Below are 72,089 nucleotides of genomic sequence, written 5' to 3'. Positions count from 1 at the left end.
TCAAGCTCAGAACGATGAGGTTTAAATTTAAGAAATTATTTGACGGATAGAAAGGAAATATGATTGCAAGAAATGTATCGATGAATAACCTCAAAAAGGTCTGACCTTATCAGAAGAGAAATGTCGTGGTTGGATAAGCGTATACTTGACTTGTTTGCTTAGAATTCTGTTTTACACCAAGATCGCCAGTGGACATTTGGTTATGTTTCGAAGGTGAAGGAAGTGATGTTCAAATAACAAAGGGCCAAAGAGAGTAGGAAATGAGAAACAACAATATGAGGAATGGAACTCCCCCTGGTGGATCATTAAGAGAGTATCCAAAACAGTGATCATTAAATAAGAGGCAACACCCCCTAGCGGATTGTTAAGATAGTACCCGAAGAGTAAAAATTGGTATGAAATCTGGAATATGGGATGGCTTACCCTGGCGAATTGGTAAGAGAGCATCCAAAGAGAAATGAGGATTGAAGGATAGCTCCCCCTCCTGGCAAATCGTTAAGATAGCTAATTGAAGGGATAGGTAACATAAGAGTCAAGAAAGAAGAAAATATTTCATTAGCAACTCAAAATTGATGGTTCACTGATGATCAGGATAAAGGTTCAGTTATGTTAGATAGATTATTTGAATAAATACTCTTTGAATTTTAAGATATGATTGTTCTCTATGCATGTGATGGTCCTTACACTGTGTCGACGATGGGGCTCAAAGGGAAGACCTCTCTCTAAGTATCCAGACACAAACCCTATTTAATACTTTGGATTTAATGTAAACTGGAAAGTGGGTGGTAGGGTGGACCCGAGCAGTACGGGTGCTTTCCAACATTAAGACTGAAAATTGTTAACCTAGATAAAGATACATGTAATAAGTCAGACTTTAGAGAATTTCAGAAAAACTCTTAATTTATGGTCTTTTATACTCGAGGGGGGTAAGCTGTCGGCATGAGGACGAGGAAGCCACCGATATATCTTTAACTCCTGAGAAGTATGAAAGAGATATTCCGAGGAGTCGTATACCGATAAAATTTAAGATGATTTGGGAAACCGTTGGCTAGACCTTAAGATGTTCCAAATTCATGGAGGAATTGCCTATGTCTTCCGACGAGAAAAATTTTCCAGGTACGGTTTCAGGTTGAGCCACCAGACTAGTCTCTTGCCCGGACATTCGTGGGGCAAGGCCCCGAGTGAGATGCTATGCCCTACGTAGTTGCTATTTCGCTACTAGCATTCCAATGGACTATAGAGGGAGGGATCCCACAGTATTATATGGTTGTTATTTTCTAAGGGTCTAGAGGCCATCTCTAAAAAAAATGCAGCCATTAGTTTGGTGTCCTCAATGAGGATAGAATTTATATCTTTCTCCAAGGCTATTTCTTATCTTTATTTACTACTACAAAGACAAGAACAATGGGATCTTTACCAATCTTTCATGGAGGATCAAGTGAAAGTGTTTGCGACTTTTTCGATGAACTAGAACTCTTCTATTTTTAGTCAATAAGGGAACTGGTTGAATACAATCTGAGGACTATACACTTATTTTTGAAGGATAATGCTAAAGTATGGTTTAGAGCCTTGCCAGTTGATACTCGGAATAGATGGCCTCTTTTTTTGAAAGCCTTTATGTGACAAAGTATGGCATAGGAGAAACTTCAGAAGCTATTTGGCCTCATCTCCAAAAACTTAAACAAAAGACTTTAGAGGAATATTACACGTATGAAGCTCAGTTTCAAGACCTATGGGGAAAGTGGAAAGTCTCACTACAAGGAGTTGAGCCTATTTTTTTGAAAAAAGATAGACTCATAGGACTGCATCCATGAAGTGCATCCACGAAGACGGTAATCTTATGCCAATGTAAAAGAGGAAATTCAAATCAAATCAAAAAGAAAGAGAAAGAATTGGATCTTTTGAAGACTTTCTAAGAAGAAAAAGGGGAAAAGATGACAAAGGCAAATATGTGGGGTTATGCAAGAAGAACCCCAAACAAGTAAGAAGAAGAATAGGATTAAAAGGAACATAACCCTTGCTCATTTTCCATTAGGACATGGTCAAAGATCCTAGAACCTTTTAGAAGACTTGAATATAGGAGAAGAACCAAACATTACATGGTCTTAGTTTTTGGAGTTAGCACCAAAGATGAGGAGGCAATGGAGTAGGGTTGAGCATTAGATTACCCAAGAAGAAGATAATTATTCATTCAAATCTTATTAAAATCAAGACACAAGCGGATGTGGAACCCACCTTGGATGCTTGGATAAAAGGCCATATGATTTCAAAGGTCTAATGGTGGAGCATAGGTGAGTATTACGACTAAGGATACCATGCATAAATGTGGTTTGAAGAGACACTCATCCTCTCTATTCAAAGTCAATTTGGCCAATAATTCTAGGGTAAGTTGTGTTGGAATTATACAAGATTTGAAAATTACAATATGTGGTATAGAATCTAAAGTGGATATGCATGTGATGCGAGGTTATGCTAACAAAGGGAGATGAATACCCCATCATACTTAGAAGGCCATGGTTGATAGCTATGAGGGCTATCCAAAAATGGGGAACAAGGTTCCTTGTACTCAAGCTAGAGATGGAAGAAAACAAAGGAATCCTAGTCATCTATGACATGAAGCATGGAAAACACATTAAGATTAATTGATACTTTAGTGAATAAATAAGGTACTACTAAATACATCCAATTTCCTAAGTGGGTGGAATTATCTCAAAACACGAGAAATTGGGCAGATTCACACCTCTAGTAGCAAGTGGTTTTTTGCTTCATTTATGCCAACCCATGCATGTTTTACCTTGAGATTTTAACTATAGGATCCTTGTAAGGTGAGGAACAAGCCTACAAAAGGACTTACACCAATTTTAAGCTCACACAAAGAATGGAAAAAAAGACCAGTCTGTAGTTTAGCACAATTTTTTGACAGCTAGCGGGCGACTGTGATCGCTTCATTCCCTTGGTGATAATCAATGCCTTGATGTGATGGAGGTCACCCAGGAATCGATTGAGAAATGGCTAAGGAAATGAAGAGAATAGAGCTTGGAAAGTCAAGGCAACAAGAGGGGCAAGAGGATAATATTAAGATTAGTGGTAATAAGATGATTAGTGAAGGAATTGAACTAATGTGATTTAATAATAGTGATGTGGGGATAGGGAAGGTTGTGATACCATGTTAAAATCATGGGTGCCATGTGTATGCCTATGGTTATTAGTACTAATCCTAAATTATTTTGTTGATTGAGCTAATCTAAGGTGGGTGGCCCCTAAGCATAAACATGAAGATTAATTTGTCAACTATTTAAGCAAGAGAATTAAGCACAATTTGGTTAAAAGATTGAGATTTGTACTCATATCTAGAGGCTTAATATCTTGCTTCATATTTAATTGCTTGAAATTTCCTCCTTTTATATAGGTAGGTACACCCTCGGGCTTTTACATCAATGTGGGATAATCCCCTTTGCTCTTGTGTCTTCATGCTAGACTTTGCACTTGTTTGGCTAATCATTCTCACTCCCTATATCTTCCTTGTGCTCAATGGCACCACATTCACTTCCATTGGCGTATAGATATAGGCTTGCGATTTGTCATCCCAAATGCTTTGAGAATCTCCCAAGCATATTTTTGCTGCAAAATGAAGATTCTACTAGGCTCTTGCAAAACCTCAATCTCCAAATAGAAATGCATGACCCAATTCTATCATCTCAAACTCATGGCTCAGCACATCCATTGTGGATCATCTCTTCATTTTGCCACTTGAAATGTTTAAGTCATCTTCATACAATACAACAAAAACAATATTGCCATGCCTTTTTAGAACATACAAGTTAGCATCAGGAGCACTTCCTACATAAACCCAATCTTTTTAAAAAGTTGGTCTATCATGTGATACCATGCCCTTGGGGCCAGTTTAAACCCATAGAAGCCCTTCTTCAGTCTGCAAACTTTGTTCTTTGATCTAGGCATTTCAAAACCTGGTGGCCATTATACCAGGATATATATACCTCCTCCTTGAGATGGCCATTCAGAAATGCTAATTTGACATCCATATGAAAGACTAGCCACTTTTGTGAGTAGCCAAGGTAAGTACTGCCCTGATAGTTCTCATGCGAGTTGTGGGAGCAAAGGGTTCATCAAAGTCGAAACCCTCTACCTATGCGAATCCCTGTGTAGTCAACCTAGCTTTGTATTTTGCAAGTGAGCCATTAGGCTTATAATTAGCTTTCCCATTTGGTACCAGTTACCTTTTTGTTTGGTGGTCAGTCAACTAGCTCCCAGGTGTTCTTCTTTATGATGTTATCATACTCAGATTGCATCGTGGCTTTCCATTGGATTTTCTAAGGCTTCATCCAAGGTGGCTAGCTCCTTCACTATTCCCATTATCTCAGCCATCAAGTCCATATTGACAATGAGATCATATGCTCTTCTCTTCTCCTCTATTACCCTTTATCTACATGGTCCATCTGTTGAAGATTCTAGCTTCTCAAGTACTAGATTACATTTATCAAAGAGCTGGTGTGCCCACTTTGGAAGTGGCTTTCCTTGTAGTGGTGTAGCAATAGGCTGTTGTGATATGTAAGAGTCTTCATCCTCTGAATTTTCCTCCTACTTGAGAGGAAATCTTATTGGTGGGTTGGACTCATGGTGGACTGTTTCTTTGGCTGATGATAGAGTGGATGGATCTCCTTCCTCCCCACTAAGTGTGGTTGTTTTGCAAATAGCACATCTTGGATAACCAAAATCTTATTTTCCTCTGACTATATCCAAGAAAGATACACTTCTTGCTTTTAGCGTCTAGCTTGGTTCTGGATGCATCTAGAATATGCACATAACATTCACAAACAAATGTTGTGAAATGAGAAACCGAAGGTTTCTTACTAGAGTAGGCCTCTTGAGGTGTAACATCCTTGAGTGCCTTTGTGTAGCTCCTATTGGAGGACACAAACTACTGTGTTGACTACTTCAGTCCAAAATGTATTGGGAAAAACTCCTTTGCCTTCCACATGCATTGAGCCATCTCCATGAAAGTTCAATTTGAGGAATTCTAGAACACCATTTTGCTGAGGTTTGTGAGCAGTGGGTGCTTGATACCATTCTCCTTGTAGTAGCTATCAAATTACGTGAAAGGAATTCTCCTCCTCAATCTGTACAAAACTTCTTCACATTATTTCCTGACTCACTTTCCACAAGCTTATGCCACTGTTTGAACTTGCCAAAAGCTTCAACCTTATCCCAAAGGAAATAAACCCACATCTTCCTACTATAGACATTTCACCACAAAGATCAACATGTACCAACTCTAGAGGAGTCTTTTTCGATTGTTTCTATCCTTTGGAAATGCCTTACATTGTTGCTTGTCCATCATGCAAGCTTCACATGGTTCCTGCAATTCTAAAAAAGTAGGCAAATTAGCTACCATGGCCTTTTTTTGCATCGCCTTTAGCATTATAAATCTAATGTCACCAAATCGCTCATGACAAAGTGTGCTTGTGCTCTTATCTGCAGATACTGTAAGGGCACTCAGGTCATAGAGATTTTTGCACCTTACTCCTTTACCGACTACCTTTCCAGCAGCATCTAGAATTTTTGCTTTAATTTTCTTGAAGTGTACTTCAAGCCCACAATCTATCATCTTCACAAACAACTAATACTAGATTTTTCTTTATTTAGGATACATAGATCTTATCTACCAGCTTCTTCTCTTCACCTATAGATTTCACAAAAGATATCATTCCAGACCCTTTGGCTAGACATTTAGCATTATTTCCAATAACGACACTGATGGGTTCCTATAGAGGCTTCTAGGTAGTATACCAGGCCTTCTTACTAGTCATGTATCACGATCCTTCACTATCAAAAATCCATAAATCATCAACTCGAGACTGAGTAGAAGACCATACCTCTTCAATGGTGACCCAAAGTTTAAGCTCGGTCTTGAAATTGTTGATTGATCCCTTTCATGAAGACTTCAGGGTGCCATTCTTCTCATCAGCCTGTGTCTTTCTACAGTCTTTGATAGCGTGACCTTTCTTGTTCACAGTAATAGCATTACCCATGAAACTTCTTCTTCTTGTCACATTAGAAGACGTTGCACCTTTGCCTTTAACATTGGCCAAAAATGCAGCATCACCACCATTGTGGGTCTTCAGCCGCATCTGCTCCTCAAGTAACATAGCACTAAAATTTTCAAATGATAAAGGTGGTACTCTAACCTATGTGTTTAGTGATGTAGCAAGCCATCATACTTATGTGGGAGAATTCGGATCCATGCACCTCAATGCATCTCCAGGCCAACTCCTCATCACTAGTGTGTGTAATCCCTATATCAGCCTTTTGATCATGTAGACTTTGGATCCATGAGATAAATGCTTCAACAACTTCTCCTTTTAGCAAACTTTTCAATAGTAAGCTGATTCTCTAGGTTTTAAATCATGGTTTAATTTTGAGTCTCATACTGATTTCTCAGTATGATCCAAGCCTTTTTTGTGTTGGTAGTATGTTGAATTCGAGTGAGAAGAGAATAACTTAAGCTGGTGACAATGGCACACTAGTTATGTATCCATTTCCACAACAGTTTCTAGGAGCTCATAAGAATAGAATGGCATTTATTAGAGATTGTAGTTTGTCCCATCAAGCTTGCCTTTCGATGAAGGTAGGTGGACGAATGCACAAGATTGGTGCTAGCACCAACAACAAGAGAGATAGAAGCCATCACTCCTAGGATTCTATGCCAAGAATAGACTAAACTTTATGCACTTTTCTTGCTAAAAGAGCACCTAAGCTCGAAGACCATATAAGAATATGGCACATAGGAGAGAGAGAGAGAGCAAGAAAAAGCACAATAGACAATGAAATAGATACACAATGGACATAATTTAAAAATTTTTGATTATACCAATGAGGTAGAAGTGATGGTGCTATATCCACCCATGAACTCTCAAGTACATCTTAGATGGTGATCTAGACAAACTTTGGATTGAGAATGTACAAAGTGTATAAGGGAGTACATAGTCACGAGCATTGGATGCCTTAGCTCATGGCAACCATGTCGATATATAGTATTGTAGGTGATATGGTAGAAAGTATACAAAGAGGGCGGTTACAGTCCATAGATACGGTCACCGCCGCCGCCTGCATATCAAGAATGTGGCCCACTGACCACCAACCAACGACCACCACTAATGATGTACCTAGTATCTGAGCACTGCCCCGGCCCCCGCTAATGCTCGTACCCCTTACCATCTCCTAACTATCATCAATGGTCACAATAATGACCCCATCGGCATACAACCCAGGGATCCCACTAAAGAAATGCATAAGGGAAAATTTTGGACTATGAAATGGGCCCTGTACAAATCCTAATTTTGACTAATCTTTTGATTAAAAATGCTAATTTTGATCCCTATGTTTTATAGACTTTTTAGGTCCTACCATCTACATTTTATCCACTATCTCACTAGCTTTTCATACTTTTATTTAATATAAAAAATATATTTTATGCATATGTTTATGCATACAAATCATTTATGATGAAAATCATTTTTTTAATATTAAAGAATTTTTTTAATGCATCCATTTATGCTTAAAAATAATTTATGATGAAAATCACTCTTTTAATATAAAAAAATCTTTTATGCATATATTTATGCATAGAAATCATTTATGATGAAAATAACACTTTTGTAATCAAAATAAAAATTTCAATATGCTCCCTTCTATGCATAGAATTTAATTCTAAATAAAGTAACATTTTTTAATAAAATATTTTTAGTATACATTTTTCTATACTTAGGATGAAAAATAATACTTTAAGAATACATATACGATGGGAATTACTCTTTTTGAATTAAAAAAAGTAAAACTTATTTTTCACAATTTTAGAAAATTTTTGCCATAACCTCCTTTGTATGGCTGACCATTTTTCAAATTTTAACTCTCTAAAATTAATTAGAAGTTCACCAAGAGTATTTAAATCATTCTAATGTAAACATTTTCTACTTATCAAAGAGAAACATTATGAAAAATCATTCTAATGTAAACATTTTCTACTTATCAAAGAGAAACATTATGAAAAACTTGATTTTATCCATTAATCATTTATCTAGGATAAAGAATGGTTGGATTTACTAAAGAAGAGAGGGGAATGCCTTTTTTTAATGAGGCATAACATCATATTCAATTTAGAGAAGACAAAAATCATAAAAAAAACCATAAAATGAATAGAAAAGAGAAGAATCTCCAACTTACGAAGGAATTTGAGAGCTTTCCTTTGGCTTGATGGTTTGAGGGTTCTACTCTTGTTTGAAACAAGAGTGGTCACCAGTTTTTAGAAGAGGGAAGGTTAAAAAACTAATGAATTATGAGTAAATTCACAGTTTTTTGGCTCTTGGGAGAAGTAGGGTAACAGTGCAAAAACACTATTAAGCTTCAACAAAGGGGAAGGCTTCTATTTATAGGAAAAAGTGAGCTTCTAACCAAGCCATCTGATTCTAGACTTTTCTAGATCAGTTTGGTCAATTTTTGACCATTTTTGGGTCAGTTTAGTCCACTTTTTGGATCTAGTTGAAACAGGAGAGAGGAGAGATAAAAATATCTCATTATTTGGGAGTTCAAAACTCTCTCACACATGTGAAATAGGCACCTCCTTCATGAGGGGAATTCCCCCATACTGAGGTGTCAAAAATGCATCATTTCATCTAAATATCTCTCTTTTTTAACTATTAACCTTGTCCTTAGTCAACTCTTCATCTTATGTGAGTATTTACTCATTTTTAAGGGATTTTCCTTTTATTTCTCCATTTATCTCCTCCCTACATTTGGATGAATCTTACTGGTCCATGGGAACCTTAATTTAAAATTTCAAAAAAATCTTGACCCCTAAGATAATGCCTCTTGAACAGATTATACTTAATTTCTAATGCACCTTCTGAAAATCTTTTTGAACTTCTGTTTCAGGGGAACTTATTTTAATAAGATGAGATATTTTTTCATCCAAAAATATTTAAAAACTGAATTACCACTCTCTAGAAGATTTTCTCTCTCTAGGCCAAAACTTGTAGAAACAAGATCTTTTATATTTCTGAAGAGGGATTCAATTACAGGGAAAGATGCTGGACATCTTGAGAGGCTGGGGAGGAATCTTACATTATCTCCCACTTGAAAAATGCAAGATGCCCTCATCTCGCAAATTGGGGGTAATCTTGCAGATCGACTTCATTCTCCCAAGTGGCATCTTCAAAAGGATAGAACTTCCATTTTATCAATAACTCTCTGAGAATTCTGTTCCTAAGAATCTTTTCTCGAACATCAGGAATTTCTTCATGTTGGAGTTCCATCTGCCCTTGGGTCGAAGAGGTTAGGATTTCATCATCAAGTACATGATTTGGGCTTGGCACATATTTCTTTAGAAGGCTTACATGAAATACATTATCAACTTTGAGATGAGGAGGTAGAAGAAGCTCGAAGGCTAAGTCACCTACTTTCTTTGTAATTATATATTTCCCATAATATCTGGGAGATAACTTCTTGTACTTCCCAAGAGATAGAGAACTTCTTTTGGGCCGTACTCTAATGAAGACCATATCTGCTTCTTCAAACTTTCTATCTGTCCTCTTCTTATTTGCATACTGCTTCTGTCGATCATGGGCAGCTTTAATATCTTTACAAATTGACTACATCTGCTGCTCCATGTTGTCAAGCATCTGTCTAGACATCTCGACCCTAATCAATGGGTCGGACCAAGTTAATGGAGTTAAGCAATCTTGTCCATACAGAGCTTTAAAAGGGCTCATCCCGGTACTTCTATGATAAGAAGCATTGTAGGCGAACTCGACTAGGTGCAGATAGCTTAGCCATTTCTTGGGTTCCCTGCCACACAGCATGACTAAAGTATATCTTTGATTACTTGGTTTACCCTTTCAGTTTGACCATCGGTGGTGATAAGCTGTGCTGAGATCCAAGAAAGTTCCCACTGCTTCAAAAAATGCAGTCTAGAACCTTGAAGTAAACTTGGGGTCTCGATCACTTACTATTCTCCTGGGGTAGGCCATGCAATCTGAAGATTTCTTTGAGGAACACTCTGGCCTCATTCACTGCAGTGTAGGTTTCTTTTATTAGGATCAGATGGGCAAGTTTGGTTAGTCTGTCAACTACCACGAAAATGGAGTTGTAACCTGATTGCACTGAAGGTAATCCAGTAATGAAGTCCATACTGATACATTCCCACTTCATCTGGGGGATGTCCAATGGATGTAACTTCCCAGGCATTTTTACTCTTTCAGCTTTGACTTTCGGGCATGTCAGACATTGACGTACATGATTTAGTACATCCTTTTTTAGACCAGGCCAAAAGAAGCTTTTCTTTACAAACATGTAGGTTTTGATGAAACCTGGATGTCCTACTATAAGGCTGTCATGGGCTTCATTCAAAATTTGACCCTTGGTTTCCTCATCATTGGGAATGCATAGCCTACGATTATAATACATAATGCCATCATCCAGGCTGTACCCTTGAACTCTGTTCAACTCCTGTGGAGTTTTGCTTTCCTGCAAAAGTAGGGCAGCAATAGGGCCAAAGAATCTATCCTACATGATCTTCTCTCTTGCTTCAATAATCAAAGCATTTGATACTACAATAATTGCAAGCAAGGAGGCTTTTCTGATGAGGGCATCTGCTACCACATTTTCTTTGCTTGGGCGGTACTTGATTTCAAAATCAAACTCCTGTAAGGTCTGCATCCACCTTCTTTGGCGCATGTTGATGTCCTTCTGAGTGAAGATCCTTTTTAAGATCTGATGATCTGTCATCAAAGTGAATATTTTTCCCAGTAGGTAATGTGTCCATAACTTTAAGGCATAGACTACTGAAAGTAATTCCACGTTGTGGGACAGCATAATTCCTCTCATGCATTCTGAGCTTTCGGGATTCATAGGCCACCACTGCATGACCTTCCTGCATGAATGCACCTCCCAGGGCAAAACCACTTGCATTAGTTACTACCTCAAAGGGTAGAGAGAAATCTGGCAGCTTTAGAACGAGGCTGGTTACCAAGGCGGTCTTCAGCTTATCAAAAGCACTCTGGCACCTGGTAGACCATTGAAATGGGGTATTCTTTTTGAGAAGGTTAGTCAAGGGGAAGCTATGAGAGCATACTTTGGTATAAAAATTCTATACCAACTACTCAATCCCAAGAATCCTATGACTTCTTTCACTATCTTTGGTTCAAGCCAATCTATGACTGCTTGGACTTTTGCGGAATCTGGAGAAATTCCATCTTTGGATACTAGAAAGCCCAAGTATTCAACGTGGTCAGCAGAGAAAGTGCATTTGCTCTTTTTGGCAAAGAGTTGGTTCTTTCTTATAATCTCAAGAACTTTTCGGACATGAGTCTCATGGTCAACTGCATTCTTTGAGTAAATCAGAATGTCATCAAAGAAAACTAGAACAAAATCATCCAAGTATTCTCTGAGGATGTCCTACATTAGACGATTGAATATAGCTGGGACATTAGTTAATCCGAATGGCATGACAGTAAATTCATAATTCCCATAGCAAGTATTGATGGTTGTTTTCGGTATATCTTGATCATTGATCCTGATCTCGTAATACCCGGATTTGAGATCTATCTTTGTGAAGATCTGGGCTCCATTTAACCTGTCCAGAAGCTCATAAATTCTTGGGATATGATACTTATTCTTCACTGTCAGCTGATTTAGACCTCTCTAGTCCACACAGAGTCTAAGCGTTCCATCTTTCTTTTTTTGAAAGAGAACTGGCGCACCCCAAGGTGAAACACTGGGTCTTACAAACCCTTGTTCTAAGAGCTGTCTAAGCTATTCCTTGAGTTTGATGGCTTCAAGAACTGGCATTTTGTACGTGCGCAGGGCTACTGGCTGAGCTCCAAAGGTCAATTCAATCACATGATCTACTTCCCGGACTGAAGGCATTTCGGTTAGCTCTGCTGGGAATAGATCATCAAATTCATTTTACAATTTTGGTTCTTTAGCCTTAAGCTTTGAATCTATTGGGTTCATTTTGACAACATAAATTTGCTGCTTCTTTCTAAGTCCTTTTAACAACCTAGAAGCTTTTACTAACTGAAGTTTTGGGGATCCGGAAACTTCAGTTCCTTGAACTTTGTTCCCGTGAAGGTCATGGAAGGAAATGGTTCCATTGTGACAGTGTATGTCAGCTTGATTTTTGTGGAGCTAATCCATTCCAAGGATCCCGTAAAAAACTCCTAGAGGTAAGACTTTGAACTGACAGTTGGTTACATTACCATCTAGATTTAACTGGATAAGATCTGTCTCATGGTGAGTGAAAAGAGTCTTCCCACTGGCCAACTCAACTTGCATAGGTTTCCCTGATTTTTGTTCTAAGACTAGCTTACGCAAGCATCCAGGGGAAATGAATGAATGAGAACTTCGTAAATCAATCAAAAGCTTAAAAGGCTTACCCTGATATTCTCCTGGAGTATGGATGACTAAGAACTGACGGTTAGGTCCTTGGTTTTCAATTGCAGCAAAGATCTGCCCTCTTTCCTCTTTTGCTACATCTGAAATTGTGACTGTTTTGGCTGCTGTAGTCTGTGGTGGAACTCTTTCTCTTTGGTTGTCCCAGTTCTAGGAAGGAGTTCTGAGGTTACTCTGGACAGAGTCAGATGGCTGAGCTAGAGTTCTTCTGGGGTTTCCCTAGCCTGGGCGAGACTGGTATGAAGGGGTTGGTCTCTGAACTCGGGGTCCTTGACCATTAGGAAGTGAATGGGGTCTTCTTGGGCCCTTTAATTTGCCCAAGCCTAATCAAGGTGATTAAGGAATAGCCAAAATGGGGGGTTGCCATGTGGACTGAAATGTTGGGTTTGTAAGAGAGGTGTAAGAGTGGTCAAAGGGTGCACTTTTCTCCCCAAAAAGGGGGGGAGGTAATTTTACAATTTTCGGACCTCCATAACTTCTACATACAAGCTCCGATTTGAGCGGAGATTATAGATCTGTGATCTATGCATCAAGAGCTTTCCATAGATATGTTACATGATATGGTTTTGTCCGCTAGATTTTAAATTTCATTTTTCTCCCAAAATTCAAATTCGAATAAAGTAGCCGTTTTGAAGCTTCTAATTAGAAAACGTTTCTTCTTAAGAGAAAAGGTTTGACTCCTTAAACTGCCAAATAAAAGGGCCCAAGAAGCCTTCCATTGAGGTCCTAATGCTTCCCTGTCCCCTTCACATGGCAGGAGTCGGCCAGTCTTTCAGTTGGTGACCAGAACCTTGGCATCCAAAACATCGGTTTTCACTTTTGAGCTCATCCCTCTGATTTCTTGAAAACGGTGGGGCTCTTGAAAAAGTATTCTGGGGAAAGGGTCTTCCTTCACTTTGAAATCTTCCTGCATCCTGATTGTGAATCTGATTCGAGCCTTGCTGCCTCTTCAGGGGTGGAAAGTTTGAAGTACTTCCCTGGGCTTGGAATCTTTTAAAGTTAGAGGGTGTAGGCTTTGGTGGAACCTTTACTACAAAGGCTTTGGCAAAATACTTTGCCATTCTTACTGCTTCAGCCATGGACACTCGTTTGGCATTTTTGACTAGTGTGTCCAAGGGTTCGTTCATTTCCCGAATGAACCTGGTTGTTCTTCATCTAGAGGTGGTGAATATTTGAGTAGAAGAGCAAAGGCTTGGTGATATTCCTCGATGGTTTTGCTCCCCGGCTTTAGCTCTAAGAATTCATTCATTTTGATTTCCAAAAATCTAGGGGGACAAAATCTCTTTCTTAGATAGGTTTTTAGGTCGTTCCAGGATTGAGTATTTATGTCCAGACTGTTGGTGTCACAGTGGTTCCTCCATGCTACCCTGGCTGTTTCCACTATTTTCAGTCGGGCAAGAGCCATTTTGCTCCGCTCATTGTAGCCTGTGACGTCAAAATATTCTTCCATGGCTTCCACCCATTTCTCCACAGCCTCTCCTAGGTTCTCTCCTTCTCCTTTGAAGGGTTGTGGATGAGTCCTATGAAGAGCCTTGCGAACATCAGGATCAAGCTTTTCAGAGAGAGGGTCTGGCTGACGGCCACGGTTTCCTCGTCTCATGATTCTGCCAAAAAATTATATATTATTAAATTTTTATTTTGATATCATCCACGAGATCCTAAGACTTAAGAGGTTCGGAAAACAATTTCTTAAACAAGACAATGATCTTATTGGAGATCTATGACATATGTCCGATAACAGATTTTTCTTTATCAAATCGTCCGTAAACAATCACTTATACAACAGGGAATTTTTCTCCAGAAAACATTTCTATATTTATATAAAAGTTGCAATATGTACATAGAGTAGCTCGGCTCCAGAATCACTGCCTCAGTCGTAATCGTATAAAGAAGCAAAACTACGAAGAAGACATACCATGGTACACACGATTCATTACACAAAGAGGTGCTGTAATTCTATTCCTAAGGATAAATCGGCTAAGAAGTCTAAAAAGTCGGCATGAAGTTCTTCCTGGGTGAATGATCAAAGAGTTGAACATGTTGGACAAGCCCTAGTCTTATCAGAATCATGGCCAAGGAAATATTTTGCCTGAGCCTCTGACGCTGGCTGGTACTGACATTAATGCACCGCCCTCCATTGAACCACATATACCGACGTCGCTCAAGAGGATCAGGAAAGTAGAGACTCTCAAAATGGCGAGCGAGTCTCACTGTGCTCATTCGGGTCATAGCAGAGTTGATGAGGTGATCAAATGCAAAAGCTATCATATCCTGACTCTGAGAGAGTCTAGGAATTCCAGATAGGTTCGGGGTGTCCATCTATAAATTTCCAATTCAATTTATAAGTTTTCAATTTTTGAAGTTCATTCACATAGTATTAACAAGTGAAAAACATTTCTTTCCCAGATTTCTATTAAAAATTTAGGCAATTTCTGCTTTGATACCAACTGTGAGATCCCTCAACCCCCTCCATGCGGGGGGGTAGGGTTCTCACTTGGGGCCTCGCCCATGAATGTCCGGGCATGAGACTAGGCTGGTGGTCCCTCCAAAAACCGAAACCGGGAAAATTTCCCATGCCCAGAAAGCGGGGACGATTCCACCTTTTTGAATTTTCTTAACGAATTTTTCTAACGAGATCAAATCTAAACTATCCTTGACATGAATAAACCAGATAGAAGGAAACTATGACCGATATAATTTGATCATCTGAGCCATTCAACGTTTTTTTCCTAATCAAGATCAGGCACAGCCGTTGATCCACTCAATTGAGAAATTTATTAGGAAATTAACTAACTACTCGAATCCTTGCGTATTCCTAAGATTTTTCAGTTTGATTATTAAAACTCCACCGATTCCAGCCTAACCCCATCCGGCCCATGGGTTAGCCACCACCCTACCACTCGAATCAGTAGAACCAAACAAGTACTCACCCACCCATAATTGAAATGCCTTTCTTAACTTTAGCTTTAGAAAACAGATACGCACACACTCCTCTTTAAAACTTTAATATAAAAATAATCCATTGACAAAACAGATATGGTCACAGATTTCATAATTAAAAATTTCCATTCAATCCCTTGTTTCACCAAAACAGTACCACTCTAGACTCTCCGTTGGGACCAGCTAGTCACAGCACAATGAGATCCAGTAAACAGATTACAATAATCATTTCGTCAACATATATATATATATCTTCCACGACATACGCATGGGTGTCCTAAGCACCGTGAGCTGGTGCATCGTGTGGTCAGAACCCTCCAGGATCCTCCTTAGGTGTCCTGGTACTTCACTCAGGGACTGCATCGTCGGCCCTCGCCCATCGTACCGGAAGCACACCATTTTTCACCATACCCAGGCTGGTCAAGACCTAGGCAGGTTTTTGCTGCATGAGCTATCCCTAGAACACTTCTCGCCAGCTGTTGCAACCGAACTTCCCTTAGATAAACATATATGCCAAATGCTCCCTCCCCAGCATTCTGGCGTAAGACAGTCCTTTAAGAAAACAGGGTTTTTATGCAAGTTTTCAGTTTTGATTTTATTTGAATACCATGAATAAATCTTAAATCCGTATCCCAATACTTCCTGGTCTCAATTCCAAACAGAATTCCTTGAATTCTGTTAACTTGATCCTCAGATCAAAATCAAGTCTTAACTTAGTTTCAGATTTGGTGGGGGATTTGAGTGCATTTTTCTTGAATTGGGCACATCGTCATTGATTGAAACCGACGAGGAATTAGGTCTTGGTCAATAGTCTGAATCAGAGTTTGCATCTGTAAAGGTTCTTCCTAAACTATCTTTCTCAAAAGGTACTATTTCAATTTCTCTTTTTCTAAATTTTGTTCAACGAATATTCGCTTACAGATTTCTAAAACATGAATTTCCTATGAGGAATAAAATAATCATTTATCTCGATCCCCGACTTCGATAGTTTAATTGAATTTTCTCATTACCATCTTAGTGAATATGAAACGGTAGCATTTCTTCTCACAGATTATCTACTTATTCATTTTTTCAATTTTTACGGAAATTAAACAGAGGATTAAGAGAACCCTTATTTAAATATAAAAATTCTATATGCATCTATTTATGCATAAAATCTAATTCTGATGAAGGGTCACACTTTTATCATCATAAAAATCATTTATAATGAACATCACACTTTTCATATAAAAAAAATATCTTTTATGCATATGTTTATGCATACCAATCATTTATGATGAAAATCACTCTTTTAATATAATAGAATTTCTTTTATGCATCCATTTAGGCATAAAAATCATTTATGATGACAATCACACTTTTAATATAAAAAATATCTTTTATGCATATGTTTATGCATACAAATCATTTATGATGAAAATCACTCTTTTAATATAAAAGAATTTCTTTTATGCATCCATTTATGCATAAAAATCATTTATGATGAAAATCACACTTTTAATATAAAAAAATATCTTTTATGCATATGTTTATGCATACAAATCATTTATGATGAAAATCACTCTTTTAATATAAAAGAATTTCTTTTATGCACTCATTTATGCATAAAAATCATTTATGATGAAAATCACACTTTTAATATAAAAAAATATCTTTTATGCATATGTTTATGCATACAAATAATTTATGATGAAAATCACTCTTTTAATATAAAAGAATTTCTTTTATGCATCCATTTATGCATAAAAATCATTTATGATAAAAATCACTCTTTTAATATATATAAAAACTCTTTTATGCATAGAAATCATTTATGATGAAAATAACACTTTTATAATCAAAATAAAAATTTCAATATTCTCCCTTCTATGCATAGAATTTAATTCTAAAGAAAGTAACATTTGCTTAATAAAATATTTTTAGTATACATTTTTCTATACTTAGGATGAAAAATAACACTTTAAGAATACATATACGATGGGAATTACTCTTTTTGAATAAAAATAAATAAAAGTTATTTTTCACAATTTTAGAAAATTTTGCCATAATCTCCTTTGTATGGCTAACCATTTTTCAATTTTTAACTCTCTAAAATTAATTAGAAGTTCACCAAGAGTATTTAAATCATTCTAATGTAAACATTTTCAAAGAGAAACATTATGAAAAACTTGATTTTATCCATTAATCAATCATCTAGGATAAAGAATGGTTGGATTTAGTAAAGAAGAGAGGGGAATGCCTTTTTTTAATGAGGCATAACATCATAATCAATTTAGAGAAGACAAAAATCATTAAAAAACCATAAAATGAATAGAAAAGAGAAGAATCTCCAACTTACGAAGGAATTTGAGAGCTTTCCTTTGGCTTGATGGTTTGAGGGTTCTACTCTTATTTGAAACAAGAGTGGCCACTAGTCTTTAGAAGAGGGAAGGTCAAAAAACTAATGAATTATGAGTAAATTCATAGTTTTCTGGCTCTTGGGAGAAGTAGGGTAACAGTGCAAAAATACTATTAAGCTTCAACAAAGGGGAAGGCTTCTATTTATAGGAGAAAGTGAGCTTCTAACCAAGCCAACTGATTCTAGAAATTTCCAGATCAGTTTGGTCAATTTTTGACCATTTTTGGGTTAGTTTAGTCCACTTTTTGGATCTAGTTTAAAGAGGAGAGAGGAGATATAAAAATATCTCATTATTTGGGAGTTTAAAACTCTTCCACACATGTGAAATAGGTGCCTCCTTCATGAAGGGAATTCCCCCATACTGAGGTATCAAAAATGCATCATTTCATCTAAATATCTCTCTTTTTTAACTATTAACCTTGTCCTTAGTCAACTCTTCATCTTATGTGAGTATTTACTCATTTTTGGGGGATTTTTCTTTTTTTTAATCCATTTATCTCCTCCCTACATTTGGATGAATCTTATTGGTCCATAGGAAACTTAATTTAAAATTTCGAAAAAATCTTGACCCCTAAGATAATGCCTCTTGAACAGATTATACTTAATTTCTAATGCACCTTCTGAAAATCTTTTTGAACTTCTGTTTCAGGGGAACTTATTTTAATAAGATGAGATATTTTTCCATCCAAAAATATTTAAAAACTGAATTATCACTCTCTAGAAGATTTTCTCTCTCTAGGCCAAAACTGGTAGAAACAAGATCTTTTATATTTCTGAAGAGGGATTTGATTACAGGGGAAGATGCTGGACATCTTGAGAGGCTGGGGAGGAATCTTACATACATGGGCTGGTTAATTGGAACCCAATGTCGATAGTCTTCTCTCTTTCTTCCCCTTTCTCTTCTCTATCTGAAGTTTTCGTTGAGCTTTGCAATGTTGACATGTGATCAGCTATACTCTTTCTAGTGACATTTAAAGGTATATGCATTGCATTGGAAGAATAAGACATGTTAGGAGGATGGGGATGGTAATAAGGTCCTCCACTACCAAGACATCTCAAGTAAAAACCTATACATGATCTATTGGAGAAATCCAAATGAGAAGCTTGACAATGTCTTGTTGAATATGCTACAATCGAGAGTCATGGGAAAAGATATAATTCTTAGCGTGTAAGCAAAGTTCAAGTTTATGGACTTACAAAAAGGCTGACTTGCCAGCTTTTAGCTTTTGTGGCTTTCAAATTTGATGATTACATTATCATGCACTTTTGCAAGCTAAGTTCATCCATAAGTATGCACTTTTGCAAGCGAAGTTTATCCATAAGTATGCACTTTTGCAACCCCATAAGCTCGTAATTTTTCAAGCTAAGAAACCTACAAAGTTCGGATCTTTGCAATTGGGTTATAGCTTGGAAGTTTAATAACTAGGAAGTGCATAAGCTTACAAGCTAGAACATTCACAAGCCGGGGAGCCTGCTGCTAGTGTTGAAACTCAAACTGTTGACCATTTTGCTGGTGTTTCATGTGTGCTCCTATTTCATGTGTGCTAGTGTTTCATGTGTGCTTCTTCTAATTGGTTAACCCTTACCTCTATTCTTCTAGTCACCTTCTCCATCCTCCTCCATGCATCTCTCCCTTCTCTCCATGCCTACCATTGCCACACTTCCACTCACATTTTTATGTACAACCTCAACACCTCACCTCTCTTCCATTCTTGTGCTCTCGAGTCTAGTTCACCTCCTCCATCTCCTATGGTCACCCCATCCCTCATCTATTTCATTAATGATGATGCCCTTTGGTCAATCTCCTCAAGGTTTGGCATAGATGAGCACTTTTTTTTCGGAAAGAATATCCTTCAATTAATCAAAGAGAAAACAACCACAAAGGGCTAAGTACAACCGCGAAGAGCTAAATACAAACTCGCCTCATATAAGGGCGGGAAACAAGTGATCATAAGGGGGGGAGATGAGGAGAAGTCTATCTCATAAAGGGGGAGGGAGGGGGGGAATCAACCACTAGGAATCGTGCATCCTCTACCATGGAATCATTGCCACCTCATGTATTGACAATTTGTCTTCAATGTATTAATCTTTTGCAAAATCATGTGTCTTTATGCCTCCATTGTGTATTCGAAACATGTCTCTCTTTTTTGGTATTTGATAATGACCTAATTTTGTGAATTAGGTAGTAGTGTGTCGATGTTCATATGTAGGCTCAACTAGGATTACAAAGGTTCAGGAGGAGCCTGAGGAGCATGTTAGTGTTACCAATATGTGTAGTTCATCAGTTGGTGAGAAATTCGGACAACACATATGTTTGTCCAGAGGAGTTTGCTCCCGAAAGATGATTCACAAGATCTAAAGTACTTGACCAAAACCTTGTTGCCTTGGTTAAGTAGATGGGCGCAATCGTCGTTCTTCCCAAAGATGTGGCTCTTTTTCAACCCCATACAGAACCGTCGAGATCACATCAATCAACTTGTAATTCACCTACTATAAAACCGACAGATCTTAGTTGCCGATGAATCCCCTTTTGTCCAGAAGTTTTGAGAATCCCCTTTCGTCCAAATTCTTTGTAAAAATGGTATTATGTAAAAATCATCAATATTGTGACTCTCATGGGGTGAGGATGTGCAAAATTTTTGATAATGCAAAGGATATCTATATTTACATGTGCAAAATATTTTCTTATTATTGATGTCTTTATATTGACCATGATGCTTTTAAAAGCACCTGTTTTGGTGCACCAACGCACAGCAGGGTGGCTTCTCTTTGAAGGGCCACAGCCTATGTAGTGGCAGCATATGGTGATTTACACACTCACACACATGCATAGTACACACAGTTAGACACACACAATTTGACACTTAGTTATACCTACAGAGCTACACACACACATAGTTAGACACATAGTAAGAGGGGGACACACAGTTAGACACATAGTTACATCTATAGATTTATAAACACAAAGTTAGACACACAGTTACACACACAAAGTTATTCACACAAATAGTTACACACACATAGAATTACACATCCATTTACACACACACACAACCACAAAAAGCTTGTCAAACATAAAGGTGCTTTAAAGCTGCATTAATTTTAATGACAATTCATGGAACTTCAAAGCTGCATAGTGTTTTCATCTACATAAGGTAGTGAACAATATATAGCCTCATGCACGCTCGATGACAAGAAGTAGATATTACTTGTCTCATATTTTAGGGGAATTTCAAACTTGGCAGCATATGGTGATTTAGACACATAGCTATAGAGTCACACACACACATAGTTACACACAGTTAAACACACAGTTACACTTGCAGAGCTACACATACACACATAGTTAGACACAAAGTTAGAGGGACACACACACACACACACACACTCATAGTTACACGCAGTTAGACACACACACAGTCACACACACACACACTCATAGTTACATGCAGTTAGACACACACACAGTCACACACAGTTATACTTGTAGATTTACAAACACAAAGTTAGACACACAGTTACACACACAAAGTTATACACACAAATAGTTACACACACATATAATTACACATCCATTCACACACACACACACACACACACACACACACACACAAAAGCTTGTCAAACATAAAGGTGCTTTAAAGTTGGATTAATTTTAATGGCAGTTCATGGAACTTCAAAGCCGCATAGTGTTTTCATCTACATAAGGTAGTGAGCAGTATATAGCCTCATGCACGCTCAATGATTAGAAGTAGATATTACTTGTCTCATCTTTTAGGGGTAGTTCAAACTTGGCGCACTTAACAAGATGGGATTGGATGATAGCTTCAGGCTCTTGATCCAACAAAGTATAGTGTTGTGCATCTGTAGCCTTGTAATAATGTTCAATAACATAGTGGAAGCCCTGAGAATACTCATTTCCCCATGCATCTCTCATTTTTCGTGTAGCTTCTTGCATCTCACGGCAACACCTCAGCAGCATGTAAAAGTCCATACCCTCTTCATTATCATTTTCTACAGCGGTACAACAAAATTGTCCCATACTTATAAGTAAGTTCCAATAAATTCATCTGGTCCGTCAAACATCTGTAGAGCATCATCTTCAAAATAGGATCATGTTCTTTAGGAATGACTGTTATGTGACTCCATTTCTTTACGTAGGCCTTGTTCACACACATGCTAGTTGCATTACGCATGCAAGCATCATAATAACAAGATAACTTCCTAGTTTTGAGCTGGGTTGATTCAACCTTGTTGTATCCAAAGATGCTTTGGAGTGAGTGAGAGCTGGTAATTGTTGCACAATTCCATGGATTTGACCTATCCACATCACCAATCTGTACATTCCAAAAAAGTCTTGTCACAAGACTATCCTTATTATAGCTAGTACTTGCTGTCGCAGTGTTCATGGTGTCTTTCAAGAATGCCACCACATCAGCCGCACACTTCAAAGCCACACCATTTGTCTTGAGTTGCTCATGATGATAAGTGCCCTTTTGACTACTGTACCTGCTTTGTCATGCTCACCTTTACCATGGCCAGACTCAAAAAAGTTCCATGTCATCTCTATATTGGTAATGGCATAGTACCTACTCATAGAATAAAATGGACATTTAGCCTTGAATTGAGTAGCACATCCGTCAGACCATACCTAATGCTTCTTGAATTCCAAGCCTTTTTTCTATAACCACTGTGAATGCATCAAGAAGAAATGTTGCACAAAGAGTATATCATGAGCTTTATCATCTGAGACATAAAAGTACACCTCTTTAATCACTGTGTCATCTTCAGCCTTGCGAGATGATAGGTTATGTGTATAAATAGTGTGACTTGATTGGTGTGCCAATGCATGGATCGTATCTCATTTTTCTCCTTAAATGAGTAATTCTCTACAAAATCCACAACTGACACAATTACATCTTGCGAAAAGTTCTTTATGCAGTGTCGAAATTGCTCAGCTTGCCACCTGTACACAAAATTGTGTGCAATGAGCTGTTTAGTGTGAACTTTCAACATCTTTCATACATCAGCAGCAAGCATATCCTTTTGAGAGAGAACCTTTCTTACTTTTGCTTTACCCTCATCGTTAGCACCCACAATAACGTTCTCAAAGATTTTTACATTGCATAGTTTCATTGAACTTTCTTGCTTAGTTGGACAAATATCTAGCTTCCTTTTTGATCCACACAGTTTGCACTCACCCATTAGGCATCCTAGATTGTGAAATGCAGAATCAGAGGGTTTGGGACACACAAAAGATTCCCAAATCTGTGTGACCCCACTAAACACATGCTCATTTTGGCAGCACACTTCGCACCCTGTCAACTTTAAAGCAAATTCTGCAATTACATCCACATGATGGTCTATGGTGTCCATACAAGGATGTCCGAATGTGATTGGCTACATCCTTGAGATATATCATCTGCATATGCTTGATGCAACAATAAGTGTTTTTGTCTTTTAGCTTGCGCACAAAGAATGGCTTGAACTTTTCAAAACTATGCTCACCAATAACCAACTTTCAAGCAAATTTTGCAATTGCATCCACATGATGGTCCATGGTGTCCATACAAAGGATGTTCGAATGCGATTGGTTGCATCCTTAAGATATATCATCTGCATATGCTTGATGCAACAATAAGTGTTTTTGTTTTTAGCTTGCGCACAAAGAATGGCTTGAACTTTTCAAAACTATGCTCACCAATAACCAACTGTGGGTTTGCAGCTTTGAATCTCAAAAACAAATCTATTAGCATACATAAGAAGTAGCAAATTTATTACTTTTATGAAATGCATCATAATAAAAAAAGTGTGAAATATGTATGCACATTCAGAATGAATCAACCACACATGCAAAGCTTCAAAGCACCATTGAAAATGAATCAAGCACATGTGTAGTGCTTCAAAGCACCATTCAGAATGAATGAAGCATATGTGTAGTACTTTAAAACATATATGCAGTGCTTCAAAGCACCATTCAGAATGAATCAACTAGACGTGCAATGCTGCAAAGCACCCTGTAGATTGAGTCAAGAACAACATTTAGCTCCTATGTTATGCTTGAATCAAGAATTTCTACAGTGCTCCAACGCACCATCCAGATTGAGTTAAGCTCATCATTGAGCTTTTAAAATATTCAACTTCTTTCATGAGCACATGTGTAGTGAGTAAAAGCACCATGAAAAAAGAATCAAGCATATGTGCAGTGCTTTAAAGCACCTGTAGATCGAGTCAAGCACAACATTAATCTCGTGTAGTACTTCAAAGCACCATGCATTTGTGTAGTGATTCTGTTAAGGCTTTCTTATGTAATTCTTAGACCTTAGTCAAAGGGCGTAGGGGTTAGTTACGTGTGGATGTACCCTTTGGGATCTGAACCGAGTAGTTATTACCCTCACAGTTGTATCTAGGGATAAGAAGAATGGAACGTTGATTTTGATCGCTAATGAATGAAGGAGAAGATCTGCTATGTCTTTGCTCAGTGTTTATTAGGTCTTTCTTGATGTTTGTGCAATCATTTTTCTGTCACGATGAATCAGAGTCTACGCTCTGATGTGCTTTGAATGGTGTTGAGAGATGTATTATTTATTAATGCCTTGTACAGAACCTTTTAGAGGGCCGTGTACACATTGGCGATCCTGCGGGTTCGAATGCCCTGAGTTCTGGGAGGATACGACTTATTCAGAGGACCGCTAGCCTTGGATGTCTAAAGATAATTCGGGGAATTCAAGAAGATATTATACAAGGTCAAGGGCCAGAGATGCTGACGCTGCTTTAACAGGCAAAAATAATGATAAACAAGGTGATGATTATGATTCAGATTATGAAGTTCCTCCGGGAACAAGTGTAGCAGGGTGGTTGCAAGATGAGGTTATCTAGTTTCATGTAGTGGGCGCCCTTGGCTTTAGCTGAAAAACAAACATTTTTTCAAGAAGAATAGCCAATCTCTCATAGTTAGCCAAGGAGTTTCACTTCAAGGTCTTCTAATGAAACATCATATGCAAAGTTGGGCACCTAAAACTATAATCTGATCGAATATCTAATAATTGCAAATCCCCTTTTCTTTGGGAACCAAGTTTGTATACAGGCCCTGTCGTAGGTTTAGACAGGTACAGTGAATGTGAGTAAATTGCCTATAACTTTTACATTATTACTCATATGATGTTCCCACTTTGCATATCACAAATACAAATAACATAGAGCTTAACTTGATTTATCGAGTAATTTTTGATGTGTTCTACTATTTTCTATATTATTTAAAAGGTATTAGAATTGTTAAAAAACATACTATTTTATCCTCCCACCACATCTACCATTTAAAATGCTCAAATTGTATGGATCTAGTGATGATTATATTGGGAAAGATTAGTATAATGTGGGTATAAGGTAGAACTACAAATCTAACGGTTGGATTTTTGTAGATTTACTTTGGAAAATTTATTATGACTGTTAGAGGCCCATTAAATCAATAGTAATTTAATTCTAGAAAATTAAATATTGAATCTTTCAATCTAAAAACTCAAGGGATCAATACTCTTGTTGCCATGAATTTATTAAAAAAAATTTAGCTTGATTTGAGTATGGGAAGGTGCATTTTTAATCCTCCCAAGTGAAAATTCCCATATTGTGTCCACTCTCCCCTTTTCAAGTCTAAAACCAATCCTAGTTAGGTTTGGAAATCTAGGCTTGGTAAACTTCATAGCTTAGGTTTCATTCCATGTGTGAGGCTTGGGTAGGCACAAATCTTATATATGCATGCCACTTTATGTCCACATGAGCATCGAGAGGATCCACATAAGCAGCTTGCCACCTCAGCTTGCCACCTCCACCCTCCATGTCAACATGGTCAACCTAGTTGACTCCCCACCTCATCATCCTAGTCATCATTAATGCCACATCATCTTGCCACCTCGCACTTGGTGACATGGCATGCCACATCATGGAATTGCCACATCAACCATAATAGTGCCACATGTCAAGAGAATGCCACGTGTCATGCGCGCATGTGACACGTGGCACCTCCTTCCCACCTCTCCTCTTTTTTCAAAAACATATTTTTGAAAAAGTTAATTTAGTAATTTAGAGAAATAGAATATAGAAATTTAAATAATAAAATATATGTAACTTATTAAATAAAAGAATTTAAAATCACTAATTTTAAAGGATTATATTTTGAGATTAGATCAATAATAATATTATTAAAGATCACATTATTAATTTAAAAATAATAAATTTTTTAATTTAATATTTCTTAAAAAAATTTTATGTAGAATAAACCTTTGAATAAAATTTAAAAAAAATACTTTATTAAAAAAAGTAGTTACATAATTATAAAATAAAAGATATCTTTAAAGATATATTTATATATCTAGTAATGATAAATATTTAGACTTGTTAATAAATATTATTAGTAATGATAAATATTTAGACTTGTTAATAATATTGATTTTTAAGTGGATAATAGTTTTTCTTTAATTATCTTTATGTTTATCTTAGTTATCCAATCAATCTTAGATAGGAAATCCAATGAGATTTGAAGTGTATAACCTATTTTTCCTATATAATCACACATCTCTAGTACTATCCCACACTTATCTCTAGTACTATCCCATCATTGAGCCTTTATAATATTTTCTCTCTTAGCTTCCTTGAGAATGGGTTCTCAAAGTCGTAGGAGTCCGAAACGTGATAGGACTAGACTCCCCCCATCCACCAAGTTCAAGAGGAGGAGAGGAGAAGGGTAGCTCGTGAGAGAAAGAGAGAGTGGAGAGCACGTCAACGAGCAACACCTTCCGTTGTTGGCGATGATCCAAGCCTTGCTCCTCCTCTTCCACTTCCTCTCCCTTTGTTTCCCTCTTCCCCCCCACTACCCCTTAGTTTAGATAATCCACATGAACCCGCCCTTCTTGAGTCCTCTCTTCTACAAGAACCCACCTCCCCTCCTTTGGGCACCCTTCGTGTGGATAGGAAAGAACTATCAAAGTCAGGGGCATATCGTCGTGCCCATGCAATCTTCCATTCCTATTTCAAAGACCTCACGCCTTCATCTCACAGGCATGTGTGCTTGATGCTTTGATTGATCTGCCCAACATGGGCAACTGCAGGGCGCTTTCCGACATTGGAGGTCGAAGAGAGAGGAGAGCTGGCATGGCGGTGCTACAAAGTGTTCGTCATTCCTATATAGTTAACAAGAAGAGGAACTCTGCGGACGCTTTGGCTGCTCGACGGGCTATTGTGGCAGCCATAAGTAGCTCCCAAATGAAGGGTAAGGTTAGTGCCACATCTCGCATCCTTTCCATAGCACCACACGCACTTAGAGTTGAGTCTACTAGACAACAAAGTTTAGATGCCAATGAGGTTGGTGCTTTGTGGGCGAGTAGTGGTCGTGTAGCTAGGCATGATCGCCTACTAGAAGAAACCACTAGAACCTTGATAGAAAGTTTTTGGGAGGAGAATTGTCGTGCCTCGCCAGTTTTCAAGAAAGCTTTGCGTAAGAGAGTGACAAGAGGAGTGTTCATTGAGCACGGTGCTTGCTTTCTTGAAATGACCCAAACTGAGTTGTATTCTCAGTTTGTGGCTTTGTATCCAGAGCTTAAAATTGGGCAAAGGTCATTTGAGGGGTGTAAGACTTGGTTTGTGAGGTACTCACGTCAGCGTGACACATGTTGTCGCTACCATGTTGAGTTCAAACTTTTTTATGATGTGTTCCGTTCTCTTAGTGGGCATAGAGAGTTGCCTCGTAGTCCACGTGATCTCATCCACTCTCTTTTGTGTGCACGCACGGAGGATGCCCAGTTCCATAGGATGCCTTGTGTGGAGAGCAATTGCACATCATGTGGTTCACTTGCACATCTACAGATGGTAGATCTTGATGCAAGTGACCAAGAGATAGTGGCATGGCAACGTTATGAGTATGTGACACACTAGCTCCAGAGTGGTGGACAATCCAGGAAGTTGCAGCTCGTGGACAAACATACACCACGTTGTCTCTTCACAGCCACATTTAGGGAGCAGATCTACCCCTACATACGGCACAGTCATTGTGCCAAGTGGCAGGATCGTCAGTTCCGAGCATGCCTAGCAAAGTTTCCTATTGGTGTGGTCGTCTCTGTGATTGATTTTGCAGAGAACTACACTTTCACACCTTTTCAAGAGATACAATCTGAGTATTACTTCTCAGAGCAAGTAATGGTTATATTTTGTAATATTTGTTTTATGTTTGAGCTACATTACTTATTTGATTTTTTGTGTCCTAAACGTATGTATTGCTTACCTCACCAGGTTGCTATTATGGTCCACATTAGCTATCGACATGCAGAGGCTCATGTAGATGGGGTAGCGAGTACCCCCGAGACACGTGTCATTATTCGAGAGTATCATTTCTATATCAGTGATGATCGTTCACATGATGCACATTTTGTGCAACACTATTTTTGTCTCCATGATGATTTTTTAGGAGATTGTGGGATCAGACATGTCCAGCGATGGGTTTGGTCGGATGGTTGTGGCACACAGTTCAAGTCATCACGACAATTCTATTGGCTCTATAGGTAGTACTTATGGTTTTCTTACATTTACAATTAAACTAAATTCACTAGAACATCTTAAAGAAAACAATAACTAAGACTATCTCTTATGGATTTATAGGTGGCATGTGCAGTCTAGTATCCCAGTGATTTGGTCATTCTTTGAGACTAGTCACGGGAAGGGAGAGCATGATGGTGCGGGCGCGTGTGTGAAACGTGCCTTGAGGCATCATCAATTGCGACAGGATGCTCAGCGGTTCAGAGATGCGGGCCACGTAGTCGAGTGGTGCTCTCAACATTTGTGTGGGAGTGCAGCATCATCGTACCCCAAACGTGATGCTCGGATTGTCACGAGATCTTTTTGGCATGTGGATGGTGGCATGATTGACCGTAGAGCCTCCCATGATTGTGACACAGTACCTGGCACCTTGGGCTTACATTCCATCAGGAGCACGTGCATGGCAGTCCCCACGATTTACACACGACGGTTTGCATGCTTTTGTGGAGCATGTGTGGATGGCGATTGGTCACATTGTGCCTCAAGAGGATGGGCAGATGCATGGATACAGACATTCCTCTCCCTCGAGCATCCTTCACATCCCAGTGCTGTCTGATGAGCACAAATGTCCTGCGTTCATGGTCAGTTATGATGACCTCACAGATTTGCTACAGGAGGGTGATGTATTTGCTGTTATTGCCAGTGAGGGAAATAGCGAGGGAGTAGACTACTATCTGATGAGTTGCACTAGGCCAAAGTGCATCCTTGACCAAGATACAGTGGATGATCATGGGTTTTCTTATGACGCCCATAGCATGATTGTGGCACGCCGGTTCTACCAGCAGATTCGACTTCATCGGGGGGTGTCTTGAGTTCCAACAGTGGAAGTGGGAGTTAAAGGCATTTCAGTTCTCTCATCTAGTGGTTGCTACTAGGCTCACTCTTGTTCGAGTACAAAGCCGAAAACACAGTTCTCACCCTCGTTTTCGGCTTCGAGTGGATGACCATGAGAGCATTCTAGAGCAGTTGAGAGCTAGAGAGGGTGCTGCTGACTAGATCTCTATCTTGATAGTGACTAAACTCAGACTAGCTGGGTTAGCTCACTTACATTGTACTTAGATTTTTGGGTAGTGACTAACCTCAGACTAGCTGGGGTAGCTCATTTTCATTCTGATGTACTTATTTGATGTTTATATCATTATGAGTTCTCTCATTATTGAGTATCATTACATTTTAGTTGATGTTCTTGTGGGTGTGGGTCCCCATCGGAGCAGTAATTACCAATCCAAACATGCTCCGATGGGGACCAAACTTTGCGCGCATGTGGGGGGGGACCCACCCCCACATGCTTGCAAAGTTTGGTCCCCATCGGAGCATGTTTGGGTACGATGGTATGGGGAAGGCCCGAATTTTCCTTGGCCTCTTAAGCACCAAGAGACTTCAAAAATCCGGACTGGGTGCTAATTACCAATCCAAACATGCTCCGATGGGGACTAAACTTTGCAAGAATGTGGGGGGGACCCACCCCCACATGCTTGCAAAGTTTGGTCCCCATCAGAGCATGTTTGGGTACGATGGCATGGGAAGGCCCGGATTCTCCATGGCCTCTTAAGCACCAAGAGACTTCAAAAACCCGCACAGGGTGCTAATTTCCAATCCAAACATGCTTCAATGGGGACCAAACTTTGCACGCATGTGGGGGGGACCCACCTCTACATGATCGCAAAGTTTGGTCCCCATCGGAGCATGTTTGGGTACGATGGTATGGGGAAGGCCCGGATTTTCCATGGCCTCTTAAGCACCAAGAGACTTGAGAAATCTGGACTGGACACTAATTACCAATCCAAACATGCTCTGATGGGGACCAAACTTTGCAAGCATGTGGGGGGGACCCACCCCCCACATTCTTGCAAAGTTTGGTCCCCATCGGAGCATGTTTGGGTTCGATGGTATGGGGAAGGCCCGAATTTTCCATGGCCTCTTAAGCACTAAGAGACTTCAAAAATCCGGACTAGGCGCAATCCAAACATGCTCCGATGGGGACCAAACTTTGCAAGCATGTGGGGGGGACCCATCCCCATATGCTTGCAAAGTTTGGTCCCCATCGGAGCATGTTTGGGTATGATGGTATGGGGAAGGCCCGGATTTTCCTTGGCCTCTTAAGCACCAAGAGACTTTAAAAATCTGGACTGGGCGCTAATTACCAATCCAAACAAGCTCCGATGGGGACCAAACTTTGCAAGCATGTGGGGGGGACCCACCCCCACATGCTTGCAAAGTTTGGTCCCCATCGGAGCATGTTTGGGTATGATGGTATGGGGAAGGCCCGGATTTTCCTTGGCCTCTTAAGCACCAAGAGACTTCAAAAATCTAGACTGGGCGCTAATTACCAATCCAAACAGGCTCCGATGGGGACCAAAGTTTGCAAGAATGTGAGGGGGACCCACCCTCACATTCTTGCAAAGTTTGGTCCCCATCGGAGCATGTTTGGGTATGATGGTATGGGGAAGGCCCGGATTTTCCATGGCCTCTTAAGCACCAAGAGACTTGAGAAATCTGGACTGGACGCTAATTACCAATCCAAACATGCTCCGATGATGGGGACCAAACTTTGCAAGCATGTGGGGGGGACCCACCCCCTTCCCCACATGCTTGCAAAGTTTGGTCCCCATCGGAGCATGTTTGGGTACGATGGTATGGGGAAGGCCAGAATTTTCCATGGCCTCTTAAGCACCAAGAGACTTCAAAAATCTGGACTGGGTGCTAATTACCAATCCAAACATGCTCTGATAAGGACCAAACTTTGCAAGCATGTGGGGGGGACCCACCCCATATGCTTGCAAAGTTTGGTCCCCATCGGAGTATGTTTGGGTACGATGGTACGGGGAAGGCCCGGATTTTCCTTGGCCTCTTAAGCACCAAGAGACTTCAAAAATCCAGACTCGGCGCTAATTACCAATCCAAACATGCTCCGATGGGGACCAAACTTTGCAAGCATGTGGGGGGGACCCACTCCCACATGCTTGCAAAGTTTGGTCCCCATCGGAGTATGTTTGGGTACGATGGTATGGGGAAGGCTCGGATTTTCCTTGGCCTCTGAAGCACCAAGAGACTTCAAAAATCCGGACTCGGTGCTAATTACCAATCCAAACATGCTCCGATGGGGACCAAACTTTGCAAGCATGTGGGGGGGACCCACCCCCACATGCTTGCACAGTTTGGTCGCCATCGGAGCATGTTTGGGTTCGATGGTATGGGGAAGGCCTGAATTTTCCATGGCCTCTTAAGCACCAAGAGACTTCAAAAATCCAGACTAGGCGCTAATTACCAATCCAAACATGCTCCGATGGGGACCAAACTTTGCAAGCATGCGGGGGGGACCCATCCCCATATGCTTGCAAAGTTTGGTCCCCATCGGTGTTTGGGTATGATGGTATGGGGAAGGCCCGGATTTTCCTTGGCCTCTTAAGCACCAAGAGACTTTAAAAATCTGGACTGGGCACTAATTACCAATCCAAACATGCTTTGATGGGGACCAAACTTTGCAAGCATGTGGGGGGGACCCACCCCCACATGCTTGCAAAGTTTGGTCCCCATCGGTGCATGTTTGGGTACGATGGTATGGGGAAGGCCCAGATTTTCCTTGGCCTCTTAAGCACCAAGAGACTTCAAAAATCTAGACTGGGCGCTAATTACCAATCCAAACATGCTCCGATGTGGACCAAACTTTGCAAGAATGTGGGGGGGACCCACCCCCACATGCTTGCAAAGTTTGGTCCCCATCGGAGCATGTTTAGGTATGTTTGGGTATGATGGTATGGGGAAGGCCCGGATTTTCCATGGCCTCTTAAGCACCAAGAGACTTGAGAAATCTGGACTGGATGCTAATTACCAATCCAAACATGGTCCGATGGGGACCAAACTTTGCAAGCATGTGGGGGGGACCCACCCCCACCCCCACATGCTTGCAAAGTTTGGTCCCCATCGGAGTATGTTTGGGTACGATGGTACGGGGAAGGCCCGGATTTTCCTTGGCCTCTTAAGCACCAAGAGACTTCAAAAATCCAGACTCGGCGCTAATTACCAATCCAAACATGCTCCGATGGGGACCAAACTTTGCAAGCATGTGGGGGGGACCCACTCCCACATGCTTGCAAAGTTTGGTCCCCATCGGAGTATGTTTGGGTACGATGGTATGGGGAAGGCTCGGATTTTCCTTGGCCTCTGAAGCACCAAGAGACTTCAAAAATCCGGACTCGGTGCTAATTACCAATCCAAACATGCTCCGATGGGGACCAAACTTTGCAAGCATGTGGGGGGGACCCACCCCCACATGCTTGCACAGTTTGGTCGCCATCGGAGCATGTTTGGGTTCGATGGTATGGGGAAGGCCTGAATTTTCCATGGCCTCTTAAGCACCAAGAGACTTCAAAAATCCAGACTAGGCGCTAATTACCAATCCAAACATGCTCCGATGGGGACCAAACTTTGCAAGCATGCGGGGGGGACCCATCCCCATATGCTTGCAAAGTTTGGTCCCCATCGGTGTTTGGGTATGATGGTATGGGGAAGGCCCGGATTTTCCTTGGCCTCTTAAGCACCAAGAGACTTTAAAAATCTGGACTGGGCACTAATTACCAATCCAAACATGCTTTGATGGGGACCAAACTTTGCAAGCATGTGGGGGGGACCCACCCCCACATGCTTGCAAAGTTTGGTCCCCATCGGTGCATGTTTGGGTACGATGGTATGGGGAAGGCCCAGATTTTCCTTGGCCTCTTAAGCACCAAGAGACTTCAAAAATCTAGACTGGGCGCTAATTACCAATCCAAACATGCTCCGATGTGGACCAAACTTTGCAAGAATGTGGGGGGGACCCACCCCCACATGCTTGCAAAGTTTGGTCCCCATCGGAGCATGTTTAGGTATGTTTGGGTATGATGGTATGGGGAAGGCCCGGATTTTCCATGGCCTCTTAAGCACCAAGAGACTTGAGAAATCTGGACTGGATGCTAATTACCAATCCAAACATGGTCCGATGGGGACCAAACTTTGCAAGCATGTGGGGGGGACCCACCCCCACCCCCACATGCTTGCAAAGTTTGGTCCCCATCGGAGTATGTTTGGGTACGATGGTACGGGGAAGGCCCGGATTTTCCTTGGCCTCTTAAGCACCAAGAGACTTCAAAAATCCAGACTCGGCGCTAATTACCAATCCAAACATGCTCCGATGGGGACCAAACTTTGCAAGCATGTGGGGGGGACCCACTCCCACATGCTTGCAAAGTTTGGTCCCCATCGGAGTATGTTTGGGTACGATGGTATGGGGAAGGCTCGGATTTTCCTTGGCCTCTGAAGCACCAAGAGACTTCAAAAATCCGGACTCGGTGCTAATTACCAATCCAAACATGCTCCGATGGGGACCAAACTTTGCAAGCATGTGGGGGGGACCCACCCCCACATGCTTGCACAGTTTGGTCGCCATCGGAGCATGTTTGGGTTCGATGGTATGGGGAAGGCCTGAATTTTCCATGGCCTCTTAAGCACCAAGAGACTTCAAAAATCCAGACTAGGCGCTAATTACCAATCCAAACATGCTCCGATGGGGACCAAACTTTGCAAGCATGCGGGGGGGACCCATCCCCATATGCTTGCAAAGTTTGGTCCCCATCGGTGTTTGGGTATGATGGTATGGGGAAGGCCCGGATTTTCCTTGGCCTCTTAAGCACCAAGAGACTTTAAAAATCTGGACTGGGCACTAATTACCAATCCAAACATGCTTTGATGGGGACCAAACTTTGCAAGCATGTGGGGGGGACCCACCCCCACATGCTTGCAAAGTTTGGTCCCCATCGGTGCATGTTTGGGTACGATGGTATGGGGAAGGCCCAGATTTTCCTTGGCCTCTTAAGCACCAAGAGACTTCAAAAATCTAGACTGGGCGCTAATTACCAATCCAAACATGCTCCGATGTGGACCAAACTTTGCAAGAATGTGGGGGGGACCCACCCCCACATGCTTGCAAAGTTTGGTCCCCATCGGAGCATGTTTAGGTATGTTTGGGTATGATGGTATGGGGAAGGCCCGGATTTTCCATGGCCTCTTAAGCACCAAGAGACTTGAGAAATCTGGACTGGATGCTAATTACCAATCCAAACATGGTCCGATGGGGACCAAACTTTGCAAGCATGTGGGGGGGACCCACCCCCACATGCTTGCAAAGTGGGGGGGACCCACCCCCACCCCCACATGCTTGCAAAGTTTGGTCCCCATCGGAGCATGTTTGGGTACGATGGTATGGGGAAGGCCCGAATTTTCCATGGCCTCTTAAACACCAAGAGACTTCAAAAATCCGGATTGGGCACTAATTACCAATCCAAACATGCTCCGATAGGGACCAACCTTTGCAAGCATGTGGGGGAGACCCATCCCCATATGCTTTCAAAGTTTGGTCCCCATCGGAGCATGTTTGGGTACGATGGTATGGGGAAGGCCCGAATTTTCCATGGCCTCTTAAGCACCAAGAGACTTCAAAAATCCAGACTAGGCGCTAATTACCAATCCAAACATGCTCCGATGGGGACCAAACTTTGCAAGCATGTGGGGGACCCACCCCCACATGCTTGCAAAGTTTGGTCCCCATCGGAGCATGTTTGGGTACGATGGTATGGGGAAGGCTCGGATTTTCCTTGGCCTCTTAAGCACCAAGAGACTTCAAAAATCCGGACTCGGTGCTAATTACCAATCCAAACATGCTCTGATGGGGACCAAACTTTGCAAGCATGTGGAGGGGACCCACCCCCACATGCTTGCATAGTTTGGTCCTCATCGGAGCATGTTTGGGTATGATGGTATGGGGAAGGCCCGGATTTTCCATGGCCTCTTAAGCACCAAGAGACTTGAGAAATCTGGACTGGACGCTAATTACCAATCTAAACATGCTCCGATGGGGACCAAACTTTGCAAGCATGTGGGGGGCCCCACATGCTTGCAAAGTTTGGTCCCCATCAGAGCATGTTTGGGTACGATGGTATGGGGAAGGCCTGGATTTTCCTTGGCCTCTTAAGCACCAAGAGACTTCAAAAATCCGGACCGGGCGCTAATCTAAACATTCTCCAATGGGGACCAAACTTTGTAAGCATGTGGGGGGGACCCACCCCCACATGCTTGCAAAGTTTGGTCCCCATCGGAGCATGTTTGGGTACGATGGTATGGGGAAGGCCCGGATTTTCCATGGCCTCTTAAGCACCAAGAGACTTCAAAATCCGGAGTGGGCGCTAATTACCAATCCAAACATGCTTCGATGGGGACCAAACTTTGCAAGCATGTGGGGGGGACCCACCCCCACATGCTTGCAAACTTTGCGGAGCATGTTTGGGTACGATGGTATGGGGAAGGCCCGGATTCTCCATGGCCTCTTAAGCACCAAGAGACTTCAAGAATTCGGACTGGGCGCTAATTACCAATCCAAACATGCTCCGATGGGAACCAAACTTTGCAAGCATGTGGGGGTGGGTCCCCCCCATGCTTGCAAAGTTTGGTCCCCATCGGAGCATGTTTGGGTATGATGGTATGGGGAAGGCTCGGATTCTCCATGGCCTCTTAAGCACCAAGAGACTTCAAAAATCCGGACTGGGCGCTTATTTCCAATCCAAACATGCTCCGATAGGGACCAAACTTTGCAAGCATGTGGGGGTGGGTCCCCCCCCCATGCTTGCAAAGTTTGGTCCCCATCGGAGCATGTTTGGGTACGATGGTATGGGGAAGGCCCGGATTTTCCTTGGCCTCTTAAGCACCAAGAGACTTTAAAACCCACCACTGGGCGCTAATTACCAATCCAAACATGCTTTGATTCTGACTAAACTTTGCAAGTATATAGGGGTGGGTCCCCCCCCCATGCTTGCAAAGTTTGGTCCCCATCGGAGCATGTTTGGGTACGATGGCATGGAGATTTTCAACAAACAATATGATAGCCAAAGTGTTAAAAAATATAATAAAATCAAGAACATCAACTAAAATGTAATGATACTCAATAATGAAAAAACTCATAATGATATAAACATCAAATAAGTACATCAGAATGAAAATGAGCTACCCCAGCTAGTCTGAGGTTAGTCACTGCCCAAAAATCTAAGTACAATGTAAGTGAGCTAACCCAGTTAGTCTGAGTTTAGTCACTATCAACGGCAACCCAATCAAAATCATCATCTCTAACTGCCAGTCAACATGCATGTCGAGGCTGCTGTGCATGTCGAGGAGGCTGTGCCGGCTGCGGGGGTCGTCGACGAATGTCTGCGGGGAGGTCTGCCTCAAAGGTAGGATCGTGAGCTGGTGCTGGTGTACTCGGGAGCTCACGAGTCCCAAAAGCTGCTATAGCCCTCTCTCTCTCTCTACGTCGTGCTAATGCAAGACGTCTCTGTCTGTAAGAGTACGTGTCTGCCACTCTGCTCGTGTAAGCTCCTCTGCTGTAAGGACACGCTGCTCATGAGAAGCAGCACTGCTGCTAGCACCATCACCTGTGCCACTAGGACCAGCACCACCCACGCGCTCATATGCTGTGATCTGGCTCTCATGTAGGACTCTCTGGTATGCATCAAACTCATGTGAGCTCCACTCAATCTTTGGAGGCACCTCAGGCTCCTGATCTCTATCGTCGAAGGCGTCAAATCCCAAGTCAATAGCTGATGTAAAATCAATAGGCCTGCCTGTCCTAGTATCTACTCGAACGAGGCTTGGGTGAAGATCATCGATGCCCAGAACTCTGTATGTCGCTAGGTCAATGCGTGCACGGCAGGAGGGGCATGCTCAGAAACGTACTAGCTCTTGGGTGATGCAAGGCAAATGGAAAAAATGTCCACATCCCAGGGCATATCCGCCAGTACTATCAATGTCCTCGATACATAAAGCGCAGCACGCATCACATAGGAAGGGTGGTGCATCCTGCGGGAGAGGTCGTTGAAAAACCTCTGTGATATAAAGGTAGGTATGGCACTGTCACGTCCGAGGATCTGCAAAACTCTCGAACATGCAGCATCAACTGCTCTGCCCTATGCTGGGCAATCCACTCCATAATCTGATGATGCTGTGTCTCAGCTCTAGAGCTCTCTACCTCAGTCCGAGCCTACGCAAAAAAGTAAAGCATTAAAATAATTCATTTGTCTCTCATTAGGTATTACTTAAAGAAATTTATAACTTAGGACCTTAATTATAACTCTTTTATGTGCAAGAGAAACCTACCTATTGGATGTCGGACTCTCTCAGATGCTGTGCCTCTGCAGTAGCTCTGCCTCTGCCATCTGTAATGCAGCTCTGAGGCGGTCAATCTCTGCTCTCGCCTCTTCCAACTCCTGAGTGAGTCTCTCAATGGTAGGTGTGGGACCCTATGTGACACAATCAACCATGCCGCTCATGTAAAAATATAGAAAAGTACATATAAACATGTAAATAAATGACTAAAAAAACTTAAGAAGTAATATATATGTAAATACCTCGACATCTGTCGTCGGTATAGATCGTACGTGCTGGATACTCTCCGTGGTACTCCGTACGTCGATGCCGACCTGGGTGCCAAGTGTCTCTACTGTCGACAATGGCACAAATGAAGGATCTGTAGTAGGTGCTACACGAAGGGCGGGTGGAGACCGCCGACCCTGGAGACGGCCTCGGCCAGCACCACCACCCGGCCGATGGCTAGTGTAATCCACCTCCTCCCCTAAGACAAACTCCGCATATAATTGCTTTGCGAAGTATATGGGAATCTGGCGGTTGTTCGGCATCCTCCCATATGCGGCAACATATCGACTATAGATATGTGCCGCCATACGAGGATGCGAACACCGCGAAATAGTAAGGGGCTTGCCCGGCCCAGGCCTCATCCCACGACTATCGAGGAAAAGATCTAAGTACGCTCCATCCCTAATCGGAGCAAGATCACAGACCTGACGATATGTCAGGCCATGTTACACAGGAGCAATGCGATGGTGGGCTATCCACTCATCTACATAAACAATATCGTGAAGGCTACGAAGGGATGAAAGGATCGCCTCCAAGTCTGCCCACGATATGTAATGTAGACGGTGTGTCTCTAGCACTCCTATGGATAGCTGCTAACTCGCGGTCTATCTCCGCGAATGAGGTCCGCAATAGATGAGCGGCCCTCCTCGTGGCCCTCCATGCTAAAACCTAAGCCAAACACAAAGGTCCAATGTGAAGGGCCTAATGCTTAGTGCTAAGTAGCACTAATGAAGCTATAAAACAATGCTAATGGGCTCACTAATGCTAATCCAAATCAAGAGAGCAAGGAGAGTGAAAACATCTTGTGACAATGAGGCAAAAAAAAAAAGTTTTCCGGTTTTATAACCTCGATCGAGGTTCGATAAAATCATGCAATTTAGGGTTTGCAAGATTAACACTCTGGATATTAGGGTTAGTGCAACGTACGGCCAAGATACACACTTAATTTTAGGGTTGGTGAAGGATTGATGGCTGAGATTTGGTATTACTATCTCGTTCGAGGTACATGGACAGCTACGATTTAAAGTTATTACCACGACCAAGGTATGTCGACGGTCAAGATTCATTATATACCTCGATCGAGATATTTAAACAGCTGAGATCGCATCTTCCAATGTACCTGAATGGACGGTAGAGATTGTGTTTACGTATCTCGAACGAGATATTTGGACGGTGGATATTGCATCTACATATCTCGAACGAGATATTTGGACGGTGGATATTGCATCTACATATCTCGAACGAGATATTTGGACGGTGGAGATTGTATCTCTGTATCTCGAACGAGTTATTTGGACGGTGGAGATTTGATCTCAGTATCTCGATCGAGATATGGGGACGCTGGAGATTGTATCCCATTACCTCGAACAATGAATGGTCGCGATTTGATGTTAATTTCTCGTTCGAGATACATGGATGATGGAGATGTGCTAGTCAAATACGCCTAGGGGGATACACCGTGGCCGTGATGTGGATCCGAGTGGCATAGATATCTCGATCGAGATATTGTGGTGGCGGTGACATGTAATGGTGACATGGATGACGCCTGGAAACCCGGACCTGCTACTACTAGCGTGGCATTAGTTGGCATCTCGATCGAGATATGTCGATTTAGGCTCGGGAGGCACGTGTCGTGTTTTAATTCACGGCACTATCACGATCGAGGTACTCCGCCCGAGATGCATGGATGTCCCAATTTTAGAGAGAGTGAACGAAAGTGAGTACCCTCATCTTGCAACCTCCTAGCATTGGAAACTGTTTTGGAAGAAGATGTAGACGAGGAAACATTGGATCAAGAAGCAGAGGAAATTGATGATGAGGAAGAAATACATGATAAGTTTGTGGATGCTGTTCAAGGAGAAGGGATTCCGACAGGTTCGGTATAATCTGAATCTGATTTGGGTATTCCAATTTTAAATAATGATTCAAATGCTAATGCAAAAGTAGGAAGTGTTGAGGATGCTCAAAATCCACCAGTATTCTTAAGCACTTTCAGGACATTTCTTGGGGGAACCTTGTTGAATAGAGTTATTAGGGGAAGTAGTAGGACAAGGTTGCAGTTTGAACCATTACCAGTCTAAGCAAGGAGGCCAGTTAGAGGGGCAGCAATGAATCCTCAAAATCCACTAGCACAGAACCCAAAGGTGAGATCAGCAAAGTTCAGGGGAAAACCCAAGGAGGACATGTAGCCCAATTCCAAACAAGGTGGGAGGCTAGTGGCTATGACACACTTTATGGGGGAGAGGTGAAGAAGAGGCAGTTTGCTGCTATCTTAGAAGGCTCAGCAATGGATTGGTTTATCCAGTATGGTTTGGGACATTTTGGAAACTTTGATGCTTTGAGAGATAGTTTTCTTGCTAGGTTCAGAAGGGAGAAAACAGCCAATGACATCATAAATAAAATTAAAGATCTTCAACAAAAAGAAATGCTAGTAGAGGACTATGCTCAAAAGTTCAGGGTTCTCTCTCGAAGATTGGAAGGAGCAGATAGGCTTTCCAATGAGATGTTAGCTTCTTATTTCCTGAATAGATTAAGGAAGACAATCAGATCAGCAGTGGCAAATGTAGACATTGCTTCAGGTTTTGATGCTTTGGTGCAAGCAGCAATAAGAGTAGAAAAGAGGTTGGGTGTTACTAAGAAGAAACAAAAGAAAAAGAGGTCTCATTCAGACCTAGAATCTGACTCTGATGGAGACACAGACTCAGAGAGCTTTGATGATAATTCAGAATATAATAGGGACTCAGATTCAGATGATGAATCAACTAGCCACCATAAAAGGAAAAAGAAGAAGAAATCTTCAAAGTCCAAAGATAAGGGCAAAAAGAAGAAAGGATTGGATGATGAACAACTATTAAAGAGGCTTAAAGCATTGAAGTATGCCTCAGTATTAACAAAGATAAGGGCAAAAAGAAGAAGAAAGGATTGGATGATGAACAACTGTTAAAGAGGCTTAAAGCATTCAAGTATGCCTCAGTATTAACAAATGATAGACCAGTGTGTCAAATATGCTCAAAGGAAGGACATTTAGCAACCAATTGCTGCTATAACCCAAATTTCAGAGGAAGAGTTCCCCTCGGTGTACAAAGGTCAAAGCAGCAGTAGAAGGAAACTTCATCTAATCAAGTTTTTCCTGCTCAAGCTAGAGGACCAAATAGACAGTTCATATCACAGCCTAGACAAACATGGCAATCAGATTTTAGAGGAGAATTGAAGTGCACTTATTGTGACAAAGAGGGTCATAGACAGGGTCCAGCTTGTGAGTTATGGTGCAAGCATAGGACAGAGAGCGGTATCCCAATTGTAGGACAACAAGTCTGATTGGGATATGAAATTGGACTTAGCTTTATGGTCATTTCGAATAGCTTTTAAAGTAACCACTGGAATGACTCCTTTTGTGCTTGTTTATGGGTTAGAAGCAGTAGTACCCATGGAGTTTGTGGTGCCTAGCTTGAGAGTTGCTGCAGAAAGCAGGCTCCCAGTCAGAGAATCTCTGATCTATAGACAGCACAATCTGAATGACTCCTTTTGTGCTTGTTTATGGGTTAGAAGCAGTAGTACCCATGGAGTTTGTGGTGCCTAGCTTGAGAGTTGCTGCAGAAAGCAGGCTCCCAGTCAGAGAATCTCTGATCTATAGACAGCACAATCTGAATTAGTTGGAGGAATACAGAGCAATGAGTGCTTATGTTTCAGAGATTATTCAAAAAAGGAGACAAGCTTGGGTAAATAGGAATGTCAAGTTCAAAGTCTTCAAAGTGGGAGATTGGGTCATGCTTTACAATTCCAAGTTAGGGGAAGTTGAGGCTCAGGTACATTGGGCCCTACAGAATTGAAAAAGATGTAGGGCAAGGAACCTTCATGCTTTCAGATGCCTTTGGAACATTGGTACCAAAGGGGGTAAATGGGTTTAGACTTAAGCCATATGTGGGCACTCCCCCTATAGTTCAAAGTACATGTTCAGATCAGGGCGGAGTAAAAGATAAGAGAACAGAGGAAATTCAGAGCTTGTGTGTGGATCAAAGTCCGCTTGGATTTTTAAATTTGAATGGTGGGGAATACATTTCGCACGAGTCGGTTGGCTTGATTTAACTTTTTGTCCAACATTATTTACGATAATGGCCAACGTGATGCATGAGAATCCCTATAAACTCGCACTAGTGAGGGGACGGCATGCCGAATTCATCCAGCCCGTTCTAGCAGTGTATGGAAGGGGAGATTGTGGTGACATCTGCGTTTCAGAGGCATCCATTTCAGAAGCCTCATTGTGCTGTGTACTGTGTGCCTCATTCTTCTTCCCTTTGTTCTCCTTATTTCCCTGCTCACATGCCCCGTAGTTCTACCACTAGGTAAGACCTTCTTGCTCTGAATACAGTTAGGCAGAGGCTAGCCATGGTGAAGGGTAACAGCCTATGCAGCAAGGGTGACCTAAGGTGGAGACCACATCAGTTCGACGGTCCCTGGCGAGAGCATTCATCGCCAAGCAAAGAAGTGGAGCAGTGTTTTAGCTCGGATTCTGAAGAGACGGAGCAACAGGAGGAGACTTCTATGAAGGATATTTCTACTGCTGTGGGTAGCCTGATGGGGAACTTTGCACCTTTTAAGTATAGCATGGACTTGGAGAATAACGCAAACATTCAGTGGCTTACTTCAATTGGGTTGATTGGGTATGGAAAGTTAGCCTGGGCTGAGTGGCAAGACAATATATATGCTCCCACATAGCTAGCTTTGCAGAAAGACAGAGGGAGTACTCAAAGGAGGTACAAGGATAACCCCAGCTCTGATTTCTCAGGTATTTGAATTACCTTTTAACCCAGGTTTGGAAGCTTTGAATTTAGTTTCTGATGAGGATATGGAGAGAGAATTTGGGAATCCTATGGGCTCCAGGCATTATTATCATTTGAAGATAGTAGAAGCCGCCAGGAAGCAGCAATTATGATGGTTTATGGAGCGTGTTCTTTTACTCCAGAAGGTTGATTATATGTCAAAGGAATCTTATACCCCTTTAGCTGCAGCAGAGGCAGGAGTAGATGTGGATTGGGCCACTGTGGTACATCAGAGGATTATGATTGAAGTGGGAGAGAAGGATAAAAGGAGAGCAATTAGTAAGAGCAGGCTAGGCTCTTTCCTTAAAGCCTTATTTGATTATGACTGTTTTAAACAGCTATACCTGCAAAGCCTGTGGATCCTAGACTTTCTTCACATACAGTGGCTCTGACTCTGAAGAGGAAACTTAGGGATAGACAGTTGACAGAGGAGGAGCAGAAAACAATAGGGTGTCTTTTGGAGGCAGGTTATAGTTTGGAAGAGGCTACAACTTCTGTGTTGCAGTCTGGGATAGATGATGATGATGAACCATTTTTAGGGACAAAAGTCTCTGGGATAGGGCAATCTCCGACTCTTTCTCAAACAAAGTTGGCAAAGAAGATGCAGTTGGGTGAAAAGGAATATGTGGCAGGAGGCAGCAAAAGATCTGATCTTTTGAAGATGCAAGGGATGCCTTCGAAGGTGACTCCGTTTGGCGGTTAAATCTGGTTCAGAGTAGTTTTGGACTGTCACTTCAAAAAATGTGGGAGATACTCTTGAAGTTCTGAAGAAGTTTTGTCTGTAGGAAGTTGAAAATATTAGGGAATATCAAAATAGAGCTTATGTGGAAGAGCAGTGTTGCAGAAGGCTAATGATCAATTTAGACAAATGCTTGTAGAAAAAGCTCAAGAAGTTGAATTATTGCAGAATCAGATTAAAACTCTGAATGTTGACATGGCTGAGTTGAAAGTTTCTTCAGCTAAGGAGATCTCTGAACAGACTAGTCAGTTGGTTAAGAATAGATTGTCTCCAAAGTTGTTTGAAGAATGGACAACATCTTTGAAGGATAGTGTAGAGTCAGAGATGCAAAGACTTCTTGAAAGACAGGTGGAGCTTGAAATAGAGAATAGGATGCTTCTAAATAGATTGGAACCCTTGGAACAGATGAAGGAGCAAATATTAAGTGAGCATGAGCAACTATCTGTAGGAGGTGTTCTGGTCTCTGAAGCAGATGTGGGGAGAATCAAATCAGAAATGATTCAACAGGGATCAGTGATATGGAAAGAGATCAGAGAAAGAATTGGACAGTTTGTTTTCAAGCCTTATCAGAACCTCAAGGGCCTTGTGAACACAATGGAGCAAGAGGTGAATTTGAAGCAACTGGAATTTGAGGTGGTATAGCTTGTAGCTGAAAAGTCCAAATTTCAGAGCAAGGTGGATGAAACAGAGGATATGTTGGAATATAAGACACCGAGTGGTTTTGCTCTGAAAAGCACAATCAGACCAGAGGAGTCTCATATGATGGGGATAAAAAGTCCAAGTTCTAATCCTTTTAAGCTTGTTAAGTTGAAATCGTCTACAGGGAAGCTGAAAAAGATTAGAGCCCTTTTTAAGACACATGAAGAAGGAGTAGGTGCTGCTGAAGGACAAACATCTGGAGCTGTTCAGACAAAGAGCTCTGATGACCACGTGGGCTTGCTGATGGGTATGGATAAAGCTTTACCATATGATGAAGACCCTGAGGCGGTGATCAACATTGCAAAGGAGGTTCAAATGGATGTGGAAGCACAGCAAGAGCAGGTCTTAGAGATTCAGACTGACCAACTGGGTCAGGCATAGTGATGCTCGGAATGTTTCCACAGTGTTTTTCAACACTACTAAAAAAAAACAGAAAAACACTAAGCATATTCTTTTTAGGAAAATTTTATTTTGTTCAAGACACTCTCTTTACATGATCAGAGATCTACTACAGAAATCAGATTTTGTTGATCAGGGATTGATGGGTTCAGGTCAAATTTTTGGGAAAAATTTAGCCACCAGGCTGTGCCAAATGTTAAGGCTTTCTTATGTAATTCTTAGACCTTAGTCAAAGGGCTTGGGGGTTAGTTACGTGTGGATGTACCCTTTGGGATCTGAACCGACGAGTAGTTATTACCCTGACAGTTGTATCTAGGGATAAGAAGAATGGAACATTGATTCTGATCGCTAATGAATGAAGGAGAAGATCTGCTATGTCTTTGCTCAGTGTTTATTAGGTCTTTCTTGATGTTTGTGCAATCATTTTGCTGTCACGATGAATCAGAGTCTACGCTCTGATGTGCTCTGAATGGTGTTGAGAGATGTATTTTTTATTAATGCCTTGTATAGAAGAGGGCCATGTACAGATTCAAAGCACCATGCATATTGATTCTAGCACATCATCTTGCATGTACAGAGCTTCAAAGCACCACACATTGAATCAAGCATATATGCAGTACTGCAAAGCACCATGCAAATTAAGTCAAGCTCATGCACAATGCTTCAAAGCACCTATGTAGTGGTTTAACAACACCATCTAATCTGAATGTGCTATGCTTTACATAAGCATACTTCTATGCTTTCAAGAGCAACAGAAGTATAACTCATGCAAATGTTGAAAATATTCACATAAGAAAAAATTAATACTAAAAACAAACATTTTTGCATCTATATAGTTTGTATAGGCAACTTACCTGTGTCTCATCAAGAAAGTGGATTGGATGTTTTACATAGGTGCATATTCCGATTCGTTGACGACAGATATCCTTCTTGTTTGGATAAACACGGGTGTTCTTGGTCCAAAAGGCACGAACCAAATCTTTAACCTCATCAAACTTGCTTAAAGGGCATTGACGCTTACACAGATTTGGTCATAATGAACTTTCACCTTCATTGGAGAAAAAAGCCTCTTTTGGGCTTCAAAAAAATTTTGAGGATGTATATCTAGTAGCTTTGCAGTGCATGTAATGGTAATATCTTCATAACAATTTATTGCACTTGTTGAACAAGTCAACGCACCTCGCTTTACGAACAGTTCATCACTTAATTTTGAAGCCTTAATCAAGTACATAGACTCCTTGAATGCACAAACCGTATCTGAGTTGGCATGCCATCCCTCAACGTATTTTGCAATACGTGCATCCTGTAAGACCTTATACATAACATCAGAGCCCATCTTCTTCCCAAAAGATGACAATTGCTTAACCAAGTAAACAAAAATTCTCCCTTTTGCTACATTCCTTCGATCTTCATCTCATACCATTATCGTTTTGGTCTTGTGTTTGTCCAAGGATCTTTGCTTTCTTCTTCGAAAAGTCTCCCAAGATCTAATTATGCTCTTCTAATTATGCTCTTCTCTAGAGACGTGAAAATCTGTTGAGAGTGTGGTTGCCCTTGCATTTGTAAATCTGAAATCGGTTCAGCTTGAACCTGCTCCAGCCTTACTGCTTCAACACTCTCCATAAGAGAGAGAGAGAGAGAGAGAGAGAGAGAGAGAGAGAGAGAGAGAGAGAGAGAGAACAATAGGTCCTCAAATAAGATTAGGCAGATATGCTAATATTAGGCAGAATTTCTTTGTGTGCATGTGTGTGAAAGACAAAGAGAGAGTGAAAGACAGAGATTAGGCATAATTTCTTTGTGTGTGTGTGTGTGTGTGTGTGTGTGTGAGAGAGAGAGAGAGAGAGAGAGAGAGAGAGCTGTGTTTCAGTGTTTCAGATTGAGCCTAATTGCTCTATGTGTGTGTGTGTGTGTGAGAGAGAGAGAGAGTGTGAGAGAGAGAGAGAGAGAGAGTAAGAGAGAGAGAGGGGGAGTGAGAGAGAGAGCTCTGCTCATAGTGGAGAGAAGCAATTGCCTAATTTCTCAAAGAGATCACTATGCTAGAGAGTATACTGTGATAGAGAGAGAGGGGCACGAAATATAGAGAGTATACTGTGATAGAGAGAGAGGGGCACGAAATATCCCACGCTTTTTCGTTTTTAACAATCCACTCCTCTTTTATTGTAACGGTTGGAATAAAAAACAACAAAAAATAACCTATATGCACTTTTTGGAACACAAGAAAATCCCTTCAAAGCACAAATGAGGTGCTTTCAGCATGTTGTCCCAAACAATGCTTTTTTAGTGCTTCCTCCATTGCTTTGACCCTGTGTAGGATAACCACTGCATTCATCTATCAGTTGACCAGCACTCTCCAAGTGTCCTCCCGCAGCAAACCACACTCTTCTATGCCTATAGTTGCCTCTACTTGATGTAGTGCAGCACTCTCCACTTTTATGGCTGTAGTTGTTGTCCTTTTGTCAGACATCAAGAAAAAACAGTCTCTTTTGTAGCTTTAGTACTAGCGTGAGTAGAAAATTACCTCAGCAAACAAATTAGTGGTAATGCTCCTTATTTTAAAGAAACTCTTTTGGATGCAAGGCTCAAAACTGTTTCTCTCTCTAAGAAATTTTTTCTCACAAAGCACCCTCCTTCTCCATTTTTGTCAGAGAAGTGAAGTTTATCATTGTCTCTCTTTCTCTCTCTCTGTCTCTCCCTTTCTCTCTATAAATAAGAAATGGCTACTCTCATAGAAACCCCATCAAACATAATTTTAAGGTTCTCAAAATAGAGTTTAGCTCTATATAATATTAGCCTCTACTCTCTTAACAATGTTTAGAGAATGCTTCTTATTATATAAGCTTTATAAGATTAAAGAGCATGATTAGAGAGACATGAAACATAATGATGACTTAATTAGTTAAATAGCTCTACATAGGATTCTATCCTCACCAAGATAAGTCCAACTCAATGTATAGATTAGGAACTTAACACAAAGTTATCTCCTACCCACACATGCCCACTTGACCCATGCCATGTGACACCCATGCCATCTAGACTCCTATTTTTGACTAGCTTATCGAATATCTTTTACTCCTTGTAAAAGTACCCACCAAAAAGGTTAAAGATAATTCTAAAGCTAAACCATTAATTACAAAAATAAGTTCTATGACCCTTTTGTAAACAACGAAAACATAAGCCTTCACATCGCGCCTTTTTTCTACCATTTCTGGGGACAAATATGTGAAAGGTTGATTACCATTCTTCTTCTCACCAATCTACATTCTCCTATTCTGCATAAAATTTCCCTTCTCATCATAAAACAGATTTGATATCTTTCATTTATTGTCAAAGCTTTCTTCATTCTTTCCCATCTGTTCATATGTCATGGCACGCAGCATAGCATCTGGACTGTAGTTGGCTTGTTACCCTTAACCAGAAATTTGACTTGCTTGTTAAAGCCATTCACAAATTGAGAAGCTCTTTTCTTTTCCATTAAGGAGGGTGAATATTGCTCCAATCCGAAAATTTAACATGATATTTTGCAACAGTAAGTGCCCTTTGTTCCAAGTTTAAAAATTCATTCATTTTCTCCATGTGCTATTCTAGCGGAGAGTAATGCTGAATCATATGCCTTTTTATTAGAGGCCATGTGATGTCCTCATTCCATAAGTCCCTACTGCGCATAATAGACTTCCACCATAATTTTACAAAACCTTCAAAAAGAATTACTGGTGTCTTTGCCTTAGCCTCCTCACTGAAGTTACATGTTTGAAAATAATCTACTCAATCCATGCTTCTGCTTTTTCACTCCTCTTTCCCTTTTCATTAAAGGTTGCTAGTAGTGACCTTTTCATTAACGGTTGCTAGTAGAGTGACCTTTTCTTTTGTAACTTGTTTTAGGGGCAAAATCATATAGATGTCTCGATTTAAATGATGTGCCCATAGCAGTTTTCATGGCCTGCACTGTATCCTACAACTCCTTAATAGCTTGATGTACTGAAAGATCGAAACCAACCCACGCAGAAACTCTTGGTTACGGGCTTATAGGAATTTCAGTAGGTTCTTCTCATGATGCTTGTCAGAATTTCTTACTCCTAACCCTTGTCGTTGACCCTGTCTATCATGAAAATTTAGATGATCTTCCATCTCTCCATCCTCTCGATCATCTTTGTCTTCTTTATTCAAATTCATGGAAGCTCGAATGCACATGGCTCTCATTCTTTCCTCCAATTCTTGATTCCTATCAATAAGTTGGATAAATTCCTCTGGAGTTACACCCACACACAATAATCCTTGTAAAAGCTCCTCTTCTTGCCATGGGTTGATTACTATATTTGTTTGATGTGCAGCCATCTTGTGACTATACCAGCAAAATTGCAAAACAATTCTCAACAGAAAGAAACTCTTGGTTGTATCACAAAAATTGAAAATAATATTAGTCTCCCTAGACCTACAATATCCACAATCAAGTGAGGATTGCCCAACCTAGGCTCTAATACCAACTGAAATGTACCCATATTCTGTTCCATGATCCATGCCTAAAATTTCTCAAAATTTAGAGTAAAATCACATCATACTTTAGAAAACGAAGAGATTTTCAAAAAACCGGAATCGTTGACAATCCAAAGTAACATAATAATCGCCAATACAAAATCTCAATATTAGAGAGAGAATCACCAACAAAAAGATCTAGCCAATAGAGCTTTTCTTCAACACCACCTTCCACTGTTTTTTGTTTTTAAACGTATCATCTCTAATTGGTTCAAGACCATGTTTTTAGAAGGGATTTTGATCTTTATGATTTTTGTTCTTCATGATAATCTACTAATTCTTGTGGGCTGTTGTTTTTGGCTTCTTCTACAGTCTTGAGGTGATTTCTATGCAAGAGAGAGAGAGAGAGAGAGAGAGAGAGAGAGAGAGAGAGAGAGAGAGAGAGAGAGAGAGAGAGAGAGAGAGAGATTTTGAGATTCGAGTCGGCCGTCTCCTTAGACACAGGGAAGGCTGGACAGAGAATGTGATTTATGCCCTCTCGAAGCCATTTGGTAGAACCTAGAGTGGCAGATATTTAGAAGAGACATACCCAGGATAGCCGCGAGACATCCAATTTGGAGGTTGGGTGGACGGATGCATCAGAGAAAAGCCCTATTGGCTAGATCTTTTTGTTGGTGATTGTCTCTCTGATTTTGAGATTTTGTATTGGCGATTATTATGTTACTTTACATTGTGAACGATTATGATTTATTGAAAAGCTCTTTGTTTTCTGAAGTATGCTATGATTTTACTATAAATTTTGAGAAATTTTATGCATAGATCATGGAACATAATATGGGTACGTTTCACCATAACCCCTAGGGCGGAATGTCACTCTAGGACCATTGTCCATAACCCCATAGGGGAGAATGCCACTACTTCCATTCTCTCCCTTGAGGTTATAAAGAATGGCACTAGTGCCATTCTCTAGAACCCTAGGGGTGGATGACACTATGAGAACACTCCATAGCCCCATGGGGGAGATTGCATTACTACCATTCTCTGTAATCCATAGCCCCATGGTCGACAATGGCACTAGTGCCATTCTCCATAATCTATGATGGAGAATTTTACTAGTGCCACTCTCCATGATCCATGGTGGAGAATGGCACTAGTGATATTCTCTATAAGCCCATTCTCCCTCATGGGGTTATGAGAGAGGGTGTATGACCTGTACAACTAGTGCCATTATCTACTATCATAGGATTATGGGGGATGGATCTAAGGACCATTCTCCATAACCCTTGGGAGTAGCATAGCATTGAATGGAGTTATGAAGAATGTCTCTAGTGCCTCTCTAATAGAGGGGTTGATGAGTATGGTAGAGCCGTAGGTTGGGAATAGCTCTTGTGCCATTATAATAACCTCAATGATGTCTTTTTTATAATATTAATGAGCCTTGATAATGGGTGATAATGGCTCTATCTCCTAAGAGCGTTGGGGGAGGATGGCACTAAGTCTCCTTGGAGAGAATTTAATGAGTGCCATTATTCATAACCTCATGTGGGTTGTGGAGAATGGCACAAAAACTAGTTTAAAAAGGTATGTTAAGAGTAACATCTTGGGGGTTATTTCAAGAAAGTGCATTTGACAAAGTGTTCCACTTCATAGAAATCAATGATGCATGGAAGAATATGGAGACAACAAAACAGGCATCATAGAACTAAAAATGGGGAGAACTACACGCAACCTCATTATCCTTACAAACTTAGAAGAAAACATAGCACCATAAATTTTCAAGATGCACATGAGGGTATGGAGGCAACAATAACAGGTAATCTTGTTGCTACTATAACCATATATGAAAACATAGCAGAAGGAATTTTGGAGGACTCAAGAGAGCTAGCAACTTTGAAGGTAATCAAGATCTACATCCAAATCCAGCACCTTTGGATAAGCCAAAGATACCTGTGACATTGGACTTAAATGACTTGAGAATTTTGGAGGAGTCAAGAGCTAACAACTTTTAAGGAAATCAAGGTCTACATCCAAGTCCAACACCTGTGAATAAGCCAAAGATAAATGTGATATTGGACTTAAATGACTTGGTATTGAGTTGTTGCTTCTTCACGGCACATATATACCCCTTTTTGATGTGTGGCTACAACAAGTTTATGGTTATTTGACCTAGGGGTATTGATTTTCTAAGGAGTGTGATAGAAAGCTTTAATATAGGTATTTCGTCAAGGACAGTGGAGCTTACTACAACAAGTTTATAGTTATTTGACTTGGGTGTATTGATTTTCTAAGGAGCATGATAGAAAGCTTTAATGTAGGTGTTTGGTCAATGGTAGTGGAGCATAATGTCCTTTAGATGGTAGAAAATCTGCAAAGATATACAAAGGAGAGATTCCCTTTAATTATGATATGGAGTCCATAAGGATGCTACACTTGTAGCAAGAGGATGATTATTCGCCCTGAAAGGTTGGTGTTGAGGAAATGTTCAAACCCTTTGCAAAGATCTTAAGGGTGTTTGGATGTGACACTAGAATGACAATACTTTGATGACTCTCCATACAAGGCTTGCATCACTCCTCCATCAAATTTAATATTTCCTCTTACATTTAATGTATAAGATCAGGAAGATAACATTCCCCTAGGGGAGTTTCTACTTTACTTGTTGCTACATCTCGATGAAGTTAATGATCTGCATTCCATGATCAGCACTAACATCACCCAAGAAGTTGATGAATGGAATGAGAAAAATATTCAATAGTCAGAAATGGAATATAGAATATTAAATCTTCCTCTTGTAGTCCAACTAAGGAAGAGGCCTACATGTGATAAGAGAGGATCGAAGGGTGCACTCTCTAGGCCAAGTCATAGTGGTGGAAATCAGTTGCCTTGACTTCATACGTCAGAAATAAGACTTCTAAGGAATTCTCCACCCATAGCTAGGATGAATAGCATGAGAGCTATTTATTTGGCTGGAGAGGTAGGATTCAAAGGTTTCTTTAACAAGCCACATGTTGCTAAGGACTACCTAAAGTGGCTACAAAATGCATGTAGTTTGTCCTAGTTTCATGAAGGTACAAATGCCAAATTTTCCTTTGCTTTGATCTCAATTGTTCATAATTACATGAGGATCTTACTTTTGTGTTTAGAGATAATTTGATGTGTCTTTTTTCATGTAGATATGGAGGGTGAAGATCTAGTTTCAAAGCATGTTTACGTAGGTATGTATTGAAATGTGATCTGGTTGGAACACCGAAGCTTCCATTCCCAATCAAGAAAGTGTTTCAGATCAAAAGCATGAATTTTGATGTATGAGAGTTAACCATTGTAGGTACTAACCTAGACTTGTTTGTGCAGGATTCTATCAAGAGAGGGACTATGATTCTCCATTATGGAGAATCATACATCAAAAGCATGAATTTTGATGTATGAGAGTTAACCATTGTAGGTACTAACCTAGACTTGTTTGTGCAGGATTCTATCAAGAGAGGGACTATGATTCTCCATTATGATTCTATCAAGAGAGGGACCATGATTCTCCATTATGGACTATGATTCTCCATTATGGAGGTGATAAGTACCCACCCACGGATAAAGAATTACTCCATCCATTATGGAGGTGATAAGTACCCACCCACGGATAAAGAATTACTCCATCCAAAAGGACCCTAAAGTCTCTGTGAAGGATATGGTGTACGACCTTGCATTCATGGTTATAACTCTTACACTTACATGGCTATTTTGTAATAGTAAATTATCTAAATCCTTCCATAGATTTCTCACATTTGTCCTTCCTCAATGTAGTTTAGGATCTGGCACAATGTGCTTCAAAGTTGTGGTTTGGAGGTTTCTAAATGGTGTTTATGAACACCACTAAAGTTCATAAGATAAGGGCAGCTTATTTAAATAGATACGGTGCAAATTGCCTCAAAGTCATGATTATATTTATTGTGAAAACCTTTGTAGATGTTTTTTTCATACTTTTGTGAATGAGAATGTAGTTTATTTTGCCGATTTCTCTTTATTTTTAATGTAAAGAGACCATAATTTCTCCCAATAGGCCCACGTTTAAGTATATGTAAAATAGATTGACATGATTTTGTGCTATTTTTCACCACACTTATAGCATAGTCTTCTATTCCTCAACTTATTTATGTAATTTTCTCTTTAAAAACTCTATTCTTGTTAGCACCCTGGGAGGCTTTCAACCATCACCACTAGAAGGCTTATGAGAAGCACTACCAAATCTAAAATTTAGCATAAACCATAGGAAACTTGGGTATGGTAGGGGTAGATCTCACATTTCTTGTAGACTTCCCATAAGCATTAGAGGGAAAATTAGTTCGATAACTACCTGTGTTTGGCCATATGTGTGCATACATGGCCTCTTTGTGAGAGTAGTTGGCCTTTGTGCTTTCACATTAGCCCCAATGGTCAATCTCAGCCTCTGATGTACTTAACATTCTTGAAGCTCTCACTAAACCCATCATGTAGCATGAATTTTAAAACTTTTTGTGTGTGTGCAATCATAGTCCTAAAAACTATTTTGCCTTTGTTCTAAACCATCCCAATTGCATAGTAGCTTGTCCTTATGCAATCTGAGAGATAAAATCCTCTCTCATTTCATATTTAAAGGCATTCCAAGTTGTAATGTCATATTCTTGAGATTGTAGATTCCTCTAGATATTCCTCCAAATGTAAAGTACCAAAGTAGACCTTTGTTTTTTCACTTCTTGGATTCATTTCAAAGTAGAAATCCAACTTATTTACCCACTCTTCAAATTCCTCATTTCGGGTGGTTTCACCCTCGAACTTTGGAAAAACAACTTTGTCCTTTACTCCTTTAAACTCATCTCTTCTATCACGTGCGTTTTCCTCAAACAATCTATCATCAAATACACCATCCCCATGAAACCTTTAGAAATGTGCTTTTTGACCTTACTTGCCATGGTAAGGAAGAAGCATCAAAGGTAATACCTTTGTCCTTAGCATAGCCTAGAGATGAACAATACATTTGTGGTGATGTAAATTTCCCATGTATGACAACAAATGTGTTAGTTTTCCTTACCGTCTCGTAAATCAACTCATACATGTCTCCAAACACTAAGCTTTTTGATGGCTTTTCTTTATTGCCATAACCAACCTCATGCATTCATGCTATGGACTTTTAAAATGTTTTCAAGAAATCATCACATAGCATCAAATCTAATGCTAATCAAGAAATTGGAGCTTAATCTTGCAAGATATAACCATTAATCATAGCCAATAATCTTATAAAATATCTTTGATTAAACTCTCCAAATGACCATAGCCATAAGTCTTTGCAAGAACTTCATGCATTTTTAAAAATCCCCTTCCCAATAGTTTCATACATAATGCAAGGTAGGGTTTGTGCAAGAGATATCAAGGCAAGAAATAAATAAGTGAATCTTGGCCAAATATTTAAAGAATCACATGGCTTAATCTCCCAATCTTGCAAGGGAGACTCACATGGCTGGGGTTTATAAGAAGTAGAGAGAAACCTCAATAAAATTACAAAAGGTTCTTCAAATGCCTTTAGATCACTTACCAATGATTAGTCAAGCCTTGACTAGTAGTTCCTTGTGCTCATCTTGTAGAGGCGACGTCCTTGATTTTGAAAATCACTACCTAAGGCTATCCATTGTGGCCCTCTTGATTTCTTGGTTGTTGGATATCATATATAGCTTTACAATGATCTAAAATTCACACTACTTCATGTCCAAGCTTGTGGGAAGCCTATGGTTTGTGAAAGGTCCTAAAATATGCATAAAAATTTTAGCAATTTAGGGAAAGAAGAGAGAATCATTTTTGACTAATATAGGCTAAAATAGGCTCAATAGTGCTCATAAGAAATATCTACTAAGCTTGTGGAGAGATAGGGTTAGCAAATCATTCAAAAAAATCTCAAAAATTAGGTAAAATCTAAAAATTCCAAAATTTGGGTTTAATGTGTGTGGAATGGATCAAGAACCATGTTCTGATACCACTGCAAGAAAGGGGATTGGGAAATAACTTACATGGAGTTAGAGATGGGTGAAGATCACATTAAATCTTGCTTGAGCAAGATAATTGATTACTAAAAATATTTAGTCATAATTTGGTAATTATGATTAAACCTATGTCCCCAAAGTGATAGCCTAGTGGATAAGACCTTGGAATTTCTACGGGAGGTCTTGGGTTCAAATCCTCTTGGGGACATCTTATACTAAGGGTGTGTTCACATGAAGGTGGGCATGTAGGCAGCCATCCACAGTCCTTAGGCGTCATCATTCAATCGTCATGGTGCTTGCTTCCACCTTCCTCATTCAATCGTCATGGTGCTTGCTTCCACCTTCCTCTTTGGTGATCCTAGAACGAAAAAAGTGTGCAATGCTTGCCCTTCAATATCACGCTCTAAATCAGGGACGATGGTTGCCATTGACATCCAAGATTATGACTGTTAACAAGAGATACCGCCATTATCTTACATCAAGGAGTCATGGTAGATACACCAAAGGGTCATACATTCAAGATATGAAGCAATGGTGTGCAAAGCTGTAACTTAGACGGGCACCCGTAATGGTCCGTGGAATACTTAAGGCGATTCTTGCTTCAAGAGCACATGGTATCAAGCTAGGATGAATTTCCAAGTGATGTACTTCATGGATATATTATGAGAGTAGTCACTGTAATAGCATAAGGCCTCTTATGAGCCTAAAGTACTTGATCAGCCATAGTTTGAGTGAGTGTGAACACTTATGGCTATGTATATAAGTGAATATCTCTCATAATACAAGGGACTCTCCCATTGTGGAAATGAGTCTTACTCTTGCTGATCCTCTTACTAATGTCTCTCCCTAATGCATGCTAGTGAGTGTGTATGAGTGAAGTGAGGTGAGAGGAGGGACGAGCACCCATAGTGCAACACAACGGTGTGACAATGCTTGCTAGAGACACGGTGGAATTGCTTCTCAAGGAGTTGTAGATCTTGGAGACCTCAAGGGTTATGAGCTTGGCCATTGGAAAGATCCTCACGACAATTGTAGCTCACCAGGTAATCTCTTGTTGGATGTGTTTCAAGAGGGGTTATGGTGAGCCATAACATTTTGGCATTGCTGGTCGAGGAGACATCCCTTGACTTTTGCCATCATTTTTGGCGTTGCTGGTCGAGGAGACATCCCTTGACTTTTGCCATCATTTTCCTCTAGTCTACGCATTACCCTTTGCTCATTATCTTGATTAATGGCTTCCCATGAAAAAGATGTGGATTTAATGGTGATATGTGTGTGATTTGGTGTAGAATAGTGCTCTTATTTGTTTTTGTAAAGAATGCTTTTTGCTTAATTTTTAGCTTAATTTGTTGTTTTTATCGTTGCCTTCAAAAAATTTCTTAAAACCATTAAAAACCCTTGAATTTGACTGATTTCTCTTAATGGAATGGTTTTTATCATTAAGGGTGATTAATCTTGTTCAAGAGGTAAAAATTTTAGAAAATGTATTAATTGGAGTCTAAATTGATCAATGTGAGTAGTCGAAATTAGTGTTTTTGAGTGTTGATGCACATAGATTAGCATTCCTTTGCTCTATCCAATGATGTACTCAACTGTGTGAATTAATTAGGGATTAGTGGTTAATTGTGTAAACCATTTTTTGCACTTTCACGTCCTAAGGTTTCATGGCCTAAAGGTTCACGCCCAAAAATAAATAAATCATGAAGTCCAGTTCACGACGTTAAACACTATGTTTCACGACGTGAAACACGAGCCATTTCCAGATGTGAAAAAAAAACAAATTTAATTTTTTCGTGAAGTCCACTCCACGAGTGAAACACTTGTCATTTCACGACATGAAAAAAAAATCAAAATTGATAAAATTTGTGAAGTTTGCTTCAAGTCGTGAACTGCACGGATAGTTTGCTAAAGCTCCCGCCATCCCCCTGCTCGCGCTGCCTGCATGCCATTCACCCTCGCGTCCTCTCCCTCCCGCCTGCCCTTGTTTATGCGCCCCCATCCGCCTTTCTCTTCTGCGCTGAAGCGCCTCCATCTCGTCGCCTTCGCCCCCCCATTTCAGCGCCCCCTTCTCCTCGCCTTCGCGCCCCCCCACTTCAGCGCCCCGTCCCCCCCCCTTTGCCTCTTTTCCCCCCGCCCCTCTTTCGCGTTGCTTCCGTCCCCCCTCCCCCTAGGGTTTGCTTCGGCGCCTATCCGCCTCCCCCCCTACGGTTTACTTCGCCGCCTTTCCCTTCCCTCCCCCATTAAAATAAAAAATAAAAAAAATCCTTCCGCCTTCTCCCTCCGCTCTCTGTGTGCAGCTTGGCTTCCTGCAGGTCTCTCCACATTCGCTCCGCCTTCACCATAGCTTCAGACTCGGATGGAGGCTCCTCACACCCCGCCTCAGAGGGACTCTTCCGCAGCCCCCTCGCTGATACCCCAGCAGGCTTTCTCTTTCGCTAGAAGAGGAAGCGAGCCTCGCCGCAGAGGTGGAACGCCTCCAGGCACATTCCACCATTTGTCGTATAGTCGGCACTCGCCCCAGCAGAGGGGAGATCCGGGGTCTTCTTGAGGCCCGCCGCCTGCTTTTGCAGATGTGGGCAAGATCTTGGACGTTCAGCTACTACTGGGCCGTGGACACTATCAGATTGAGTTTGAGATAGCCCAAAGCATGGCCTAGGTCCTTGTTGCCATGAGCCCCCTCGACATTAGGGGTGCTCGGGCATTCTTCAGACCTTGGCAGCATGGCTTTGACCCAGCAAAGCGGCGGCTGAGCAGGGAGAGCGCCTTTTCCATGTTACAGTTTTCTTCCCTAGACTCCGCCGCGCGTACGTGCCGCTCCTCTCGAGGCTAGGAGCACTGGTGGGCTCAGTGCTCGAGACTGGCCCCACAGCAGCTTCAGTGGTGGCTAGAGCAGCATGGCTACCTTCAGTCAGAGTTGGTTTCTAACATCTCCTCCCTTCCGAAGGTCATTCAGCTACCTAGGATAGGGGGATGGATTGATCAGAGAGTGGAGTTCTCGGGGGTCCCAAACCAGTGCTTTATTTGTAGTTAGGCAGGTCGGCCACCTGGCCACAAGGCCTACTGCCCTCGCAGGAGACCCCGACCTTCACCGCCGCCCCGCAGCAGCAGCAGGCCCCCGATGGCCCGCCCACAGACGCGGCTCGGCAGGCAGCCTCTGGGACACCTGCTCAGCCCACAGAGACCTCAGAGTGGCAGCCTAGGCAGGGGCGCCGTTGAGGGAGACAGTCACAGCAGCATGCCCAGAGACCGATGCAGCAGTAGCCACAGTCTCAGCACCACTGGGTTCCCGTGGTGAGGAACAGCTTTGCTCCCCTCCAGGAGGAGACCCCGGTGCCGACTGAGGACTAGGAGATGCCAGCACCCCCTCCTTCGCCCCCACCCCCACCCCCACCCCCACCCCTCCTCCCCCGTCCTCCCGTCCCGCCTCGCTTCCACCTTCGCCTCCACCTTCGCCTCCTCCCATCCCCGCTCCGGTTTTGGCAGCGGCTCCTTCTCCACCCCCTTCTCCCCCCCTCCTCCCCCCCCGCCCGCCTCAGCTCCCCGGGAGGCCCTGGCAGTCCCCTGGCGTTCACCTACAGTTCGGAGGGCTCTGAGCATCGACCTTGCTCGAGCACCACAGAGGAGACTCACCATGCCGATTTGGGATTCACGGATATCATCTATCCGCAGTCGGCTGAGTCGTCTCAGCACTAGACAGTGCTCGGAGGCTTTTGATTACTCCTTCACTCGGCTTTTTGGAGCAGAGGGCCCCATGAGCCAGCACCCATCATGTAGTGATACCTCCGGCCCGCGGGGAGGAGGCACTTGATTCAGTAGTGGCCTTCTCTTTCCCTCTCTGTGGCCCATGTGATCGGGAGTGGACTCTAGAGCTCGCTCTTAGTACTTTGAAGACTCAAGCAGTTGAGTTTTCTCACCATGTGAGCGATCTGGAGGTGACAGATGTGATAGGCCGACTATGGGAGTTGGCTCATTTTTTCTTGGATCTCGGGAGTGTGGACGCCTCAAGGATTCGTCATTTGGTCGTTCGCATAGTGGCAAACTTAGTGCGCGACCCTGGATATGTATGCATTCACGAGATTGCTTTGGTTGAGCGGGAGCAGTCGCCATGGGACACAGCCACTTGCGCCTGATCCGTGATTCTTGCAGCACACCGGGTGGGCAGACTCGTAGCCGCTCGGATGGGGACTATTCTCCATCCAAAGCCGCTAGCGAAGGCCCGCCGTACGGCTGAGACAGAATCCACATGAGCAGGTCATCCATGAGGATCATCTCATGGAATGTACAGGGCCTTGGTAGAGCACATTATATACGTTATCGTGGTTGCTTGAGGTAGGAGCTTCAGAGATGCGTGGTTGGGGGCAACATTGATATTTTGATGATGCAGGAGCACCACTTGGGTGAGAGCAGGATCCGGAGATATGGTTCGGTGATGCCTGGTAGATGGGACACCTTTTGGTCTGTAGGGTTTGGCCCTTTGGGTGGGCAGGGAGGAGTATGTATGGTCATTGCGGATGTATGGCGGCAGGCCAATGTGGATCGTGGGATCATTGTGCCTGGTAGAGCACAGTATGTCATTCTGAGGACGCATGATGAGCTCTTTGGCGTGCTCAATGCCCAACCATGCTAGTGCCAGAGTAGAGTTCTAGACCCAGGTTACGGATGCATTGCCAGAGGCCGCACATTGGTGTGTCGGGGGAGACTTCAACATGCTTGAGGACCCTCCGCTGACCGATAGGGTGGGAGGCGGTCATGTTACAGTGCATGGCACGGAGCTTGCAGCTTGGGAGCAATTTTGCATGTCACTGAGGATCACTGATGCATGGTAGCATGGGGCCTTCTCCCGCTCTCAGGACAGTCTTAGTTTTTCTGGGTCGGATCACCGGCGGCAGGGAGGGACTAATCTATCACAGATTTATTTGCTTCTATGTGGGCGACTGGTTAGGGGAGCGAGGGGGCTCCGTTGGCATTCTCACTGGCACCTCTTTTTCAGACCATGCGCCAGTTATTTTGACACTTGAGGAGAGGACACGGGAGACCAGCTTGCAGTTGAGGATCCCAAAGAGGGTTCTTACAGATCCTAGTCTCGCTGAGGACATTGAGAGGATATGACATGATAGTCAGAGCTTTGACCAGGATGCAACAGGCCAGTGTGCCCAGGGACTCATCGAGCTTAGCTCTTTTCTGCACGCAGCAGCCTTGACACGGCTGGGAGAGACTCGCGAGCGGGAGCATTGGCTAAGATGTAGCCTTGCTTCGCTTCTTCGCCTCCAGGAGCAGTAGCCTGCATGTGAGTGGGTGGCATCCCAACTGAGCCAGGCACGCCAGGAGGTTAGAGAGGCAGAGGAGCAGAGACATGAGTTTTACTATCGTCGCCAGGCCTCTCAGTGGACGCAGGTTGGTGATAGAGTGACTGGGGAGTTTTTTGAGATTACTGGACCCCGCCATACTTGAGCAGGAGTCCGCCAGCTTGGGAGGCCGGATGGATCGGTAGCTACTGAGCCCGAGGAGATCAAAGCCATTGCCAGTGAGTTCTAGAGAGACCTACTTTCAGCGGAGCCAGCCACTAAGGCTCGGGATGCTTACAGAGACAGACTGTGTGGGCCCATGTGCAGAGGAGGGTCACAAATCGTATGCGTACAGTTCTGGGAGGGCCTCTTTCAGAGGTTGAGCTTGCTGAGTCCTTGAGGGTCCTTCCGCGTCATAGTTGCCTAGGAGAGGACGGATTGACGCCTGCCTTTTTTATGCGCTATTGGGACCTTTTGTTGGGGCCAGGCCTCTGCAAGGGCTTCCAGTATGTTTTGGACACTGGGGTGATGCCATAGAGCTTTTCAGAGGGCTTGATCTTTCTTATCCCCAAGGGGGAGGGAGTATCAGATGATATTCGGCATTGGAGACCTATTACGATCCTCAATATTGTCTACAAGGTCTTAGCAAAGGCCTTGAGTTTGAGGATCCAACCCTTCCTGGGGGAGTTGATTCATGCTACCCAGATAGGATTCGTCAAGGAGCATAGTATCCTTGACAACATCACCTTCTGGGAGGCGACGACCCTAGCTAAATTTCTTGGAGAGGACTTGGTCGCGATGCTTCTTGATTTTGAGAAGGCATACGATAGAGTCGACTGGGGATTCTTAGAGGGCACTATGCTTTGCCTAGGCTTTGAGCCAGGTTGGATTCCACGGGTGGCGGCTCTGTATTCCCTCCACAGCTCGGAGCTAGGTGCTGATTGCAGGAGGATGGGGGTCGAGTTTTGAGCAGATCAGTCCGTCAGGGGTGTCCTGTCACCTTGTTTCTTTTTCTCTTCTTTGCTGAGGCTATGAGCATGTATCTGACGGCAGAGGAGGTTGGTTTGAGAGGCTCCTAGTCCGGGGGGAGGACGTGCTCAATGCTGAGTTTACTGATGACACGGGCTTATTTTTGCATGGCCAGGAGGCCAATCTTCATTGGGCAGAGCAGTCACTTCAGGTTTTTAGTGCAGCTTCAGAAGCATTGATCAATTGGCACAAGACAGTGGCCTTTTGGATCAGTAGCGCTCCCACTCCGGCAGCATGGAGTCCAGACCCAGGATTTAGATGGATTCCTCCTGGAACAGCAGTGCGATATTTGGGATGCCAGATTGGACTAGATTTGTCACCTGAGCAACAGATCACTCCACTTCTTCTGAGCATTCGGAAGAAGCTTTTGTATTGGAGTACAGCTCGGCTATCCTTGGCGGGGAGGGTAGTGGTGGCAAATCAGGTGCTTTTAGCGACCATGTCGTATATTACGTCCTGTTGGATCTTCTTGAGCTCTTGCATCAGTCAAGTACAGAGGCTGATCAGGAACTTTCTTTGGTCTGGGCGTGATGGTCAGCCAGCCCGGGCAAAGGTTGCTTGGGCAGTCATTACACTTCCGCTGGCCCAGGGAGGCTTGGGCATTATAGATCCAGTCGATGAGAGTAGAGCCTTATTGGGGAAGTTTATTATTCGGGGGCTGCTTCCAGGCACTGAGCCTTAGAAAGAGCTTCTTTTGCAGCGGCTGCAGGCTCGGGCTCCCCCAGCAGGGGGCACTTGGGCACAGGAGATACGATGGATCTTCATAGAGATGAGGAGGACAGGCCTTAGTAGAGGATGGGAGGACAGATTTGCCTTGAGTATCCTGAGAGCTTGGGAGTTGCTGAGACCGGGGCTCTCTTAGAGACCTCCTGCTTGTGTTGAGGAGCGGGCCAGAGAGCCGCTCAGCCCCACGGTGGATGGGAGCCTTTACACAGATGGAGATCATGATTGCTATCCGAGCTTGTACACTGAGGATGGCAGATGCCTCTACTATGAGATCCAGGATGAGGGCAGACTTCAAAGAGTGGAGGTGGAGTCGCCTTTGGTTGCAGAGTGCATATTTCAAAGGATACGGGTAGTGGCCCCGCCGCATCTCAGAAGTGGCATATTGACCCAGACCCTGCAGATGTGCTCCCTGATTGGCGCATATGGGAATATGCAGCACGTCCCTTCCAGTGGGGCCCTGGTGAGTACGAGTGGCATGATCCTTATGCATCCCGAGGCCACGGAGATCACCTTTTCCTAGTATACTGTTCGGTTGGGGCGACATATTTTGACGGCCGAGGAGGATGGTCTCTCCAACTGCATCGGGGCACTGGCGGCTACTACAGGGACTCTCACAGGAGTTCCTGGAGGATTTTTGGACTCAGCTCTGGGCTAGTCGACAGGCACGCAGGATCTCGACTTTCCAGGCTGGTCGCCCACAGTTGGCACCTGGCTTGTCTACAGCGGTCTTCCGGTGGCCTGCGCCCGATGCGGCCACCCTCTAGAGACACAGAGACATTGCCTTTGGGACTGCTACCCTTAGGCGCAGCAGATTTGGCTGGGGATGCTACACATTCTGGCCCTCCTCTCTCTAGAGGGTATGTATACATGGGGAGCCGCTGCTTGGTCGACTTTGTCAGGGCCTGCTATATAGGCTATGAGATGGAGCAGGACAGCCAGGCCATCAGATTCATTAGGGGCCAGCCTCGCCTTGTTCCTTCACCGGATTTCTCATCCGCCAGCTGGACACAAGAGAGGGATTTACGATGGGAGCTCCTCTTCAGCAGCCTCACCATCTGGTTCACCTGGAGGGCCCAGTGTTTCAGGGCTTTTGAGGGGAGACTGGAGCCACCAGCAGAGACTGTTTGGGGGATTTGGCAAGAGTTGGGCAAGAGTTGATCCACACCCTGCGAGGACAGTATGACCGCATCGGGATGAGGCAATCTTGCAGCGCTAGGCTTTTCACACCACTTGGCGCAGCGGCCCCTTCTACACCCTGCACACGGGGTCCCCCCGTTGGCATTACAGGCCACCTGTTTGGCTCTTTCCCCCTCCTATTGAATGATATAGCCCCTCAGTTTTTTGTACTATTACTTGTACTTTTCAGCACCTAGGGAGAGTCTCCCTGGCTGCCTTGTTTTGTTCTCTGCTCTGCTCTCTTATGAGCAGGAGAGGATCTTTTGTAGCCCTACGGGCGTTTTTATATAACTAATGAAAGGATCTTTTTTTGAAAAAAAAAAGTCATGAACTGCACGACGCTGCTAGTTCACGACATGAAAGGTCCTTCGACAAAAAAGGGGCTCTGGAAAACACCCTTGCTCAGAGGCTCATATCTCCTAAACCGTGAATCCGATGAAGGCATTTTAGGACTCATCGAAAAGTTAACATCGAGCTCTTCAACTTTGGTCTTGGTCGTCCGAAGTCAAAATCGATCGTTTTGACCTCCGACTAGCAGCCTCAAAATTCGACCCGAAAATCGAGGTAAAAAAACAACTCGAAAAGCACGCAAAATCGTAAAAAACAACACGAAAATGACTTTGAACTATATTCAAGCTACTTTTTGAGGGTCTAAATGACAAAAGCATGAATGACTCAAGGAGACAAAGTTATAGAACTCCAAAAATACTACAACTCTCTCATATAGAGTTTTTTCAAATTCCTTTTGGAACACCCTAAAAAATGTGCTACAAAACAGGAAAAAATTATGAGATTTTTTTTGTCTCAGAGTGATGGAAAATAGATTTTAGGACCTCCTCTTCCATCTAGGAAGTTACTAGTGTGCAATTTTTTTGGAAAAATTGGTCACGTGCATGTAGCATCTAAGCTAATTAGGACAAACTGACACTCGTTTAACCCAAAAAAGAGTACGCCAGGCCTTTTGAGGCTATGTGTTGTGAGAAAATATAAAATGCAAAAATAATATTAAAAAAAAACACCTGTGCTTGCTCATAAGGAGCAATTAGGCAACTAGACATGGCAACGATAGAGGGACTACGTGGGCCGACACCCTCACTGAACCCAATGACTAATATCTTCAAGCCATTGAGATCTATGTCCTAAATGCACCTCCTAATACCATTGGCCATGCCTATAACAAGCGTGTCATCAGATTTTACACTCCTTGTCACTTCAATCCCACCGACCTTTGGTCCTTTACCTAACGTGCCCACCAATCTTATAGGTACCAACCCTTCGTAACCCCTAGATTCCCACACCTTAGACATATTGACTACTCTAAGAAAGGGGGTTGCCAAAGGACTCACTGAGTCCCTACCCCCACAAAAGCACTCACATATGGCCTCAGCGACTCATATAGAAATGCGATCGTAAAGATGTCCACAATCATGGGCAAATACGACGGAACAACAAATCCTATTAAATTCATTCAAATGTTCGAATAGAGATGTGAAGCCTTAGGAAATCCAAACTACCCCACCAAGGTATATGCATTGAACTTATGCTTAGAGGGAAAAGCTAGTCGATGGCTCATCACATTGATGTCAACGACATCAAAACAAGCTTCTTCAGATCCTTGAAAACAGCCTTTATCCACGGTTTTTCAAGACAAGGTGATCGATGGAGTGCAGCAAAAGAACTCTATTCAATTAATCGTCAACTAAACAAAACCATTAGAGACTTTATCTTTCAGATAAAACTCTTGGACTCACGATGTGTCATTGAAGAGATGTTTCATGATGGGCTTAAAGAATAACAACTTATAGAACTTGATCATTGTATCCAACCTCGAAACACATTAATCAATGTTGTAAAGAAGCAGTACGTTTAGATAACATGCTAGAAGATGATCATGCTATGAGATGTTCCTCATCTAAATCAAGTGAAGCAATGGAAAAAGAAATATTAATCTCAGAATTTTCATTCCCTGAATTCTATGCAGCCTTGCTTAAAAGCTTACAACCAACATCTCTAAGAGAGGATGTGATCCTTCAAAATCAGCCATCCTTAATGCCCCTATAAGTGAGGAGCAAAATGCCTTATGTTCAATGCAATTACTAAGACCATCCCAATCCACATTGTGCATACAAGGCACTTTCTATACTACATATATTGTAAATCCTTTGGTCAAATGTCCCGATTCATCAACAATTGTCTCAAAACCGGAGCTTATGCCTCTTCATCGACAAATCTAACCAAAGGAGAAAATTGCATGCTCGAAAGCCTCATCATTGACAGCAGTCCACAAGAGACTCTACCCTCATCATCTTCAAAAATATCCATGAGTGTCAAACCTACAACAACCTTAGTGTGCCAACCAATGTCAAGGAGGGCCCCAAATATTTTGCATCAACCAAAAGGAAAAGTCTACCAAGACAACTAAAATCAAGGTATCTTAATGGTATCAAGATGTAGGTGGAGAAGTAGCTACTCTCAAGGGTACTCTGAAGGTGCCAATCAAATTTGGGTGCCACCACAATCAAAGCCTCTTCCTCAATGCAGCACTCAGAGGCCAAAGAAAAATAAAAGTACTCCACAAACTCGTCCACAAAAGCTTATGCGAGTTCCTCAAAGAGCTCTATTAAGTCAACAAGTTTTGGTTGTCGATAGAGAGAGAGAGACGAGACAAGAGACACCACATATGCTCCACAAGAATAAATCATATTAGTCACAAGTCACATATATATAGGCAAGACCTAGAGTGATTTAGGGCTAGCTATATATAGCTCCAACACCCCCACTCAAATAAAGGTCTCCAGCTACGAGTAAAAAAACCCTTGGGAGCACAAGGGAAAAACCCGAGCTCCTACATATAAATGTATAATTCCACCTTAAAGTCCATGTGCAATGTGCTTCTATATACAAAGTACAAAGAATAAATGTGCATGATGTGAAGTAATGTGTGAAGTGTCCAAAAGTCTATAGGCTATGTACAAGTCTAGACAAAATTGACATGATGTGAGATGTGCTAATCTCCAAAAAGAGAGGCCGCCGCAACTCCAAGTTCTGATCGGCAAAAGTCTAAACCGAGCTTCTTGGAGTCCTTTGGTGAGAATGTCTACAATCATTTGATCAGTTGGACAATGTTCTACCATTATTTCTCCTTTCCATACTTCATGTCGAACATAGTGATAATGAACTGCAATATGCTTGGACTTGCTATGTTGCACGTAGTCCTTGGTTAGACTAATAGCACTTTGGTTGTCACATCTAAGAGGAGTGCTTGAGGAAGGAGAATTGTAAGATTCCTCCCTAGCCTCTCAAGATGTCCAGCATCTTCCCTTGTAATCAAATCCCTCTTCAGAAATATAAAAGATCTTGTTTCTACCTATTTTGGTCTAGAGAGAGAAAATATTCTAGAGAGATATTATTCAGATTTTGAATATTTTTGGACACAAAAATATCTCTTCTTATTAAAATAAGTTCCCCCGAAATAGAAGTTCAAAAAGATTTTCAGAAGGTGCATTAGAAATCAAGTATAATCTGTTCAAGAGGCCTTACCCTAGAGGTCTAGATTTTCAAAAAAAAATAAATTAAGGTTTTGAGGGGCCAATCGGATTCATCCAAATGTGTGGAGAAGATAAATAGAAGAAATAAAGAAAATCCCCTCCAAAGATGAGTAAATGCTCACATAAGATGAAGAGTGGACTAAGGACCAAAGGAAGTCTAAAAAAAATGGATTTTTGACACCTCACAATAGGGATTCCCCCCCTCATCAATGAGGCGCCTACTTCACACATGTGGTGGAGTTTTAAATAATAAAAAATTGAGATATTTCATCTCTCCTCTCTCCTAATTCAAGTCTAGTTCCAAAAAGTAAGCTAAACTGACCTAAAAATGGTCAAAAATTGACCAAACTAAACTGGAAAATTCTAGAATTAGTTTGCTTGGTTAGGAGCTCACTTTTTCCTACAAATAGAAGCCTCCCTCTTTGTTGAAGCTTAATAGTGTTTTATGCAATGTTACTCTACTCCTCCCAAGAGCCAAGAACTGTGAATTTCTTATTCACTAGTTTTTGACCATTCCCTCTTCTAAAGATTTTGGTGGCCACTCTTGTTGCAAACAAGAGTAGAACCCTCAAACCATCAAGCCAAAGGAAAGCTCCCAAAATTCATGTAAGTTAGAAATCTTATATTTTTCTTTACTCTTTTAATGGTTTTCTAATTTTTGTTTTGTTGAAATGATAATCTGATGCTATGCCTTCTTGGAAAGGCTTTCCCCCTCTCTCATTCTTAAAATCAGCCCTTCTTTATCCTAGTTAGGTGATCTAATAATTGGAGTTAAACTTTTCATATTATTTCTCTCTTAAAAGTGAAAATTGATTAGTTTAGAATGCCTTGGGGATAATTCCTAAGTAAATTAAGATTAGAAAAATTAAAAAATAGTCAGCCATACAAAGGAGGTTATGGTAAAATTTTTTACAAATTTGTGAAATAAATTTCATCTTTTATTAATAAAAAAGAGTAATCCCCATCGTTTGTGTATTCTAAAAGTGTCATTTTCATTCATGCATAGAAAGATGCATATTGATTGTTTTTTTTATAAAAGAGTGATTTTTAATAGAATTAAGTTCTATGCATAGAAAGATGCATATTGATTATTATTTTTTATAAAAGAGTGATTTTTAATAGAATTAATTTCTATGCATAGAAAGATGCATATTTATTATTTTGTTATAAAAGAGTGATTTTTATTAGATTTAATATCTATGCATAAAAAGATGCATATTGATTTTTTGTTTTATTTTAAAAGAGTGACTTTCATCAATATTGATTTTTATGCCTAAATAGATGCATAAAAGAATATTTTTTATTATAAAAGTGTTACTTTCATCAATATTAATTTTTATGCATAAATAGATGCATAAAATAATATTTTTTTATTATAAAAGTGTTACTTTCATCAATATTGATTTTTATCCATAAATAAATACACAAAAGGATATTTTTTTATTATAAAAGTGTTACTTTCATCAATATTGATTTTTATGCATAAATAGATACATAAAAGAATCTTTTTTAATTATTGAAGTGTTACTTTCATCAATACTAATTTTTATGCATAAATAGTTACATAAAAGAATATGTTTTTATTATAAAAGTGTTACTTTTATCATTATGGATTTTTATGCATAAATAGTTGCATAAAAGAATATTTTTTTAATTATAAAAGTGTTACTTTTATCATTATGGTTTTTTATGCATAAATAGTTGCATAAAAGAATGTTTTTTTAATTATAAAAGTGTTACTTTTATCATTATGGTTTTTTATGCATAAATAGTTGCATAAAAGAATATTTTTTTTAATTACAAAAGTGTTACTTTTATCATTATGGATTTTTATGCATAAATAGCTGCATAAAAGAATATTTTTTTATTATAAAAGTATTACTTTTATCATTATGGATTTTTATGCATAAATAGTTGCATAGAAGAATATTTTTTATATTATAAAAGTGTTACTTTTATTGTTATGGATTTTTATGCATAAATAGTTGCATAGAAGAATATTTTTTTAATTATAAAAGTGTTACTTTTATCATTATGGATTTTTATGCATAAATAGTTGCATAAAGATATTTTTTATAATTATAAAAGTGTTACTTTTATCATTATGGATTTTTATGCATAAAATGATGCATAAAAGAATTTTTTTAAATTACAAAAGTGTTGCTTTCACCAATATTGATTTTTATGCATAAAATGATGCATAAAAGAATTTTTTATCAAAATAAAAGTTCACTTTAATCCTATGTTTAAATCCCATGAATATTAGAAAAATGAATAAGTAAATACTCAGTGAAGAAAAATTATACCGTTTCATATTCTATAGGATGGTAATGAAAAAAAAATTTGAAAAAAAAACTATCGAAGTTGGAATTTTAAAAAAATGACTAATTTATTCCTCATAGGAATTCGTGTTTAGTTATGAATTAAGTAAAGTAGTAATTGAAATATTACTATTACCTTCGAGAAAGATAGTTCAGAGAGAACCTTTCCAGACTCAAACCATGAATCAAACTATGACCAAGACGTAACTCCTTTCTCAGTTTCAAGAAATGACGATGTGACCAGTTCAGTAATCTACACTAAGATCATCCACCGAAAATTGAAATTAAGTTGAGACCTTTGATTTTGATTTGAGGATCAAGAATTCAGAGTTCGAGAAATTCTGCTTCGGAATCCAGACCTGTGATCTAGAAGTCTTGGGATACGGAATTAAGATATACTCATTGTATTCAATAGAAAATCAAAACTAAAAACTTGCATAGAAACCTTGTTTTCTTAAAGGACTATCTTATGCCAGAATGCTAGAGGGAGCATTTGGTATATGTGTGTTCTAAGGGAAGTTCGGTTGCAACAGCTGGCGAGGAGTGTTCAAAGGATGGCTCACGCGGCAAAGCCAGGTCTTGACCAGCCTCGGTATGGTAAAAATGGTGTGCTTCCCGGTGGTACGATGGACGAGGGCAGACGTAGCGGTGTCTGAGTGAAGTACCAGGACACCTAGGGAGGATCCTAGACGGTTCTGACCAAGCGATGCACGGGCTCGCGGTGCCGAGGACACCCATGCGTATGTCGTGGAAGATATATATATATGGTGACGAGAAACTTATTGTAATCTATTTACTGGATCTCGTTGTTGACCTGCTGGTCTCAATGAAGAGTCCAGAGTGATACTATTTTGTGAGAAACAAGGATTGAATGGAAATTTTGAGTTGTGACATCTGTACCCAGTAATTGTTTGTCAATGGATTGCTTTATAAATTAAAGTTTAAAGAGGAGTGTGTGAGTATCTGTTTTCTATAGCAAAAGTTAAGAAAGGCTTTCAATTATGGGTGGGTGAGTACTTGTCTGGTTCTACTATTCCAGTGGGTTGGGCGGTGGCTAACCCATGGGCCGGATGGGGTTAGGCTGGAATCAGTAGAGTTTTAATAATAAAATTGATTAATAGGATTATGCTTAGAACTCGACTAGTTAATTAAAGGCTTGAAGACTTCTCAAATGAATAGATCAACGGTTGTGCCTAGTTCAATTAGGAAAAAAGCGTTGATTCCTTCAAGTGAAGTCTGTTATAGTTTCCCTTCTATCTGGTTTATTCAGATAAAGGTTAGATCAGCCTTGACTTCGTTAGAAAAATTCGTTAAGAAATTCAAATTGATGGAATCGTCTCCGCTTTTCAGGCATGGAAAATTTTACCGGTTTTGGTTTTTGGAATGACCACCAGCTTAGTCTCGTGCCCGGGGACATTCGAAGGCGAGCCCGCGAAAGAGGGAGCTGCTTCCGCTGCTACCATCCGAGAATCCGTGCGCAAAGGGGGCAGTGGGATCTCACAAGAATGACCAATATCAGCAAGCAATTGTGGAAGCCAAACCAATTCATGAGCACTGGGGTGGATCGCATGGACAAGTTAGAGCTTGCCCAATCAGCATCTGAATAACCCAAAAGATTAAGAGAAGTTGATGAAGATATGTCTTCTTGACGGCGATATACAAGTCCGAAATCTGTAGTGCCCTTCAAGTACTTCAAAACACATTTAGCTTGAGACCAATGTCTTGTAGATGGAGAGGACAAGTATTGTCAAAAGAGATTTGCTACAAACAGAATATCAAGACGAGTGCTCATGCCCACAAATTGAAGACAACTAACAAGATTAGCATAGGGTTGATTTAAAGCTAATGATTCAGCCTCAATATTTTCAGAAGTACTCTTAGTAGAGCTTGCAAGACAAGGAGTGTTTGCCGAATGTGGAGTATAGCCAATCCAAACTTTTGAACAATATCTTGGATAAACATTGTTTGACGAAGAAGCAAAATAACATTGTGATGATACCTTTGAACTTAAATACCATTGTGATGATACCTTTGAACTTAAATACCAAGGCATGAATGGATGTCGCCAAGATCCACCATATCAAAGGTTGAGGATAAAACCTTTTTTACTTATTGCATGAAAGATAGATTATTAGACACAAGTATAGTGTCATCAACATAAAGGGCCAATATCACAAAATTGTTATCCACATTGCGCTTGATATAAAGATTTGGATCAGAGAAGCAAGAAACAAACCCCTGAGATGTGAGAAATTGATCAATCTTGATGTACCATGATCGTGAAGCTTGTTTTAGTCCATACAAAGCACGGTGGTGTTGGCATACAAGATGTTCCTTTCCGAGAATTGTAATTTCTTTAGGTTGCTCCATATATATTTCCTCCTTTAAGTTGTCAGGTAAAAATCTGAGAGGTGTTTTGGGTCTGTGTACATATGGTGTGCGTGGTGTGTGAATAAACTTTGCTCTGAATGCCCTGGCAATTGTACAGAGCGGGTGGTTTTGCAGTGAGCTGGTATATGCATGTGTTTTTTTTGGAAACAGATGCTGGAGATTTGGAAGTTTTTATTGCAACAGTTTGGTGTACGGGTGGTTGCTAAATGTAGGACACCGACTGGGAAATGGTCGGGTTTTTTTTGTTATGAAGACTGATGGAAGGCCGTGGGTAGCTCTGGCACTTATGGGCGCGGCGTGATGATCCGAAGCATAAGGCAGGAGGGGCTCTTTTAGCATTAGTGTGTGGCCATCATTGAGGCTTGGGGAAAAAATAAAAAAATATCATTAAATAGTATGGCAAGATTACGTGGAGGCCTTATTGGGGCTGCCAGCATGCAACATCTCGAAGGTTGGCGAAGGCATGGAAGGTGGGTGAGCGAGTGGAAAAGGAAGAGGTGGCCGCCTAGAGGAAGCGACCCCGAGTTCTGCAAACAGGTGAGAAGTGTTGCCGCCTTGTGTTGCTGGTGAGGCTGGCAGGAGAGAGGCAGAGCTAGCGGAGGTGCTGTGCAGACCCAGACGGTGAAGAGGAGGGCCGCCTC

Source organism: Cibotium barometz, unplaced genomic scaffold (genome assembly GCF_041138505.1).
Source record: "Cibotium barometz isolate CiBa-2024 unplaced genomic scaffold, ASM4113850v1 ctg368, whole genome shotgun sequence".
In the NCBI taxonomy this organism is placed as follows: Eukaryota; Viridiplantae; Streptophyta; class Polypodiopsida; order Cyatheales; family Cibotiaceae; genus Cibotium; species Cibotium barometz.
The sequence above is the reverse complement of the archived record's forward strand: the minus strand, read 5'-3'. Positions refer to the sequence as shown.